This window comes from Cervus elaphus, chromosome X, assembly GCF_910594005.1.
Source record: "Cervus elaphus chromosome X, mCerEla1.1, whole genome shotgun sequence".
NCBI lineage: Eukaryota > Metazoa > Chordata > Mammalia > Artiodactyla > Cervidae > Cervus > Cervus elaphus.
Window position 1 is genome coordinate 138,350,645 of NC_057848.1, and position 72,089 is coordinate 138,422,733.

The 72,089-nt window shown below is 39.9% G+C and overlaps 1 protein-coding gene, 1 long non-coding RNA gene and 1 pseudogene across 2 annotated transcripts; 1 reads left to right on the top strand and 2 right to left on the bottom strand.

Moving 5' to 3' along the window:
• Window positions 1-4,394: 4,394 nt before the first annotated feature.
• On the bottom strand, window positions 4,395-7,378 carry LOC122690508 (mitogen-activated protein kinase kinase kinase 21-like). The gene is given in 4 exon segments (XM_043897448.1): window positions 4,395-4,925; window positions 4,927-5,875; window positions 5,877-6,303; window positions 7,321-7,378. Coding segments are annotated over 4 exon segments (1,965 nt in total).
• Window positions 7,379-21,099: 13,721 nt separating this feature from the next.
• Window positions 21,100-21,673, bottom strand: LOC122690509 (annotated as a pseudogene).
• A 6,662-nt stretch (window positions 21,674-28,335) lies between these two features.
• LOC122689763 lies at window positions 28,336-31,021 on the top strand. Its single transcript, XR_006339917.1, has 3 exons — window positions 28,336-28,473; window positions 30,213-30,306; window positions 30,777-31,021. It is a non-coding gene; the product is annotated as an uncharacterized LOC122689763 (long non-coding RNA).
• The last annotated feature ends 41,068 nt before the right edge of the window (window positions 31,022-72,089 follow it).

Sequence of the window (72,089 nt, forward strand, 5' to 3'; positions counted from 1 at the left end):
GAAATATTGAGAAAAATTTAGAGGGCTCCCCCGGTGGCTCAGTGGTAAAGAACACATCTGCCAATGTAGGAGACATGGGTTCGATCCCTGGTCTGGAAAGATCCCACAAGCCACAGAGCAACTAAGCCTATGTGCCACAATTGCTGAAGCCGGGGCACCCTGGAGCCCATGCTCTGCAACAAGAAAAGCCACTGCAATGAGAAGCCTACACACCAGAGCTAGACAGCAGCCCCTGCTCGCTACAACTAGAGAAAAGCCTGCACAGCAATGAAGACCCAGCACAGCCAAAAATAAAAATAAATTAATTAAATTAAAAGAATTTTTAAAAAAGAAAAAAATGAGAGCATTAAATAAATGGATTTTACCCTAAATGACTAAATAACCTAACTTTTTTTCTATTGCCTTCACATGTAAAATATTAAATTCAGAATGAGATGATAATGTTCCCATCAAAATATTGCCTTTCTCATTATATCTACTATTTTATCAAAAATATATATATTTATCATATATATATATATATATATACACTCACATATATATATATATCCCTACAACATACACTGGACAAAGCTTTCGTGAAACATACAAAATTATAAAACAACAAGAAGTTAAAATGACTTCTTAGAGATTTTTTTGTACATGTAGTTTCAGGAGAACATTTGAATATCTTGGGGTCAGAAATACCAGTGTTATAAATCTTACACAATAACCCTGATATAATGCCTGAAGATCATTTCTAAGCAATTATACTTGAAATCTTGAGTCAAATTTTTGATTCTCTTAAGTTTAGCATCCCAAAGCCCATTGACATAGGCAGTAAAAGTGATTTCTTTCAGAATTAAGATTGGCTTCAACCCTCTGTAGGTAGATCAATATTCCACCAAGTATTTCTGCAAATTCCTGGTACGGAGGGCATTTCTTTTTTTTTTTTCAAAATTGAAAACATAATTTCTATATTTCGTGTTTCATGTATTATTGTAGGCACATATTTCCTTTACTTTTAGCTGGAAGCTACATGCCCCCAAGTGACTGAGTATGAAGTAGTCAACCATAGTTTCAAGTGTGATACAATTTTGAGGAAACCAAATCTCTGTTACATAATTCAACAGCCACCCCAAAGGGAAGTCAAATCACAGAATGGACCATAACACAACAAAATGTAATTAAGTACCTGAGATTTTGCCGCAAGAATCTTAAAATACCAGACTGTCCTCTTTAGGGCAAAATGCGCTTATATTAACATAATCCTTTCATGCCCTGTTCTTTATTTGCTGGGGCATACTTATTAGATGACTAAGATGCTCCAAAATGGATAAATAATACAATTTTACTTTTTAAAAATCTACTATAGGTAGATATTTTATCACACTTGATTTAATTTAAATTGCTGACCTTTCAATTATTCAGTAACTTTTAACCAAGGAAAAATTTTAAATGAAGTATCAAGTAATATTTGCAATTAAAGTTTTTCACTGTATGGAAAATTTAAGATAGTTATTATCTGTCATCTGAATAATCATATTCTAACGATTAGCATAATATATTTAACGGAAGAACCCAGACAATTTACCAAGCTCCTGGATAGCCATTTCATAGCTTAATAACTCAGTAGTCTATTTGTAGCATATCTGTATAATTCATAAAAGTGACTCATAAAATAATTTTAAATCATTTAAAAATCTGATCTGCTATCCAAAGATTCATTTTATAAATCCACATCTAAAAATAACCTATATTTCTCCTTTCTACGACATCAACTTATCTCACCCAGCAGATATCTAACATTTATCCACAATTAAGTGAAATGTGAAATAACTATTATTTGAAAATACTTAAATTCTAACAGTACTGCTGTTTCTTGACTTTGCAGTGTTTCTCACTGACTGTATTTGAGGTTACTGGGATGATTATGCATTTAAATAGAGAAAATAAAAATTAAATGACATCAATGTTTACAATGCATGACACAATTAATTTTTAAAAACCCCATGGCAAAAGGAAAAGCTTTACACTTCTGGATGCCAAATCAATGGCTACTGCTGACGGGGGACCTTTTTCACAGGGAGAACCCACAGGATAATGTGTCTCAGCTGTACACAGTATGGTCTAAGTCAAATGTTAATGACTGATTTGTTTTAAATCTATTTTGGAGTTCCAATGGATAAAATTTTTTAAAGTTACATTCATTAAAACTTTTATAAATTACATTCAGTAAAATTTTCTCAAAGAGAGAAACATTGCATATTTTAGATGAGATTTGGACATATTTGTGCATTATAACCCATTGCTGAACTTAAGTAGCTTTAAATAGGACTCTGCATCTATTCTAGTTATCAAATTTTTAAAAACAGACACCTTTACTCACTAATACCACATTATTCTTGGCTTTTGTTGCACAAGTAACAAAAGAAAAGAAAGAAATGAAAAAAAGGGAAAGGAAAATAGAAAATGAAGGAAGGCAACAGGAAGGAAGGAAACAAAAATGGCGCACTTTCAATTTTTGTGTTGTGGGGTCGCCAAGAGTCAGACACGACTTAGCGACTGAACAACAATACCAGAAAAGAATATAAATGGGAAAAAAAGCATTTAGAGTTGTGCTTAAACATAGATTCACTTTGTTGTGCAGTTCTTGCTTTATAGTATTGTAGTATTTCAAGTTGCTAGGTAAGAATCCAGTGGACAAACAATATAGTCAGCCAACAGCAATGACTTCCATTTCTGGAGAAGTTAGACATCCATTACTATTTCAGTAACAAGGCCACAGCTTTGAAAACACAGCAGCATGAAACAATTAAAAGGTAGACACCTTGTTTTCATTTGTTCACCTTAAAAAAACAAAAAGAGGGTTCCCTTTTCTCCACAGCCTCTCCAGCATTTATTGCTTGTAGACTTTTGGATAGCAGCCATCCTGACTGGTGTGTAATGGTACCTCATTGTGGTTTTGATTTGCATTTCTCTAATAATGAGTGATGTTGAGCACCTTTTCATGTGTTTGTTAGCCATCTGTATGTCTTCTTTGGAGAAATGTCTGTTTAGTTCTCTGGCCCATTTTTTGATTGGGTCATTTATTTTTCTGGAATTGAGCTGCAGGAGTTGCTTGTATATTTTTGAGATTAATCCTTTGTCTGTTTCTTCATTTGCTATTATTTTCTCCCAATCTGACGGCTGTCTTTTCACCTTACTTATAGTTTCTTTTGTAGTGCAAAAGCTTTTAAGTTTCATTAGATCCCATTTGTTTAGTTTTGCTTTTATTTCCAATATTCTGGGAGGTGGGTCATAGAGGATCTTGCTGTGATTTATGTCGGAGAGTGTTTTGCCTATGTTCTCCTCTAGGAGTTTTATAGTTTCTGGTCTTACATTTAGATCTTTAATCCATTTTGAGTTTATTTTTGCGTATGGTGTTAGAAAGTGTTCTAGTTTCATTCTTTTGCAAGTGGTTGACCAGTTTTCCCAGCACCACTTGTTAAAGAGGTTGTCTTTTTTCCATTGTATATCCTTGCCTCCTTTGTCAAAGATAAGGTGTCCATAGGTTCGTGGATTTATCTCTGGGCTTTCTATTCTGTTCCATTGGTCTATATTTCTGTTGGTGGGAATGCAAACTAGTACAGCCGCTATGGAAAACAGTGTGGAGATTCCTTAAAAAACTGGAAATAGAACTGCCATATGACCCAGCAATCCCACTTCTGGGCATACACACTGAGGAAACCAGATCTGAAAGAGACACATGCACCCCAATGTTCATCGCAGCACTGTTTATAATAGCCAGGACATGGAAGCAACCTAGATGCCCATCAGCAGATGAATGGATAAGGAAGCTGTGGTACATATACACCATGGAATATTACTCAGCCGTTAAAAAGAATTCATTTGAACCAGTCCTAATGAGATGGATGAAACTGGAGCCCCTTATACAGAGTGAAGTAAGCCAGAAAGATAAAGAACATTACAGCATACTAACACATATATATGGAATATAGAAAGATGGTAACAATAACCCTATATGCAAAACAGAAAAAGAGACACAGAAATACAGAACAGACTTTTGAACTCTGTGGGAGAAGGTGAGGGTGGGATGTTTCAAAAGAACAGCATGTACACTATCTATGGTGAAACAGATCACCAGCCCAGGTGGGATGCATGAGACAAGTGCTCCGGCCTGGTGCACTGGGAAGACCCAGAGGAATCGGGTGGAGAGGGAGGTGGGAGGGGGGATCGGGATGGGGAATAAGTGTAAATCTATGGCTGATTCATGTCAATGTATGACAAAACCCACTGAAATGTTGTGAAGTAATTAGCCTCCAACTAATAAAAAAATTAAAAAAAAAAAAAAAAGAGTATAATAAGGAAAAAAAAAAAAAAAAACAAAAAGAAATGCTTGAACAAGAAGGCACTTAAGACCGAAATTCTTTCTCGAGTTCGTGCAGAGACAGTCGGCTCACTCTGCCTCTCATCCTGCACAGAGGCGCCGTGCGGTCCCGGCTCTGGCCTTCCACGTCGGTGTCCAGTAAGGAGGGCACGTGGGGCTGAGTCCTCTTCTTGGGGCCGCGAGGACAGCTGTGGGCTGGTCCTGGACCACCCACTGCAGGGCCAGCCTGTGAGGGCTGAGGCTCTGTGCTCGGCGGGAAGGCCTGCAGGGCACCTCCTCGGCTTCTTAGAGGGGGAGGGCGAGGCAGCGGCACCATATGGACAGCTCTTTGCTTCTCAGGTGGGACCTCACTTGGCAGGTCACTGTGAGGTCCAGACAGGGAGGGGGGCATCCCCCAAACCCACTCAGGAGGCAGTTCAGAGGCTCCGGGGGCTGAGATGAGGGCTGCACCAGCTGGGGGCCGGGGAGCGCTTCCGTCAGACGTGGTCCTGCGGTGACGAGCCGCTCTCTCTCTGGAAGCAGCAGCGTGAGACGCTGCAGTCCCCCCCCCCGTGTCAGCTCCGCGAAGGAGGAGGCAGGTTTCCCCACCCGTCACGGCTGGTCTCCAGTCCGGGCACAGGGGTGGACTTCCGACTCCTCCCTCCAGAGGCAGCGCAGGGGTCTGGGGTGGGCGCCCGAGGGGCACAAGAGATGTGCGTGCTGCTCTCGAAGGAGTCTTCGCCGGCGGCCTGCAGCAGGCACTTGGTGGAGAGGGAAGGCGCCGACAGGAGGTTTGCAGTGGTGAACGGTGGGAGTGAGGGGGTGCTGCCGGCTCCCTCGCCCGCGGCCAGCAGCCTTGCGGCAGGGCTGGCACTGCGGCGGGACTTCGGTGCCCGCTGGAAGATGCCTTCACGTTTCTTCCTGTCTTCCTTAGGCAACGGGTCTTCAGGAGCCTGTGCTTTCGTGAGCTCCCTTATGTCCAGGCCCAGGGCCACCGATGCCAGCAGCATGGTGCAGCCGTACAGAGAGGACTCCGTTTTCTTTCTCTGTGGGGATCTGCTCAGACTGTTTGGAGGGCTCCCCTGAGGAGTGTCGGCAGCAGGGCTCACTGGGGTTCCCTCCTCCCAGCTTTCGGGTTCCACTGGGTTCTCTCTCTGGCCATCTTTCCAAAGAGGTAGATCGATGTAGGCCTGAGTTGGCGATTTTATCTGGTTTGGTTTTCTGTGTTCCAACCCGTCAGGGGCAAGTTTTGGCTCTTCACAAGCACCTGGCTGGTCCACAAATAATGAAGCCAATGGCATGATTTTCTGATTTTTTATTAATATGGTTGACCAAGGACTGTTGCCATCTGAGAGAGGTCTTATTCTTTCTTTGCAATCAGTTCTTTCTTTCATTTGAATCAAATTTGGACCCCAGGTGCAACCCTTTTTCTTGAAATTCCTTTTTATATCTTCAAATTCTTCTTGTCGACAGACGGTGTTTCTGCCCCAAGTTTTATTGCTTTCATCGGAGGCGGGGATCACCGTGGCTGCTGGGCGGGCTGGAGCTGCTGCTATGCAGACTTCTTCGTTTGTCCAAGTTGGGGGACGCCTGCACCGTTATTTTGTGCTGGAAGTCTGAAGGTAAACTGATGCGGTGGCCGTCTCTGAGCTTCAGGCGGCTCCTCTTAAACTTGCCCTTCCTCTTCTTGACGTTGGGCTTCTCCTGATTCAGCTGGAAGATGAGGATGTTGAGCTCTCGCTCCAGCACGTCGATCTCCCACGCGGCGAGCTGCTGCTCCCGCCGCCGGAGCAGCTCCTCCTGCGACTTCTGCTGCAGGGCGGCCCGCGTCAGCTCCTCCTCCCGGGAGCGCAGCTCCTTTTCCTTTGTTCTCAACTCATCAAACATTTGTTGAATTTCCAGTTTCCAGTCATCTTGCATGGAATGAAAGGACTCTTGAGGCATTTCAGTCATAACTGCCTTTTCCGGAGGGCATTTCTAATGGCCAGTGATGCTTCTGATTTCCTCTCTCCACTGTATTCTTACCTTCTGGCCCGTGTCTCAGAATTGCTCCTTCATCTCCAACTTACTTGTGTACTTAAAATGGTACACAGTGCTCTTCTCTTTGGCCCAAAGCAAGCGCAAATACAGACATTAGGAATACTTCTGCTGAAAAACCTATCTAACTACGAAAATTAGATATATTTGTCTCTTATCACCTTGTCATGAGAGATTTTTCCCAAAGGGCTTCTTGACATTTTCCTGAGTCATGTCACTGTATTACACTGAATACAATGATGCTTCCCCATACCTATTTCCCCAAAATCTACTTACAGAGATATTCACCTCAACTGCAATAGCAACAACAAAATGCTATCGATACCTTTTCAGTGCCAAGAACTATGAAGACAAGTGCCAAGAACTATGAGGTCCTAGAAATAGGAGAAAGTTGTTCTTTGCAGATAAAGTAAAGGAATTTTTTGAGGCCATCTAAAGGTGAAATGGAAAGTTCTTACCTGAGGTAAGAACTCTGGGTGGTTGAGGGAATGAAAGGCCAGGAGTGAGAAGCAGAGAAAGGACATTAGCAGGATGATGCAGGGCAAGGAGTTTGTAGAGGAAGACAGAGGTCAGCTCCTGAAGGATGAGAGACAGTATTTTCAGTATAATGGGAAATCCATGAAGAGTTCTGGGGAGAAGGTGACATGATCCAGTTGACATTTTAAGGAGATCACTCGGTAGTTTAGGAAGAATAGATTGAAGAACAGCAATGAATGACAGTTATTTTCATAAATCTAGAAAAGGTTATGAAATTGGGGACATATTACACATATTAGATATAAGAAAATGGACCTGTTGCAGAAAGAGGTGTCAGAAAATAGATACAATTGTTCTAATGAGATAAGTGTCTATTAGGAGCATGAGAAATCTAGAATAAAATTCCTAGAAGATAATGCATACATGAACTTTTTCGTGTAAGCACAGGTATCACCTACCTGAAATACCTTTTTCCATGTCATCATCAAATGGAACATCTAATTCTAATAATCCCATGTATCACAGCCATGTAAGGTCACTCAGAGGCAAGTTCATGGGGGCAAAGCCCAAAACTGCAGGTCTAATCTACACCACCACTGCCTTCACACATCTCCACACAGCTGCTTGTGTGACTACCACGGTGAAGAATACGGTTTCTAAATTTGAAAATATTAATATATGACCCAGAACACTTATTACTAACATGTGTACTAGTCACTGTATAAATTACATAAATCTTCTGTGCAAGGACCACTGAGATAGTAGACAGACAATATGTGCTGCACTGGTGGCATATAAAACACTGTCACTACCAACCACTTGGTGAATATGATTAAATATATTATAGATTCAGGAGGTGCTTTTTAATCAAATTAACACATTTTAAGAAATAAGTGAATAGGTTATATAGATTATAATAAGGAGGAAGTAATAGAGAAGTGCTGTTTAGTAAAATTCTTTTTATTCATGATAGCAAGTGAAAGTGAGTCACTCAGTTGTTTCCGACTCTTTGCGACCCCATGGACTGTACAGTCCATGGAATTCTCCAGGCCAGAATACTGGAGTGGGTAGCCATTTCCTTCTCCAGGGGATCTTCGCAACCCAAAGATCGCACCCAGGTCTCCTACATTGCAGGCGGATTCTTTACCAACTGAGTTATCCCCACTAATCTTTGATCACAAACATATATATGAATTTTCTTCTAAAGTTACTCAAGCTTAACCAAAGGAACAAGCAAAATTTTAGCTGAAGATTACAGTCTCCCTGAGTTGTGGGATGGATTAATATGGCTAACAGCAGACTATGATAATTTAAGGCCTCTTTATGTTGGGGACAATTAAACCATACTAAGAATAATCAGCCTAATTACACTAGGAAAGTGGGATGGGTGCTTTATGAATAAGGCCAATGTAAAATTTCCTTTAAAGGTAAGAGTTGGTACAGAAGAGACTACATCAGATGACCTTAGCATACAGTGGGCCAAAGCTAATGGAAATTCTTGACTTAAATTGTTATGTATGATCTTACAACTCACTATATTACTTGTATTCTGTTTTTCAAGATCGTTGTTTCTTGTCTTACCAAATCGGTGACCAAACCAGTGATAAAAATTATAACTAGGTGACTTGAAGAGGTTGATCAGGTATATAGTCCTATTTGAGATCAATGACTGTAATAGTTTAACTCTGGATATGGGAAGAAGAAATAATTTTCTAGACCATGAGACAAGCCTAGAGACTTTTCGCTACTGTTAAGGTGACTCAGACTATAAAGAATCTGCTTGCAATGCAGAAGACCTGCACTGATCCCTGGGTTGGGATGATCCCCTGAAGAAGGGAATGGCTACCCACTCCAGTCTTCTTGCATGGAGAATTCCATGGACAGAGGAGCCTGGTGGGTCACAAAGAGTCAGACACCACTGAGTGACTAACACTTTCACTTTTTTCCCCAGTACAGGAATAGCCCATTGAATGGTCTATCAACAAAATCATCACTTCACCTGGGAATAAGCATTCCTAGCATCATGGGACAAAATGGTCATGAAATGCCTGCCAAACCATGGTCAAATTTATGATCATGAGAGTGACCTTCCAACCAAAAATCGTCACTTGCCATGTGGTTCTGTAAGGATTAGGTCATTCACTACTGTACTTGAGGACCTTCAACACACCCTGAAAGGAGTTCAGGGCAGAGATCAGGAATGAGGCATTCTGTGCTCCGGGAAGAACTGGCAGAACAGGCCTCCAGAAAGTTAAGATATTTTCAGGAGAAAATTTTATAAGCCTAATATTTGGCATCTTCTCAAACCTGTGTGTGCCATTCTCACAGTGTCTCACACCTAGAAAAGCACTAAAATCTTTCATGAAGACATATGCCCCTATGATGAACAGCAATCTTCTGCCAAAATATGTGCCTGACTGCATGTCTTAATATTTCTCTTCACCAAAATAACAGTGATATGCACCCACCACCCCACACTCTCGCCAATCTCTTCAGAGCAGTTCCTCAGATCTCTGTGAGAGGCTGTCTTCTGGGCTATAGTCCTTATTTTGTCCCAAATAAAACTCAACTCACAATGTGTATGTTGTGCATTTTTCCAGTCAACACTCTGTATTGGAAATAGTAAGTGGTAAAGACAGAGAATAGATTAGACTGTATCTCAGGAAAGAAAATATATGGGCAGGAGGAGACAAGGTTAGGGAGTCTTAGAGCATTTGGGTAGAGGGAGGGGAAGGAATTTAATTCTGCCACCAAGCACGTGATACTGTGACTGAGAGAAAAGGACAAAGAGGGTTTTCAGTTGTGCTGACTGTTAAAAAGTATAAACAGCCACAGCTATTTCTTTAGAGACTCAACTTCAGAAAATTAAATTGCTCTGCAATTGGTTTTCAGAGATTACTTTTTTTTTTTTAATCTAATACTGCTCTAAGACTGGGCCACTTAGTGTTTCAGTTTTCCATAGGCTAATCATGTTGGAGCCAAATATTTAAATGAGCATTCCTGACTTTCTTCATCTCTGGGTAAAGGCAGGAAAGTACAGGTTCCAATGTAAGTTTCTACGTTACTATATCTAAGCACCTACTTATGTATCTATGTATGTATTCAGATAAAGGAATAAATAGATAGGAAGGCAGATATGTACATATAGATGTAATTAATAAAACAGCTTTCACTTACTGAGAACTTACTATGAGTTGGGCATTCTATATACAATATCTCTAATCCTGACAAAGGCTAATGTGGGTGTTCTGTGTGTATTTAAGGAAACATACACTAAGCTAGATGCTCATTTTGATAGTCAGGTGTATTATATACATTTTTTTGCTTAGCATATTTTCAACTCATGAAGGGTTTATTGGGATGGAATCCCATGATAAATCGAGGAAGATCTCTGTATAAATGTGTTTCCTAGTTTATCTGAATACGGTGCATGTTTATGAATTTAGCATCTGACCCTAAAAAAATTCAAATGAAAGGCAGGAGGGAGAAGTGGATCTACACTAAAAATACATTCTTCAAAATCCTTAAATCTAATTTGTGACTGGTGACTAAGAAGGAACCAACCTCTAAGGCATCCCCCTCCAATACACCATGCCCATCAACCCACGTGTGCCAGGACTGCATGACTCCTTACCCCTAGGAGTGATCAGGGATCACATCTCTCCTCATCACAGTTTCTGTGGTCGTTATGGTTTAAGGATCTGAAATGGCAGAATTTAGATGAAATTTCCATCTAGAGAGGAGAATAGTGCCACATGTGGTTGGAATTTTCTATGTCTCTGATGACAAGTGACATTCATTTCCAAGCAAGTTTTAGTATCAGCAAATTAATGTGAAAGGTGGACCAGAAAAATATCTGTCAGAAACTTGGTCATGCTACATCTCATACTTAAAATCTGTCTGATATTAACACCAGACCATTCTAGGCTTCAGTGACACGTAATGCTCTAGAACTTATTGTTACCACTGCACCTAACAGTTCTATGCCTGCTGCTCACTCCGGGTTAAGTGTTGCACATTCGTTCTAGTCCTACTGGAGGGCAAATCTCACTGAGAAACGGATATTGGGTTTTTAATTGAGGTAACATGTATGAATGATGAAAGAAACCTGAATAAGGAGAACACAGACTCTAAGTCAGTCATAGAAGACTTAATTTTGTTTACCTTCTCTATGCTTGAAACAGGTTCTAATAATGTGCTGTGGACCTGTTATAAGGCATTAATAAAAAGACACTGCAGAGATCAATCACCTGTCTCTTGAAAACAATCAAAACACTTTTTGTAATAACTTATTATAGAAAAGTCCTTAAATGTCAGCAGCATATTTATCACAGTTTCTTTACCTTAAAGTGGCAATAAAATGGCTATTTAATATTGAAAAAGATCAACCAAAATAAGAATTTTATTTTTTTCATGCCAGACTGAAACAGTAAATTTTCATCTCTTAAAAATTCTACTTACAAGTATTAATACAGATGGGAAGAACATATTTCAATTTTCTAAGACATCCAGCTGTTAGAATACAATAGAGCTCTGTGAGAATATAAGTCAGGTAGAGAAACATTAAAATGGATTTTGCAGGCTAATTTCAAAGAACTCACTACAATCTTTAATTAGGACAGTGACTAAACATTTATTCTCGCTCCTGTGGAGAATATTTATGCTATCATCTGGCAATGGTCCATTCAGTGGGGGAATATTCAATTAAACAGGCCATACTAGCATCGGATAATTTGGTATTTCCAAACAAACTCACTCATTGTCACTTTCCAGGTTGAAAGCAGTGCAGCAAGTGTGGAATGAGGCCAAAATAATGGCTTTGCTTAGTAACCAGAAATAGGATGATGTTATAACATCACTATTCTGACAGTCTTCCAGTCCCAATATGCCAGGATAGATGCTCAACATTTAAAAAGAAAAAAAAAGGCAACAAACCTGTAAACATTCTGCAACATAACAAGTGTTAAGGAAGGGATGGAACAGCACAAATTCTATTTCACACAGCACCGCAGAATTAGACATTGGAGAACACTTTGTTATGTCCTATAAAATGAAAGATAAAGAACATTACAGCATACTAACACATATATATGGAATTTAGAAAGATGGTAACGATAACCCTATATGCAAAACAGAAAAAGAGACACAGAAATACAGAACAGACTTCTGAACTCTGTGGGAGAATGTGAGGGTGGGATATTTCAAAAGAACAGCATGTATACTATCTATGGTGAAACAGATCACCAGCCCAGGTGGGATGCATGAGACAAGTGCTCGGGCCTGGTGCACTGGGAAGACCCAGAGGAATCGGGTGGAGAGGGAGGTGGGAGGGGGGATCGGGATGGGGAATACGTGTAAATCTATGGCTGATTCATATCAATGTATGACAAAACCCACTGAAATGTTGTGAAGTAATTAGCCTCCAACTAATTAAAAAAAAAAAAAAAATGAAGAAGAGCCTAGTCGATGACCCACAGTTCCAGCGTTGAGCACATAACACTCATCCATAAGCATTAAGCAACGCTTACACAATTTCCTGAGCAGCAACCCTCCTAATGGCATAAACTGGAATCAGCCCAAATGACCTTCCATTGGAGAAATGCCTAATTTACTCACTGGAGGAAGATGCACAGGGATATTATACAACAGAAGAATGAAAGTACAGCAGCTGCATTGATGTATATATGCATATTCAGTTCTTTCAGTCATGTCCGACTGTTTGCACCTCATGGACAGTAGCCTGGCAGGCTCCTCTCTCCATGGGATTTCCCAGGCAAGAATACTGGAGTGGTTTGCCATTTAGGAGACTATATAGGAGAGAAACAAACAGACAGCAAGAGAAAAAGAATTTTTAAAATAAGAAAGAGTAATTTTGTCTACTTTATTTTTAAGTGCCTTTTTTTCTGTTCTTTTCCTTTCCCTCTCTCTTGTCCTTCCCTTCTCCTTTCCTCCCTCCTTCTCTATTTCACAGAGGGGCTTAGGACTAAATATTGAATAAATGAAATTAGGAAAAGTAACAAACTTAAAATATATCATAAATGAATATGGGATTAGGAAACATGGAGTAACAAAATATTTTATAAAGTATTTTAAAGGAAATGTTTTACCTATTTATTTGCTATTGCAATATTTTAAATTGAACTCAGAAACTTGAACAGTAAATGAAAACCAAACTTGGTTTTTCTGTATGTGCATTTTGCTTATTTCTCTTAAAATGAAGCCTGTCTGTGGCATTAAAAAATAATAATAATAATTCCAGGACACTCACTAGTATTAATTAATCAATTCAGTTTACGGAAGACAATGTGGACCCCTAGGGGCCACATTCAAAATCTTAAAACATATGGCCAAATCAGTGTTCCAAGACTGAAACAAAAGTTACAGTGAATTGATAAAAACATTCAAACCAATAAAAAATTTATTTCAGTAGGTACTGAGGAGAAGATTATATTGAGGGAAATATACATATCTGAATGTGTTCATGATTTACTTCATTTTCGTTTCTTTTCTAAAATTTGTGACATCATGTCAAAAAAAGATACTGAGTTATAAGAAATTCTAGCCTTTTTTTGTTAAACTCGAAGTAATAGCTTAAAAAAAAGGACTCTGCTCTTCAACACTCTGCTTCTGTGCCAGCCATGAAAAAAGGCTATTGCCTTGTCTTTAACTGTCAAATCTAACAATCAATAAAGTTTATTCCTCTTTTATTTTTCACATGAAGTACCAAGTTGTCATATAAATCAAGTCTTTATAAATTTAATCTATAATAAACTTTGCTTTTCATCTTAATATGAAAGACAGGAGTTGCCATCAGCCACTGAGTCCACTGGAACAGTTCTTTTGCAAGACAGAACTACTAACGCCTAAGGACTATCTCTAGTTAGAATGCAATGGCTGAGTAATATTTCATTGTGTACTCAGCCATTAAAAAGAATACATTTAAATCAGTTCTAATGAGGTGGATAAAATTGGAGTCTATTATACAGAGTGAAGTAAGCCAGAAAGAAAAACACCAATACAGCTACTAACGCATATACATGGAATTTAGAAAGATGGTAATGATAACCCTATATGCGAGACAGCAAAAGAGACACAGATGTATAGTACAGTCTTTTGGACTCTGGGAGAAGGTGAGAGTGGGATGATCTTAGAGAACACCATTTAAACATGTATATTATCATATGTGAAACAGATCGCCAGTCCAGGTTCCATGCATGAGACAGGGTGCTCAGGGCTGGTGCACTGGGATGACCCAGAGGGATGGGATGGGGAGAGAGTTGGGAGGGGGGTTCAGGATGGGGAACACATGTACACCCGTGGCTGTTTCATGTCAATGTATGGCAAAAACCACTACAATATTGTAAAGTAATTAGCCTCCAATTAAAAAAAAATAAAAGAACGCCATGGGTTTTCATCAGTCTTGTCTAGTTTTCATAGATTTTCTTAAATAAATGCTTTTCACTTTGTTGGATGCCCACCAACGGATCTTTATCCATCAAAGACTTTGAATGACAATTTCACCAGTTCAAGAGATGCATCTCCAGAGATAAGATTTCCCCAAACTCCTCACACCACCATTCTGGAAGTGCAGCCTCCCTTAGAATCTTAAAGGTAGGTGGGTGTTTCAGTTGTTCTTGGAAAGACATTATTTTTTATCTTCATCCACCTCTTAGCACATCATAAGAAGCATGAGATGCTGGGAAAATCAAAGATCTTGGAAGTACAAGCATAAAAAAATAAGGTGCTTGAGAACAACTGAGTCTAGAATACACTGATGCCAGCTAAAACAACTAAGCTCTCTCGCCATAGTAATATGGACCTAGATCTGTGTCAAATAGAACTTGCTGATAAGTTGACATGAAATAAACACCTTTGTACTGGTCACTCCAGGTGGTGGTAGTGGTAAAGAACCTGTATGCCAATGCAGGAGACACAAGAGGTGCGGGTTCAATTCCTGGATCAGGACCACATGCACACTGTTCACCAGCTAATGTGCTGAAAAATAGGGTACAAAATGGTGAATTTTTATTCTCTTACCAGCTGCTGTAGTATGGTTACTTTTAGTAGAAGTTGAGCCTGGAGAGACCTGAGAAGATTTTGCAGATCAGTGCTTCTCAAACTTAACTTGTACATGAATCACTAGGGATCCAATTAAAGTATAGCTGCTGATACAGTTGGACTGAGGTCTGGCTCGGAACCCGCATTTCTAACAAACTACCAAATGATAACAATATTTTTGGTGTCTGGGGACCTTACTTTCAGTAGCAAAGATTTAGAGCCCTATGGATGGAATCCACTGAATGAACAGATGGAGAGAGGAGGAAAGGATGGGACTGACCAAGAGTGAAGAGAGGATAAACATGGATTCTGATGAGACAAGCCAGATATAGACTTTTCTCTTTATTATGTATAACCCCTTCCTCATAACTTCACAAAAGTCATTAAGATTAGTAATGAACTATATAATTCAAAATTATATAGTTCTAGGAAACAATAATCTTTTCAACAAATGATGCAGGGAAAACTGAATATTCACATGCAAAACAATGGAGATGGACCAATAACCTACATCACATAAAAAATTAACTGAAAATGATTCTAAGACCTAAATGCAAAAGCCAAATCTGTAAGAATCAGAAGAAAACATAGGGGGAAGTTTCATGACAAACATGGCAATAATTTCTTGAATACAATACCAAAAGCTCTAGGAACAAATGGAAAAGTCGATAAATTGTAGTTCATCAAAATTAAAAGCCTTTGCACATCAAAAGACAGTATCCAAAGAGTGAAAAGGCAAACTACTGAATGTGATAAATATTTCCAAATCATGTATCTAATAAGCTACTAATATCGAGAACATATACAGAACACCTAAACTCAACAACAACAAATATACCCAAGTTAAAAATGGGAAAAGAACCTGAATAGTCATTTCACCAAAGAAACACAAATGGCCCATAAGAACATTAAAAAAAATGCTCAACATCACTAATCATAACAGATATAGATGAAACTACCAGGTACCACACCTCATCCATTAGGATGGTTAGGATACAGAAACAAAATAGGGACTTCCTCAGTGGTCCAGTGGTTAAGACTCAGCCTTCCAATGCAGGGGGTTGGGGTTTGATCCCTAGCCCAGGAACTAAGATCCCATATGCCTTGGGGTGTGGTCAAAAATTAAAATGATAAGTGTAGGTGAGGATATGGAGAAATAGGATCATTGTACATTGCTGGTGTGAAAGAAAAAATGATGTAGTTGCTGCGGCAATGTATCAATCATAAATCTTCAAAATATTAAAAATGGAATTATCACATGATGGAACGATTACACTCTAGCTATATACCCAAAACAGGTAAAATCAAGAATTTTATCAGATATTTCTATACCACTGTTCAAAGCAGCAAGATTCTCAAGAGCTAAAAGGTGGAAACAACTCAAATGTACACTGAACAGGTGAAAAGGTTTAACAAATGTGACATAAATGTATCACACATGCAATGGGATACTTCGGCCACCTGATGCGAAGAACTGACTCATTGGAAAAGACCCTGATGCTGGGAAAGATTGAAGGCGGGAAGAGAAGGGGATGACAGAGGATGAGATGGTTGCATGGCATCACCGATGCGATGGACATGAGTCTGAGTAAACTCTGCGAGTTGGTGATGGACAGGGAGGCCTGGAGTGCTGCAGTCCATGGGGTCGGAAAGAGTCGGACACGACTGTGTGATTTAACTAAACTGAAAAACACCAAATCAGTATCTTGTACACCTGAAACTTACATAGTGTATGTCAAGGATACTTAATAAAACAGAAAATTTCACTTATATCAAACCATCATCTACTAGATAATTCTTTGTAGTCTCACATAAATATCTTTTGACTAATATATGATGTTGAAATAAATGACCATTTTTATTTTTGAAGAAAGTGATAGACAGACAATCCCAGGAGCAAGAAAGCTAACTTGTTCATGATTTCACATACAACAGAAAGAAGAAAAAGAAAGTTGAATTTTAACAAGGTTGAATTTCCCTTTTAGGAAGGCAGTATATAAAGTCCAATTTGTAAAGTTTAAATAGCGAAAGCTATTCACTAAAATGTGAAACTTCAGGATGAGCAAATGTAAAAAGTGTGCTTAGGCTCTGTGAGTATAACACATTAGCTTCTCACGTGGGGTTGTTCTCTAGTATATTTTGGCGGTGGCAAAATTCTGCCCCCACCCCTTCACTTCATCATTACATAATCAGCCCTTTTCCATGTAGCTGCATATGGTTAAACATAATTTTTGGATATTTCTGTATTCAAGGTGTTAAAATCCATTACTGTCATCACACTTTTTTGAGGTCTGAATTGCCCCAAGTTTGGCCATGTGGAGTCCCTTCAAACTAGCTCTTGGTTTTAATTTCTTTAAATTTTGAAATAATTTCTAAATAAAGTTTAGACTTACAGAAAAGCTATAAAAATTAATACAGATAGTTTGTGTATAACTTCCATTGAACATGTCCTAATGGAAACACCTTATATAACTATGACGTAAATGATCAAAATCAGAACATTAACAATGATACAACTAACTAAACTGCAGATCTTAGTGGAATTTTGCTAATCTTTGCACTAATGCCAGTTTTTTTTTAGTCCCCTAGCCAACACAGGTGCCCACATTATGTTCAGGTGTTATGTCTTATTATTTTATGACAGTCCCTCAGTTGTTCTTTTTAATGTATTTATTTGGCTGTATGGGGTCTTAGTTGCAGCATGCAGGGTCTCCTTTGTTGCGTCAAACGGGATCTTTCATTGTGGCACACAGACTGTCTAGTTGTAGCACGTGGGCTTAGCTGCTTCATGGGATGTGGGATCTTAGTTCTCTGACCAGGGATTGAACCCACGTCCCCTGCATCGCAAGGCAGATTCTTAACCATTGGACCACCAGGAAAGTCCCTAATCAGTTGTTCTTTGTACTTCATGATACACACACTTTTAAACAGTACTCATCTGATATCTTGTAGAATGCTCCCCAATTTGGATGTTTTGTGTTTCCCCGCAATTAGAGTGAGCTCATGCATCTTTAATTAGCTCTCAGTACATCATATCATGGATTGATGATGCTAAAGTGTCTTGTTAGAGATGGTGTTAAACTTGATCACTTGTTTGTGTGGTGCAGGGGTTCAGAATAGGCTTCCTGAAAATATGCCACTTTGGCATGCAAATTATTTTGAGCCACAGGCAATCTAGATGCTATGGGCCCAAGATAAATTTTTACCTTTTCCTTAAATAATTTAAATTGAGGGCAGTGCCGAAATAACATATAATACTGGAAATAACTTTTTATGCCTATTTCTATGGCAGGACAAACATCTAATTACTAAAAATATGTCCTTCTTATTGTGCTGTGACTTACCTTCCCATCCTCTCTGAAATTCCATTCCTTAATCCCATTCCTTAAATCAGGATGGCATGTATATCTCATTACACCTTTCTGACTCAGAACCATTCATGTAAGTTGGGTTTCTGGATGTGTGACATTAAATTAGATTTTCTTCTATTAATCTATCTCATGTCAATTTAATTCTTAGACAAGCCAGAAGAATCTAGAAGGGTAGAGGAAAGTTTTCTTCCTCGTTGACAGTGGTCTCTGCTGAATTTCATCAACATAAAGTTAATGCTTTTCCTTTTGTAATTAACAAATGTCTTATGGGACTTCCCTGGTGGCTCAGATGGTAAAGCGTCTGGCTGCAATGCAGGAGACCCGGGTTTGATCCCTGGGTCAGGAAGATCCCCTGGAGAAGGAAATGGCAGCCCATTCCAGTACTCTTGTCTGGAAAATTCCTTGGACGGAGGAACCTAGTAGGCTACAGTCCATGGGGTTGCAAAGAGTCAGACACGACTGAGCAACTTCACTTTCACTTTCACCTATGGGCACAGCTTTTGAGATGATGCAAATATCTCATTGCTTTCCATACTTTCATCCACTTGTTTTACCATCAACCAACAGTTCTTTATGCACCAGTTTTTTCTGGGATGTTTGCTCCAAATTATTTTTCTATTACCTTCATTCCTTCTTCACTTATTAGAATTGCTCTCTAAATTAAAGAAGCGGTAAACTTTCACCCCAATTTATTTGTTAATTCAATTACTTAGTTGAATTATTTCACTATTACAATTCAATTATATTCACATGAACTCTTTTAATCTTGGAGCATCTTGTGAGTCTAGCGTCCTGGAACACAAACTTTGTGAAATAACACTATAAATATGTTAACATCCACCAGGAATGGGCTGACAGTGTAACCGGAGACAAACATTCTAACCACATTTAAGCCTTTACTAACCATCATGACTGTTTTATTCTTAAAGTACATGGGCATAAATACATAATCTTCATTATTCTGCATGATCTACATGGCTTTGCAATGTAAGTCATTAAAAATGCTGCTTAAAGGGAGTAATTGAGGACCTCCCTGGTGGCCCCCTGGCTAAGACTTTGCGCTCCCAATACAGGGCATATGGGTTCAATCCCTGATGAGGGAACAAGATCCTGTATGCTGCAACTAAGAACCAGTACAAGCAAATAAATGAATAAATAAATAAATAAAATTCTTTTAAAAAAGAAAGCAATTAATTCCAGTTCTTCTGTTTGGTATCACATATGCTACAGACAATTATTTATAAATTTTTCATAATTGGTATGTGATAGTATTCCTGATAAACAGAAACAAAAATAGCATACTTTCCTAATATAATGCTTTCATGATGACAAAATTTTTTTCCCAGGTAATTTCTAGGTGCTGATATTTATAATTTCAATTAATTTGGGATTTGAAGTGAAGATTATGTAGTCCAACTCACAATGCAGCCATTGTTTCAAGCCATCCCTGCTGAATTCCCCTATTAGCAGTTAATAATATTTTAAATGCAAAGAGTGTGGGGCAATAAAATGGTTTGATGAATACATATATCTCCATTTTTCTTTCTATCATCTATCTTTAAGAGTTTCTCTAATAATTGTGATTTTTTAAGGAAAGTTTAAGAATCTTTCTATTTAAGAAATAATGCATGAATTTGTCTGATACTCCAATACATGATTTTGCCTGATTGTGTTCCAAATTTCTCATGTTCCCAAACTGTGTTACATTGGTTTATTTATTGTATTTCTTCCATAAACCTAGTATGGTTTAAACTTTCCTTCTTTTCATAGTCTTTAGGTATAAGCCAGTGAGGATGAAATTTAGACATGTAGCCTAAGATTAGATACTATATAAATTAATTGCAGCTTCTAACCTGAAAGAATTTTAAGTATACCAGTAATCACTGAAATAGGGAGTCTGTGATAAATGTCAGCCAAAGGTTACAGTTGAGGTATTATGGTTTAATGGAAAGAGAAATGCTTTGTGGAAATAGAGGGTTTTGATAGGATTAAAGAAGGAAAAAACCTTAGATGTATGGATATGGGGAGAAGTAGGGCATGCCAGTACGTGGATAATGGAAGCAATAGATTGGTGGGGTATGAATGGAGGTAACAGCAGCCCATTGCTGAGGCGGAATCAAGATCATATTTATATAGACACTGAGTGGCAGAGAGATCCACACTAATAACGGGAGCAAAGAGAAACTGGTGACTGGACAATCACTTCCAGAGAAACAAGAGATAATGATAACTTGAACTAAAAGCGATGGAAACTGAAACGAAGAATGATTGGGCCAGACTTGGAACTCCTAGAAGTCTCATATCCTAATCATTGCTTGCAGTTGAGGGATGAGGATAGAGAAAAGGCAGACGTAAAAGATGAATGATACTGGTGACTTGTGCAGGCGAGACAGGGACAGGACACTGGCAGTATCATTCAAAGAAAGAGGAAACCCAGAGAAAAAGCCCTTGGAGGGGCATGTTCTGGTGTGAAATAACCCAGTATCAGCTCCTGACAGAACCCTAGGACTTCATAATGCAACAGTCTACACTCAGATTTTAAGACGATACACTAAGCTGAAGGCTAGAGAGAGGATTAGAACTGAGTAATGCAATGAAACTATTAATTTGATTATGCATAAAAACATCACTGTTATTGCATTATTAATAAAGGAGGTATATCTTGTTGACTCATGCATGGAAATACATACCTAAATACATATTAGCTTTAAAAAGGCAAGTCACTTTTTTTTATGTACACGTCTCTGTTTATTCATACTTAGATGTAGGTTAGTTTTGTTTTTGTGTACAGATTTGCTTAACAATCACTCAACTTCTGGGTAACTGAAGAGCCTTTATAAGTAGTTTATATTGTCTAGACCCAAGGTATGCAGCAAACCCAGTCTGGAACAAAATGGGAAATAACATCTTTCTAAAGACAGGCTTAGAAGTCCTAATCCAGTAATTTAAGATGTTTCCTTTCTCTGGTAGCAGGGCTGAATTATACCTAGCTGCTAGGCCACCATTCACAGGGATGGCCAAGAAAACAAGATACAGGCCACCGAAAACAAGACCAACCAATCCACCTTGTGTAATGGTACAGGTTTCACAATGCAGATCACCTGTATTCAAAGGTAAACTTACAAAACCTTTGTAAGACACGTTTGCTGTCAAAAATGGGAAAACCGCCATTGGTAAGCCAGCAGCTATAGGAGCCTGTGTCACATGTAAGATGCACCGAAAAAGACTGTTTGCTATTAGGCCACAGAGAGCAGCATTAAGTCCAATATATTGATCCATTTTCAAGCAGATTCCTTTCTGCTTCTGGGAGTTGGTTAATTTTTCTGGCTATGATATCAATTAAGTTCTCCTTGATAGGACCATCTGGTTCATGATTTTCCATCTTGAGCCTTACATTCTTCTCCCAGCGGTCGCTGCCTCCTCCGGTCTTCTTCAGCCAAGTGAGGGCTCACCCCAACCTTTGCTCAAGTCGCCCATAAGAAGCCATTTTGGCTGCCACAAGGCAAGTCATTTATATGTTCTTGTTTTATTATATTCACAGTCTTTATCATCTAGAATTGTGAAGAAAAAATGACAGAGACTGAAGGTCTGTCAGAAAACTTTCCAGTGTAGGTCAAAAAACTTGTGAGCTCAAGGGTGGGTCTAGAGAATTGCGCTGAGTGAAATAGAGAAAGACAAATTATGTATGATATCACTTACATGAGGAATCTAAAAAAAATACAACAAAGGAATATATATAGCAAAAGAGAAACTGATTCACAGATACAGAAAACAAATTAGTGGTTACCAGTGGGGAGAAGGAAGGAGGAAAGGGCATGATATGGGTAGAGGATTAAGAGAAACAAAATACTATGTATAAAATAAAAAGCAAGGATATATTGTTCAGCACAAGCAATTATAGCCATTATTTTGCAATAACTTTTAATGTAGTATAATCTACACAAATACTGAATCACTCTGCCATACACCTCAAACTAATACAAGATTATAAATCAACTATATGTCAATAAAAAAGAAATTAGTTATTCATGGAATGTCTATGAACATTAATTCTATCTGGCACCAAAACAGTTATGGTGAAGATATAAGGAAATATAAGTTGATCTTTCTCTCCAGTGACTTATAATCTTGATGAGCTCAAACAGCATTCTCATCTGAATCTTGATTAGAGTATTATATTTTCATTTGTTATATCACCATAGATTATGTCTCATACTGGGCCATAAGCTCATTGAACTAAAATGTCTTCTACTTCATTTTAGCCCAAACAGACATAGTTGACTATTTGTTCAAACTATTAATCATTCACAGTGAGTCAACATATTCCTGTTCTGAAAATCATAATTGTCAGAGAGAATTTATAAATATTAATAATAGGAGCTTGAAATATATTACACAGACCCTTTATAAAAACAGGAAAAAACACTATCATGTAGGAACTAACATAAACAATAACTTAAACTTAATTGCTAATAGTCTATCTCTGCTCTTTAGGGGGGAACTTTGTCAGAAATGGATTGACTTTAGTTCAATAACCGACATCCACACAAGTGGATCCTTTTGTTTCAGGACTTACCATATACTGACAGTTACTTTCTAGAATGAGGTGGAAAATAAGGCATAAACATCAACAATTAGTTACTAATTTCAGGACTTCAACAATCTCATATAATGTGCTAAAATTCATTAACAGGGCCATGTTAAAGGAGAGGTAGGGACAGAGAAAAAAAACAGTGGCCCCAAAATCAAGAAGGCAGGTGCAATAGCTTTCTAACCAATGAAAATATCATGACTATCTTGAGTATCTGCTATGTAAAATACACTATGTGAGGTGCCAGATAACAAGAAATATAAGATGGAATGTTCCCTGCCTTCAAAGAACTTATACCCAAACAGGAAGCAAAACACCCCCTGCATGTAAGAACACCACAAAACTCATTCAGAGAGTGAAAAAGAATCCTCTTATAAGTTTTTTTAAAACAAGTTATACAAAGCGTAAGGCAAAGTCCTCAACAAGCAATTGCCTGAAATAAGAAATCAAAATAACTATAGTTTATATCTATTGAAGGCTAGCAACCTGAAAGGTAGGCAGATGAGGAAACTGAGGCACAGACAGATGAAGTAATTTGTCCAAAGCCACACAGCTGGAATCAATGGGACTCCAAACCAGGTCAAACGGATTCCAACATCCAAGATGTTCCACTTGACATGCTGCTTTCTTGCTACGGACTGAACTGTGTCCCTACCAAATTGGTATGTTGAAGCCCCATCCCCAATATGACTATGTGTAGAGACAGGGCCTTTAAGGAGAGAACTAAGGATAAATGAGGTCGTGAGCATGGGGTCCTAATCCAGTAGGCATGGAACCCTCATGAGAAGGGGAGTGGACACCAGAATTCCCTCCCTCTCTGTACACACATCCAGGGGGAAAACCGTGTGAAGACACAGTGAGAAGGCAGCCATTTATAAGCCAGGTAGATAGGCCTCACCAGAAACAAAACCTGATGGCACCTTGATCTTGGACCGTCATCTGCCAGAATTATGAGAAAATAAACTTATGTTGTTTAAGCCACCCAGTCTGTGATATTTTATCATAGCAGCCCTAGCAGACTAATACACTACCTGTAAAAGAAAAGACAAGAATCTTGCCTTGCATTAACAATGGGATAATACTCACTTTTTTTTTTTCCTCCAACTTTTGGGCTCCTCTTTTTTTTTTCCCCAATTATTTTTATTAGTTGGAGGCTAATTACTTTACAATACTGTAGTGGTTTTTGCCATACATTGACATGAATCAGCCATGGATTTACATGTGCATTGACATGAATCAGCCATGGATTTACATGTGTTCCCCATCCTGAACCCCCCTCCCACCTCCCTCCCCATCCCATCCCTCTGGGTCTTCCCAGTGCACCAGCCCCGAGCACTTGTCTCATGCATCCAACCTGGACTGGCCATCTGTTTCACACTTGATAATATACATGTTTCAATGCTATTCTCTCAGATCATCCCACCCTCGCCTTCTCCCATAGAGTCCAAAAGTCTGTTCTATACATCTGTGTCTCTTTTTTACCCACCGCTTTTAAATAGTTTAGAACCCTTTACTGTATTCCTAAGTTCCCCACCTGCACGCATGTGCTCACACACACCTTTCAATCAGTAGTGATATTTAATTAACTATGTAAGTATCTTCCAATGGCTAATTGTGAATTACCTCACTAAACCCACCGGTGCTTCACACTTGCACAGTACAGGCTCTTTTTTTTGTGTGTGTGGGGGGGGGGTAGATAAAAGAAGAACAAAAAGAGTCTGGAAAGTACTGAAGTATTCATTAAAATACTTAATGAATGTTCATTTGGAAATCCCTTATTTTAAGTCTTACACATACTATCAGTTTTTCAGCTAACTGCTGAGGGCAACATTAATGCTTTAATAAACTAGGTAATAATTGATGTATTGTGTAGTGTCATGTAGGATAATGCTATTATAAACCATAGTTAACAGTTTAGAAAATCAATAACATATTAAACTGAGGTTAGTGCTTCTGGGAGAGTTCTTTGGCAAACAGTTGTTTTCTGACAGATTGTGACTGCTGCTTCTGCATCTTGGAAGGTAGAACATATTCTGATGCCTTAGTGGCTATGGAAAGTGTGTGTCTCTGGAAAAATCACACACACACACACACACACACACCCCCAGTGAACCACGGAACCACATCTCAACTTCCCTCAGCGGAGCTGCTTGCTTACAGGTCTGCAGGTTGGGGAGGAGGCAGGGCAAGGGAAGGCGGCTAAAGTCAGGGCCTGGGGCTTGTTGCCTTTGCTGTCTCCACACACGAACCCATGTGCGGGTGTTGGGTAACTAAAGAAAAGCTGGAGCAGGGTGACCCTTTGGCAGTTTTCCTTAAAAGCGAGTTTGCTGTCCCCAGCGGTCAGGAGTCATGGTAACTTGATGGGAGAACTCTCCACTCTGTGGCTATTCACTTCACATTGCTGCTTCTAAACATCATCGTGAAGTTGCCAGAGAGACAGAAATGCAGATTCTCGGCAGACTTCCAGGCAACGGTTCCTAGGGGAGGACCATCTGTGTTCTGTCAGAGGACAGCCCCTACCTGAGCTTCCAGAGAGTCAGCTTAGAGAATAACCAGGAAGTCTTTGTGAGGACAATAGACAGCAAGCATCACACTGACTCATCATTCTGGAAAGAATGAGTTCATGGCCTATATGTGTGAATCCCCCACGACACACGCCCAGGCCCTTCATTAAACATTCCTCTATAGGTTTTTCTCCTTTATGAGTAAAATCTCATTTTATGTTTACTTTTTGCTGTTTGCTGTTCTACAACAAAATGTTACTAATATGAACACATTAACAGACCACAGGGGCAAAGCTATGGTATATCATTTGTAAAAAGATAAAGGAGGCAGTGTAATGTAGAATGAAAAGCATTGCACTGGGAGCCAGGAAACCTGTGTTCCTCTTCTGAGCTTGTGATTAAACTCCTGGGTGATCACAAGGAAGTGACAACATCCCAGGACCTCAGCTTTCTCCTATGTCCCAGGGAACTGGCTGAGACCTAATCCAGGTCACGTCCACGGCAACAGTATTCTAGGGACGATTACACGGTTTCTATGTAGAAGTCACTAGGTTGAGCATTTTCCCATCCCTTTGATCTTCACAACACCCTGTGAAGTAGGTGTCACCATCCCATTTCATGACTGGAGGGCCAGGGCTTTCAGAGAATAAGGAATGCACCAGAGACACAGCCCAAGTGGCTTGGCCAGAACTGTGTATTCTAATGACAACGCTGTGCTCTATACATGGACCAAACGGCTACGACCGGACTAAGCTACTTCTTGTCATCAAAGCTCTTCCTTGAGGATCTTGGACTTTGAGGGACCAAGAGAGGGGCAAACTATATCACTATACTGAGCTTTTAGAGTGCCAGCTGATTATCAGCCACTTCCCTAAGCCCCCAGACCTCCTCTTTGTCACTGCCCTAGACATCCCCCCTTGCTACCATATGATCCATTCAGGAACTAAGGCAGCATGCCTGGGCCTGCCTTCCAGGATTCTTTCCAGCATCAGGGACTGTCTCCCTAAACAGAGTCACGGAGTCATGTTCCAGTATGGTGACAGACGTGTATATGGAGGGCATTCACCCACATGGCAAGCTGACGAGAGATGCAGCCTGAATGCAAACAGACCTTTCAGAGACTCACTGCCAATGAAAGGAGTGGAGGGGCACACGAGGGGTGTGGACCACAGCGTATCCTGACTTGAAGGCCTGCAGGGCAAGCTCTTTAGGAAGACCTTGAGATCTGGTGATTTCAGCTAAGACCCTGAGGTTAGACACATCCTGATGATGTTGAGTTCCTGGGAACAATCAGTCTGGTGGGGGCGGGGGCGGGGGTGCGGGCACTAAGGTCCCTGACCTAACCCTTCAAAGAGTGACACAAGGTTACCAAATGGTCAGCAGGCAAATGACCAAATGTTCTCAGATAGGCTTCCTCTAACAGCCTGTAAAACTGTTGCTCCAAAAGCAAATGTTTCCTTAACATGTAACCTGTGGCCTTCCTCCCACTGCCTGGTGCCCGCTGCCCACCTTCACAGAGCTCACTCACACATACCAGCAGCACGGGTTAGAGGAAGACTGACTTCCCTAAAAGCCCGCCTCCAAACTAAAGTGCTCCACTCCCTCATTCGCGTTAGGTCAGCATTGCAGTTTGGTGGCCTTTGAATAAAAGTCAGTTGCTTTGGGGGTCTTTTCTGAGGCAGAAGCAGGCTGACAGCTTCCTGGCGAACACGCGGACGCTGCCGCAGCTCTGGGTGGATGGAGACCCACAGGCTCGTCGTCACGGGCAGCCGGGAGTGGCTGGATCCGCGGAGCCCGCGGTGCCCACCTCGGCCTGCAGGCGTGCTCTCTCCAGGAGCGGCCGGCAGAGCTCCGAGAGCTGCGCCCATGTCCTGGGGCAGGGGCTTGACGGAGAGGACTGTGTCTTCCACGTAACCGATCTGTTTCCAGAGAGCACCTTGCAGATGATCTCACCCACTCTCGCTCAGAGAACTGGCAGGACTTCCTGAGGGTAAATCCTGAGAGCGAGTGGGCTGTCTGCAGCCTGCATTTCTTCTCCAGGCTCTAGACGGGAAAGCGGACTTCCCCGAACCTGGGGCTTCCTTCTCCACTGTGCAGACGGCTTCTCTAAGTCGCTTCAGGGTCCTCAGCTCAGACGGAAAGCGCTGCCTGAGTGCTGGGCACTCTGTGGAGTTACCGGTTGGAGGGACCCGGCGTCTCACACAGGCTGTGGAAGCCGCGCTCTGAGAGGCAGGGTTTCAAAGTTTTCGCCGGCTGCTTCTGGGTGAAGCACAGCTCAGGGAAGATCCGTTCTCTCTCTCAGAGCTGACTCTGCCAGTTCTGAGTCAAGTGATTCCCTGAAAAATTAGCATTGAGTAAATCCTCGTTTTTGTGGGAGCTGTTTTATTGGAGGGCTGTTGAAAATCTCCTGGCAATGATGTAATGCGTCCAGCACTGACAACTCAGCAAAGGCTGTAGCTATGCTCTGGAATTCGGCGGTCAGAAAGACTCTGTCCCAGCCCGTTGCACAGACCCTCCCGGAGTCTTGTGAGACCACCTCATCCTCAGTTTGTTTAATAAAAGAAAATTCTGTACCACAGACTGTGGTCAAGATGTATAAATCAAGATGAAAACAGACACCGAAGCCAACGTTGTGATGACAGTCTAAGGCAATTTATCTACTCCTTCTTCATCAAGCCCCTTCATTTGAGCCCTCTGTGGAAGGGTGAGGAGTATTAATTACAGGTTAAGATAGCAGCATCTTTTACACATTTCCTTTCTTGCCAAAACAGACACCACATCTCAGAGGTAAGCATTCTCATCTATAATTGATGGTTCTCATTAATAATACCATAAATCTATCACTTTCTACAAAGCATCCCAACATGCATTATCTCACTTGATCCTAACAACAACATTACAAGCAATAAAGTCTATGGGAATTTAATTTTGTTTGGTGGCTTCAGTTCCAGGAAGCCTTGAAAAAGAAGGTGGACTTTGACCTTGTGGGAGGAGGCATGGAAGCTGCATGAGCGCTTTTCCGAGGAAGACTGCATTTCTCTACATCTAAGGGGTACAGCCTTCAACACTGCTGCTGACCCCATGCAGGTGCTCAGACCATCCCTCTCCTCCTGCCCCTTCATCCTTTCTCATAACAGATGCTCCAGACCTTACCTCTTGCTACTATTACCCTGCTCCCGAGTCTTTTTCCATATGGAAATAGGGCAGAGGGGTGTAGGGTAGTGCCTAGACGGGGGTCCAGAGACAAATTCTAACCCTAATTTAACAACGGTTGATGATGTTTGACTAATTTCTCTGTTAAAAACCAAGGAAAATGGTTGACACAATGATCTCTTGGGACGCTTCTTTTAGTGTAGGGCTATTTACAGAGTGAGACGAGGTCAGGGAAGCCCAGGGGCTGCTGAGGCGCCCAGGGACCTGCAGAAACAGAAGCCTTTACCACACCTGAAGCGGAAGGCATTCTGACAGCTGGTTGAAGGCTGGAGCTTTGCGGGAAGGGGCCCTGGGCAGAGCCGTAGCTGGGGAGGAGCACCATCACTGCCCCAGTCAGGAAGAGGTGAGAGAAATACACTCATGACCTCATTGTCCTCTGCCCTCCAAGCGCCTGCTGACACCTCCCGGCAGAGGCGGCGTGCAGAGGAGCCCGGAGATGCCCACTGCAGGGTGCAGACCCCTGGGGCCCGGGGAAGGGCAGAGAGTGGCTCTCAGGAGATCTAGGGGCGGACAGCACATACCCGCCCCCGTCCCCCAGACCCCAAAACAGGATTTGGCTCTTTTTTTCACAGAGGGACAGGTTCTAGTTGCCATTTATATGTGTGATATTTAAACAGCTGTTATTTCTGTCTCCGCTTGCACCTGTTCTCTGGTAAATCCACCAACAGAGTATCCACTTTGCACATCAGCCAGTATCTTTACAATAACTGAAAAACACTGGTTTTCTTGGATGACTAGCTGAAATTTACAAACACTGGTTTAGAAGCTAGTATCATATTTTCTTGTAGAAAATAAAGTTTTATGAGTGACATAGATTTGGTAGTCCACCTAAAGTAGATGATAATAGAAGAATTACAACCTGGATAACACATGTTTAATGTTGATGAACTTATAATGGGGATACACTGAAGCGTTTGGATCTTTACAACTAGCATTAGTTTAGCAAATGAAAGCATGGGGAGTAGAAATCCTGAATTTTATTCTTTATAAGAGTCAATATATTTTTATACACTGGTGTGTGTGTGTGTGTGTGTGTGTGTGTGTGTGTATCTGTCTCCTGACTAATGGCTCTTTCTTTTTCTTCCAAACAATAGACAAAACATGATCAAATGCTTATGAAGCAAAATACCACATTCTACAGTCTCATAGGGTTTACTTCTTTGTTTTGGGCCTAATGGATCTGCTTGAACAGCATGTTGGAGGATTTTCTGTATCTAAATTATGTCACCACTCACTCTGATTTTCCACTTTGTTACGAACCCAATAATCTGTTGCCATGCCCAGCTTGCTAAAATTCCCAGCAGAGGGCAGAAGGGTACAATGAGTCTGAAGTACCACATCAGATCGAACCCGAGGACTGATGTTAAATAAATCTGAGAATAAATATTAAGTGAGGAAAGATTTACCTTCAAACTCCAGGTTTTAGGATCTGTGCCCTTTAATTTCATCCCATTGACTTCTGAAGTACAAATTTGCTTTGTAACGCTAGAACACTTTTTATCAAGCATCAAGATGCATGTATCCTTAGCTTGTGCTTTAAAAAATCTGACATGATACAAGGTGACTCCTGAGGGATCTGCATGGTATCACAGGACTAGCAGCTCTCTCTGTAGCAGGAGATGAGGACACAGTCGACATTCAGATTTCACGTGATTTCCCCCAAGGAGTGCCATGCTCTGAAGAGCCGCAGAGCGGCCAAACTGAGAGGTGAGGAATCAACACAAGCACACAGCCCACAAATGTGAACTTGGGGAACCGAAGAAAAACAAACGACACTTCGAGGCAGACACAATCTCCGGTGAGCAGGGAGAACAGGAGACCTGAGGCTCCTACGGCTACTCCTTCTCCACTGTGTCTGCCTCAAGATGCTTTCACTGCAGACCTTGCGAGAGGCACATGGGGGAGCCCAGGGGATACCGAGTCAGTGAGAACAGAGGAAGAGGGGCTGCTCTGTTCAAGTCCTGAGTGCTCACCATGCAGTGGGCTGCTGAGATCTGAGTTAATCCCACAGGAGTCAGAATGCTAAGCAGAGGCTTAGGAGGTGTCATCTGGGTGATTCTAGAGTACATGTCCGCGTTCCCAGATCCCCTTAGACACAGAAACTGTCCCTCAATCCCACCCCTCAATACCCTCCCTTCTGCCTCTATAAAGTCCCATATTTTTGTGCCCCCATCCAGGGGAAGAGCACCTGAAGGTCGCTATCACATGGCAAGGTGTCAGCCCACACGGGACCACAGATCAGCAACCCTTCAAATCTGGAGCGTGAATGATTTCATCGATGGTGAGACACAGCTAGTGAGGCTGGGAGGGAAGAGGGCAGAAGGCGGGGAGGCCGCCGGCAGAACGGGGAGGCAGGGTGTTTCACCTCGGCCTCGGAGCAGTGGGACAAGGCAGCTGACTCTCGAGGGAGATGGGGTGTGCAGATGAAGGACCCAGGGGAGCTTTCACAGGATGAGCCCCAAACTCCAAGGGGTACAGCTCTCCTGTGGGGGTATAACGCCCAGAAGGACAGTCCAGCAATGGGGTCTCTCTGGGGCAGAGCCAGGGCGAGGCACACATACCAAGTTCAACCTCACCTCTGAGTCAATCTCCTGTCAGGGGTCTTAGCCCTGTGCTCCTCAATGTCCCTTGATTCCTCTTCACTCCTTCACTCATGTTCTTCTGTGATGTCTTCCCTCTCCTTTCAGGATAAACAAACAGGAACTCTGTGAGGGTCTCCCAAGCTCACATGATTCACTGATATTGTGTGTGGCTTGTGTAAAACGACCATGTGGGGCTTGAGCAGCTCGCCTCTGAAATGGTCTCTGCTTGTTTAGGATTCAACCCTGAGTCGGAGTCAGGAGGCAAAGGAGGAGAGGGCAATGTGCTTATGTGTGTGTGTGTGTGTGTGTGTCTGTGCACTTGTCTAGGATTCGAACCTGAGGCAGGGTCAGGAGGCAAAGGAGGAGACAGAAGTGTCCTTACATGGGATCACGTGTGTATATGTGTGTGAATGGAAAAGGAAGATCTTTGAACTTCATGTATGTTAACTAGACAGTCTCTTTTCAGGTTAGGATTTGCCATATACCTATTTGGGGGACCCTTTTTTGATACAGCAAAAAAGTATTTTACTGTCAATATCATATTTTTAAAAACAATCAACCTATTAAAATTAACAGGTAGTGAAGTGAAAGTCACTCAGTCATGTCCAGCTCTTTGGGACCCGATGGACTATACAGTCCATGGAATTCTCCAGGCCAGAATACTGGAGTGGGTAGCCGTTCCCTACTCCAGGGGATCCTCCCAACCCAGGGATCGAACCCAGGTCTCCCACAGTGCGGGCAGATTCTTTACCAGCTGAGCCATAAGGAAAGCCCAAGAATACTGGAATGGGTAGCCGATCCCTTCTCCAGCGAATCTTCCCGACTAGGGATTGAAACTGGGTCTCCCGCATTGCAGGCAAATTCTTTACCAACTGAGCTATCAGGGAAGCCCAAAATTAACAGGTAAGAACTAGGTAATTATTTCACTGAAGTTGCTCTGTTGTTGGCATTTTGCTTCTACACATTCCTGACACAGTCTTTTGAAATGCAGAGCACAGAACTGGTTGAGCTGGCATTGCCAATCTTTTCATGTTCAGCTTGGATTTCTAAATGTTGACCTTCACCTGATTTTAAATGCATTTTCTTTTTTTTTTTTTTTTTGCTTATTTATATATGTAATTCTTGGAGTAACATAAATCAAAAGCCACAAATTTCTAATTTAGTGTCTGGTTTTACAGATCCCCGACTCTTCATTAACTTCTTGATTTATAAGCAATGGACCAAAAGTCACAGCTGCTGGATGCAAAAACTTGCACAGGATTTAGGAACTCTAAGAGCCCTGCTGTAAATCAGTGTCCCATTTACAAATGTTTCCATTACTGAGTGCTTTGGCTGTCTGATTTGAAAACACCTCTATCTTCACTATTAAATTCTGCTTTGTCTTTTTAATATACAGCTCTTTCAGACCATTTGTTACCTCCAAGTGCTGATTTATGAAGGCAGAGTAATAAATTTTATAACATAAATTTTAAAGGCTTTGAATTAGGTACACCGGAGTTTTGAAAGCTTTATGGCTAAAAAACAATTCTCAGAAGCAAGAAGTAAATTTTACGTCCTATGAAACAAAACAGAGTGCTGGCCATAGGACTGTTTGTCTTTTCTTTCCATATTATCTCCCCACCTCCTGCATTAAGACGTTCCTTCTTTAACAAGTACCTACAGTTGTTGGCTGGATCTAAGAAGACGTCAAAGGGCAGAGAAATGTTAGTATTTGACCTGAGAAGACTGATATGATCAGTGTATACTAAGCTTCTTGCTGAATTTCGGGGGGCCTTCATGGTTTTATCTTGGCTCCCTCTTTCGTCTGTGCTTTTCATCTGCTGGGGACACACTGAGGGCACACTGGGACTTAATTTCCTGATTTTGCTCAGGATTCTTGCTGGAAGGCCTGGTAACTACAGATTTCTTGAAGTCATTTATTGTTTCCCTGGCAAAGGGCTGAGGGACTCATGTTTATCAGTTTTATTCACCTCGCCTACTGGTACCTGAAATACTGCCCACTGTCAGAGAGACTTGCTCCTATAGGGGATAAGGAAAAGCCTGAGGACACTGAGTAAGAATTAGCATTTTAGAATGACTGTATTCTGGAAGGTGTTATTCACAATAAAGGAAATGGATAATTTTCCTCTTGATTCTATAAAATCCAGCAAATCCGTGTCACTGACTTTGTTTCATAGGTTCATGTGCTTTACTCTGTGTACTTTTTTCCCTGCCAGGGTGGTGCATTGTCACATGGTAACTTTCACTACAAAGGTTTCTATATTGCTGAATTTCCAAGAGCTGGAAGCTATTTAAATGGGCAATTAAAGGCACAGATGTTCTTTTGGATGAAGTGACAAAAAAAAAACAGGAGACGGAAACTGTTACCCTATCATCTCTACATAGCCCTGAGATTTGTAGGAACCTGAGAAATGGTAGGTGACCAATTTGGTGTACAGCAGTTAGGACTGACCCATAAAATAATTTCTTTCCCTGAAATAATTTTTAACAACAAAATATTTAGAATAAAGTAGCCCACATATTTCTTATAGACCTCTTTTGGGACTATCCTTAAGCCCTGGGGTTGGGGTTGGTCACAGAAAGAAACTAACACAATCTTCTGGAAGTTCCATACATGGTCTGTGTCTGCAAAGTAGCAAAGTGAAAATAAAAGTGAAAATGTTAGTCGCTCAGGGTGCAAGGAAGGATTCAAATGCAAAGTAGTTAATAAACAACACTAGATTCCTATGGGGAACTGTGAGGTTTAAACTAGGTTTCCCTGCTAAGTATTGTCCAAACCACTGCAAGTCACATCAGTTTTTTGGCATCTTAGTTCCTCTATCTTAAATATAAAAGACTTAACTGACAAGTACTCAATGAACACCTATTATGTGCCAGCACTGTCAAAGCTACTGGGGAATGGGTGATCACTGAAGCCACAGTACTTTACAGAATTAAAAGGACAGAATTGAGAGGGAAACATTTTCATAACTACCAAGATTCAGATACATTGTAGACAAATTTGAACAAATATTGTATAAGAGGAAGAAAATTCTTCAAGGTCCCTTTCACCTGCATAGTACTAGTGAGGCCACAGGTTGGAATTGCCCCTTAAGGACAGGAGAGTTCAGGATAAAAATAACGGCAAAAACAGAGAGGAGCTGCGCCCTGATTGGGTAAAAAGAGAAGGCGGCTACGTATTTCTCACTCTTGAGGTCAAGGAGATCTCCCAAACTACACATGCACAGAAACGTTCCTCGGGGTTCAGAGGAGGCAGAGGGTGCTAGCCCATATGTCCTGGCAGCCACATAGACCCTCAGGAGCTGGACTCCATCTTGGCTAAAAGATGCACACGCACATCTGGAAGGGCCCTGAGTCAGACCAAATATGGACACAGAGCCAAAGAGAGCAAGATGACTGGCCAAAGGGAGCCTGGAAACCTGTCCTCATATAAGTGATTTCAACTACCGCAAAAGTGCTCAACTCCCTCTGAGCGCATCCATGTGTCTCTCCACATGTACTTTGCTCCTACTAAATGTTCTATCCACTTTACAAATTTCCATCACTTTGCTAAAATTCTTTCTTCAAAGAAGATAAGGGCCAGGGCTCTGCTTCTAGCCTCTAGTCCCTGGTGGTTAGGATATAGTACTCTCATCATCACAGCCCAGGTTTGATTCCCAGTCAAAGAGTTGAGATCCCACCTCAACTTGCTGCACACCATGGACAACAGATCACTAGTGGTTCTCAGTGTTGGTTGCAGATGCCAGAGAAAGAAAGTTAAGTCGCTTAGTCATGTCTGACTCATTGCGACCCCATGGACTGTAGCCTGCCAGGCTCCTCTGTCCATGGGATTTTCCAGGCAAGAGTACTGGAGTGGGTTGCCATTTCCTTCTCCAGGGGATCTTCCTAACCCAGGGATCGAACCAGGATCTCCTGCATAGCAAGCAGACACTTTACCATCTGAACCACCAGGGAAGTCAGATGCCAGGGAGGGCAGATGCCAGAGGGGGCCATACAAAATTTATTTGCAAAAAATTCAAATTTTGTCCTGACAATGGCTCTCTGAAGGGTTAGTTCAAGGCCTTGATTTTGTTTTTCCCTCCATGAATTTTTATCACAGCTGGACTGGCCTCCCAGTAGGCAGATATCAAAGCATTTAATACAAATATTCTAGACCAGGCAACCTGAGACAAGGGATATAACAGATTAGAAAACACTCTGAGATAAAAAATGAACACCAACTTACTAAAAGTTATGGGATATACTGAAAGTAGGGTTCAGAGTGCAATGTATAGTTTCTACATTAAAAAAGGATAAAGATCTCAAAACAATAATGTAACTTGCCACCTTAAGAAACTAAAAAAAAAAAGAAAAAGACCAAACTAAGCCCAAAAGAAGTATAAGAAAGGATGACAAAAATTAAGGTGGAGATAAATGAAATAAGGAATATAAAATAATACAGATAACCAACAAAATCAAAAGTTGGTCCTTTGAACAAATGAAAAAAAAAAAAAAAAAAAAAGACAAACCTTAGAAAAATGAGAGGAAAACTGTACTTCTAATACCAGGAGTTAAAAGTCCAATATTACTCCCAACATTACAGAAATAAAAAAAAACTGAAGCAGAATATTATGAGGTATTATATGTTAACAGATTATATAACCTAAATGGAAAGGACAAGTTCTTATAAATACAAACTACCAAACCTGACTTACGGAGCAACAGAAAATTTGAAAAGATCTGTAACAAGTAAAGAGGTTTAAACTCGAGGTTACAAGGTTTACAATGACAAGAAAAACCCAGTACCATATGGCTTTACTGATGAATTCTACCAGACACTGAAGATTTTAAACTAATGGCTCTCAAACTCTTCCAAAAAACAGAAGAGAAGGGAACACTTCTTAACTAATTCTATAAGGCCAGTGTTACTTGACACCAAACCCAGACAAAGATATCACAAGGAAACGATAGAACCCTTATGTCTACAGATGTAAAAACACAACAAAATATAAGTAAGCTGAAGCCAGCAACATATTGAAAGGACTCTACACCCTGTTCAAATGAGATTTATCCCAGGAGAGTAAGAGTAGTTCTATCTATGAAAATCTATTAATATTATACATCGCACTAATAGAAAAAAGAAATAAATGCCCACATGATTACCTCAATGCATACATAAAAGCATTTAACAAAATCCACCACTCTTTAATGATAAAGCACTCCAGAAATATGATGGAGAAGGGAACCTCCTCAACCTGACAAAGGGTATTTGAAAAATATACAACTAACATCACACTTGTGAACAACAAAAAGATGTCTTCTATTGCCAATTCTATTTAACATTATAATAAAAGCTCTATTCAAGTAATTGGGTACTAATAAGAAGTAAAATGCATCCAGATTTGAAAGGAAGAAGCAAAACTTCAGATGACACTATCTTATATATAGAAGCCTTAAATAATCCACAAAACAATATTACAGCTAATAAATGAGTTTGCATAGGATTCAAGGTCAATGTATAAATATCTGCTGTATTTCTATATACTGGCAATGAATAATAAAAATAAAAATAAGAATATAATTCCATTTTTAAAGGCAACAAGTAAAAAAAAAACACTTAGGAATAAATTTAACCAAGAAAATTTAAGATGTGTACACTGAAATTTACAAAGAATTGTTAAAAGAAAATAAGGAAGACCCAGACAAATGGAAAGGCATCCTGTGTTCATGTACTGGAAAATTTAATTTTATTATGATGGCAGTACTGCCTAAATTGATCTACAGATTCAATGCAATCACTATCATAATGCCAACTGTGTTTTGTGCAGAAATGGACAAACTGATCTGAAAATTCATATCAAAATGCAATAGCCAAACCAATCTTGAAGAAGAAAAACAAAACTGGAGGAGTCACACTTCCAATTCCAAAGCGTACTACAAAATGACTGTAATCAGAATAGTGTGGTACTGGCATAAGGATATTCATATACTGATAGATTAATGGAACACAAGTGGGGATCTAGAAAAAAGAATCTTACGTCTATGGTTAACTGGTTTTTGACAGAAGTGTCAAGGCCAGTCATTGAGACAAGAATAGTCCTTTAAACAAATGGTTCTAGTACAACTTTATATCAACATATACAATAATAAATCTGAACTATCTCACATGGTATAACAAGTTATTGCAAAATGGTCAAAGACATAAATGTGTGTCTATATATAAATATATATATATATATATGTACATTTAGCTGCATATTAAAAAGCAGAGACACTACTTTGCCAACAAAGGTCTGTCTAGTGAAAGCTATGGTTTTTGCATTAGTCATGTATGGATGTGATAGTTGAGTTATAAAGAAGGCTACGTGCTGAAAAATTGATGCTTTTGAACTGTTGTGTTGGAGGAGGCTCTTAAGAGTCCCTTGGGCTGCAAGGAGATCCAACCAGTCCATCCTAAAGGAAATCAGTCCTGATTATTCATTGGAAGGACTGATGCTGAAGCTGAATCTCCAATACTTTGGCCACCTGATGCAAAGAACTGACTCATTTGAAAAGACCCTGATGCTGGGAAAGATTGAAGGTAGGAGAAGGGGACGACAGAGGCTAAGATGGTTGCATGCCATCACTGACTCAATGGACATGAGTTTGAGTAAACTCCAGGAGTTGGTGATGGACAGGGAAGCTTGGCGTGTTGCAATCCATGGGGTCGCAAAGAGTCAGACACGACTGAGTGACTGAAATGAACTGAACTGAACTGACATTTAGCTGCAACTGTAAAACTCTTAGAAAGAAATACAGGTATAAATGTGTGCAGTCTTATATTGAAGAGGAAAAGTTAAAATTTTACATAACCTTGCTTCAGAAGCTTGCTTCAGAAGATTATTTCTTACATTACTAACTGTGTGACTGAGCCTGTGATAAAATGCTGATATGCAGTTTCATATGAGATCAGTAATTATAATAGTGTAACTCTAGATATGGGAAGAAGCAATAAGAGAAAATATTTTCCTGGACCAAGAGGCTAGTAAGGCAGGTATGGTCCAGAGACTTTTGCTACTTACAAGGTCTGGTCTAGTGACAACACACTGAATGGCCTGTCAATAGAATCTTTGTTAGACCTGGGAATGAGCCTTCCCAGCACCGTGGGACACAATGACCATGAAATGCCCCCAAAACATGGTCAAATATGACTATGAAGGGGCCCTGCTGACTGTAGGTTGGCCCTTGACAACTGCCTCTACAAAGATTAAATCATGACCACTATAAGATGCTGACCTTCAACACCCCCTTGAAAGGAATTCAGGGTGGAGACAAAAAATAAGGCATTCTATGCTCTGGGAAAACCCAGAAAATCAGGCCTTCAGATAGGCAGATGTTTTCAGATAAAGATTTTTATGAGTCCAAATTCTTGCATCTTCTCATATCTAGAGAAACACCAATGTCACGAAACAATGTGTGGACCTGGTTCTCCTGGCTAGCACCTCAGCAGCTTTCCTACTCCTATTAATTTTGGGGCCATACATCTTTAACTTTCTTGTTAAGTTTGTTTATCCAAAGAGCAGTACGACAGGAATATCCCCCAGGCAACACCCAGACAGTGCTGGAACAAGCTGCCTTATCATTCTGTGGACTCTCATCTCCCTCCATAAATGCACTGCGAGGTCCTCGGGCTATTCTCCCTTTGAGATCTTATACGGGAGAGCACCCCCAGTAATTAAAAAAAGCTCAAGGGAGACCACCAACAGCTAGTTGACCTGGAGATGTCCCAACACCTCCAGGCCCTGGGAAAAGTCTTCTGCCACAGGGCCCGAGAAACCTGAGAATGGACAGCCATTCCACTGGGCAATTGGGTTCATCCCTATCAGCCAGGAGATGAGGTAGGGGTTAAAGATTGGAAAAAGGAACCACTTCAGCCAGTTTGGACAGGCCCTCACACGTTCGTCCTGGCAACCCCTACTGGTGATAAAGTTATAGGTGTCATCCCTTGGATCCACCACACCAGAGTCAAGAAGACTTCCTGTGATGAGGACACCTGGAAAGCAGTTTGGAACCCCAAAAACCTCCTCAAGGTCTGGTTCCAAAAATAACAACCCTCACCCACAAAGGACGCTGAGCCCTGCTCTAGTCATTCTGGAAGCTGACTAGACAATGCACAGCAGAAGCTTGAGGATTCTTCAGCCTTGCTCCCAGACACACTCTGCCGGCTGGCTGGTCAATGCACAGCAGAAGCTTGAGGATCCCGCTATCAAAATTTCAATGGATTTTCATTGTCAACCTTGACCTCTATCCCTGACTGGTATTATTGCTGTGCTTGTTGCTATAGGACTAGCTTCAGTCACACCCCAGGACTGGGATTTGGGTCAGAAGTTGCAGTTAACTATCTGTTATCTCACTGTAGTGGGAAGCCTCATTCTTATTACATGTCTCTTATGATCAATTCTCCCTACTAACTAAACTGCTCACAGTATAGCTGACCCCCCTTCATGATAGGCTCAGTTGCTATAGCCGTGACAACCCAAAGATGGGGAGAAAACCTATTGCTCATGTTCAGTTACCTCTTATGTGCAGGCTGCTTTGCAGCCTTTTGGTGTCCCTTGCTGTAACAGATGGTGCCGCCCCCATCAGGGCCTTTTCTTTGTTTGTGGGACACATGCTTACTTATGTCTACCAGTCAATTAGATGGGTAATTGCACCTTAGCTTTCCTCACTCCCCAGATGAATATTGTCCCTAACCACCAGACTCTCACCATACCTCTGGTCAAAAAGAGCCATCCAGTTTATAACCTTACTAGTTGGTCTGGCAATCATGGGTGAGATAGGTATGGGAATAGGAGGAATTGCCTCATCAACCACTTTTATCATACACTATCTGAAGACTTCACAGATGACATTGAGAGAGTAGCCAATCTTTAGTGGCCTTCCAGGACCAACTAGATTCCCAGGCTGAGGTGGTTTTACAGAATAGGAGAGGGCTAGACCTACTGACAGCTGAAAAGGGAAGTCTCTGGCACTTCCTGAATGAAGAATACTGCTCTTATGTAAACCAATCAGAAATAGTCAGGGACATGGCCCAATGGCTAAGAGAACAAATCATAAAAAGGAGAGAAAAACTAGCTAATTCCTGGGGTAAATGGAGCAATATCTGGAGCTGGGCATCGTGACTTCTCCCTTTAACAGATCCTCTCTTCATGTTCTTTGCAGAGCTCTTGTTTGGCCCTTGTATTCTCAATACAATTACCCAGTTCGTAACCTCTCAGATTGAATCCATAAAGTTACAAATGGTAGTAGTTCAATACAGCCCCCTAAACGATGGGGAGCTCTGAACATCCTACCAAAAAAATGAGCTGATGCTTTCTACAAGGAGTAATAGAAGTATCAAGAGGGGGGAATGAAGAAGTTAAAATTTTACATAACCTCCTTTTCCTTCTGCCTCTGTAACTCAGCTTGCCCCTTGCAAAGTCTAGATCACGAACGTCAAGAAGTCTCAGAAAGTGGGGACTTGCAATACTAGGAACTGGAGTTTATTTCACTCACCCTTGTTCTGCTCTTAGCAATCGCCCAGCCCCTGAAAACCTGCTTAATCATGCCTGTCCAGGCCAGGTATCCCCCTCCCCATCTTGACCACTGTTCCCACGCATGCAAAACCCCTTACTTTAAACCAGCCTATTAACAGCTAGTGTTGCCCACTCCAGTCTGTCTATATACTCTGTAACCCCTTTGTTTGGGGCTCAGAGCTTGGAGTGTTACCTCCTCTGGGCCTGCCAGCGTAATGAACCTGAGTTCTCCAACTCTCCAAGTGTGGTGCTTGGTTTCTCGAGTACTGGTTTCTGCAACAATATTAGATTGTTAGTTGCTCAGTTGTGTCCGACTCTTTGTGACCCCATGGGCTGTAGCCTCGCCAGGACCCTCTTCCATGGAATTCTCTAGGTAAGAATACTGGAGTGGGTTGCCATTGCTTTCTACAGGGATCTTTCCAACTGAGGGATCAAACCCAGGCATACTCTTTACTATCTGAGTCACCAGGGAGATTACAGTTCCTTAAATATAATAAAAGCAAAAATGACTAAAGAAAAAAGTCATATTGCACTTCATCTAAATGAAATATTTTATTCACCAAAAGGCTAAAAAAAGTCAAAAGACGGCCCACATGGTGGGTAAAAATATTTGCAAGTTATATATCTGATAAGCACCTAGAATCTAGGATATATAAAGACCTCCTACCACTCAAGGACAAAAAGATAAAAAACTCAATTGAAAAAAAATGGGCAAAAGGCATGAATACATTAAAGAAGATACACAAATGGCTAATAAACACAAGCAAAGATGCCTGGTATCATTAATCATTGGGGAAATATAAGTCAAAACCACAATGAGGTACCACCTCACACCTATGACTGCAATTTTAAAAAAACAGATAAGAAGTGTTGATGAGGAGGTAGAGAAATTGGACTACTCATACGTCGTAAGGGTAAAGCCCCTATAGGAAATATTTTGTCAGTTCCTTAAAATAATTTAGATACAGTTTTACCATATTACCTAGTAATTTCACTTCTAAGTATATAGACAGGAAACTATAAGCATATGTTCACATAAAAACTTGAACATAAATGTTAACAGCAACATTATTCATAATAGCCCCAATTTGGAAACAGCCTAAATTTCCACCAACTGAAGAATGGGAAAACAAAATGCGTTGTGTACACACACACACACACACACACACACAGGAATATTATTAAGCCATAAAAACAATGAAGTACTAATACATTCTACAACATGGATCAACGTTGTAAGTGTTATACTAAGTAAAAACCCAGATGCAAAAGGCCACATATTACATAACCCTATTCATGTGGAAGGTCCATGAGACATCCATTGAGGTAGAACATAAGTTAGTGGTTGCTGGGAACAGGATAATGGAGTGACTGCTTAATGGGTACACCATTTCCTTCCAACATGAGGAAAACGTTCTTGAATTATTTATTGGTGATGGTTTCATAGCCTTGTGAATACCATCAAAACCACTGAATTGTACATTTTTAAGTGGTTAAAATTTCGTATTATGTGAACATTACCTCAATTAAAAAAAACATAACTGCCAAAATTACAAAAATACAATTCAGCAGGTATATGACCCCTTTGAAAAAGGGAACAATATTAGCCAATAAAGCTGGTCAAGTGAATTTGAAACATTTACTACTTTCTGCAAATCTAAGAACAGAAAAGCCATTTTAAATTATTCATTACACTGATGCTCAAGGGAAAAAAAAAAGACATTTCATTTTATAAGAATTTCATTCAATTTATACATGGTCCTTTTCTACTAATGTTCCCATGAGGCCAGTTTAAATATAGATCTGAGCGAAAAGGGGCTGATTTACCCCTTCTGTTTACATTTTTTCCTGCCACAGTCATGTCATATATGACATACTTTGGGTAGTAACCTCAGACATAGATAGAATGAAGTCCACCTTCAGAAAAGATCATGATGGTACAGGTATGTGCCATCATTTTAATAAGTTAGTTGGATGAATTCACAAAAAGGATGTATGTTTGTTAAAACGAATAGATGATGCAGAAGTGGAAGAAACAGCTAATATGATAGATGACAGAATCAACTGTCAAGATCTTGACAAGTGGATACGTAAGCTAAAATTAGTAAGGTGATGTGTTTATATCCTGTAAGAATACATATGAATTTCCTTACTCAAGATTTTTTAAAAATCCATTGCATATATAAACAGGTTAGAAAACCATAAATAAGTGGTCATTTATGTTAAAATTACAACAGTAGCAGCAAACAAACACAAACTCTGGAGTTTTATTTGACTTCAAGTTCAATATAAGTCCCTGGTTGCAAGTCCACTGCCATGAAACTCATTTGGAAAATGTGATGAAGCTATATAGCAAAGTTGCCTTTAGGGGATGAAATACATTCTAGAAATGCTTCAGTAGGAAGTCCTTGCATTCCTTTTGATGTATGACCTCCTGACTCCACATATCTTATTTGTGTCAGGGGAAGCCAGCACATTACACACAAAAATATACCAAATAACACCAGAAAGTCTGATTATATCTCTCTTTTCTATAGGTTCCTCATTTAATTGAAATGTCTCACTTTATTTATCGAAAAAAATGAAATGAGGTCATTCTTTAACACCATATACAAAAATAAGTTCAAAATTGATCTAAAGACCTAAATGTGAGACTGGACACTATAAAATTCCTAGAAGAAAACATAAGCACAACACTCTCTGACATAAATAAATAGATGACTCAGAGAACAAACTTATGGTCAGCAGGGGAAAGGATGGGGGAACAGGATAGATACAGAGTTTGAGATTGACATGTACACACTGCTATACTTAAAATGGATAACCACAAGGACCTATTGTGTAACACAGGGAACTCTGCTCAATGATACTTGGCAGCCTGGATGGGAGGAAAGCTTGGGGGAGAAAGCATACATGTTTATGTATGGCTGAGTCCTTCCGTGGTCCACCTGAACCTATCACAACATTATTAATCTGCAATACTCCAATATAAAATAAAGTCAAATCACTTATCAGGGAACTATATTCAATATCCTGTAATAAACCATAACAATAAATACATAAAATTAGAACTTTTAATAACAAAAGCCAGCTTCTAGCATTTGTATCGGTTGAAATTTGACATGGGCTGAGCAGGTGGCGCAGTGGAAAAGAATCTACCTCCGATGCAGGAGACAGAAGAGGTGTGAGCTTGATCCCTGGATCAGGAAGATCCCCTGCGGGAGAGCATGGCAACCCACTCTAGTATTCTTGTCTGGAGAATCCCACGGACAGAGGAACCTGACAGGCTACAAGTCCACAGAGTTGCAAAGAGTAGGAAACAATTAAAGCAACTGAGCACACAGGCGTGCACAGGATAATATAGAATGTTCTCTTTCTAGGGGAAAGGTTGGAGATATTTTTCGGCTGTCCTTTTTAAAACACTGTGATGTCCTAAAGTCAGGATACCTCAAGCATTCAACTCTACCTGTTGCTGTTTATGTGTAGGCAGAAGGAACAGCAATCAACTTTTTCTTTTGAGGCAATAAAGGGTAAATCTTGCAATACCAGCCGCTTCATGAACAATTATTACATTGCCTTTACCTGTATACATCTAGAGGACAGAAGTGAAAGCAATCCTAGTGAAAACTTTAGAAGGAAAACAGAGGAAAAATTTTGATCAATAAAAGGACAAATTCTGAAATGTTATAACAAATAAGTAGCCAGATTCTCCATTAATAAATCACTACTGATCTTTATGAAAGAGCCAAATTTCCCTTTCCTCATTATTCCTTCTTCAAAAAACAGTTATACTAAGGGCAAATTTTAAAAAAGTGTGCACCCAATGTATCAGTACAAGGGTCCTCACCTGATGGATCAATTACTGATTGAATTTAGTGTTCTGAGTGCATAAAAGGTCTTCTCATATGATCTGATCTTTCTTTCCTTTACCTGTGTTCTCTGTTACTCCTTACTTATATGTGGCTGGGTCCCATTGAGAACCTCTATCCTTTTTTTCCATTCACATGTCTGTTCTTGTTCACAGAAGTAGGGTCTAAGGGCCAGGATTTACCATGAAAACTGGGTGCTGCCTTTTGCCTAACTGAAATAGTAAACAAAAATTTTGATTTTGGGGCTATGGAATCCAGGACAATAAAGGACAGAAACAACAAGGACCTAACAGAAGCAGAAAACCTTAACCAGGAATGGCAAGAATACACAGAAGAACTCTACAAACAAAGGTCTTAATGACCTGGATAACCACGATGGTGTGGTCACTCACCTAGAGCCAGACATCCTGGAGTGTGAAGCCAAGTGCGAGTTCGGAAGCATTAGTACAAACAAAGCCAGTGGAGGTGATAGAATTGCAGCAGAGCTATTTCAAATCTTGAAAGATGATGCTGTTAAAGTGCCACACTCAATATGTCAACAAATTTGGAAAACTGAGCACTGGCCACAGGACTGGAAAAGGTCAGTCTTCATTCCAATCCCAAAGAACTGCAATGCCAAAGAATGTTCAAACTACCGTACAACTGCATTCATTTCACATGCTAGCAAGGTAATGCACAAAATCCTTCAAGCTAAGCTTTAGCAGTGCATGAACTGAGAACTTCCAGATGTACAAGCTGGATTTAAAAAAGGCAGAGGAATCAGAGATCAAACTGCCAACATCTGCTGCATCACAGAGAAAGAAAGGGAATTAAAAAACTTCTATTTCTGTTTCAATGTTGTTTCATTGTGTCATTTCACAACAAACTGTGGAAAACTCTTAAAGAGGTAGGAATACCAGACCACCTTACCGGTCTCCTGAGAAATCTGTATGCAGGACAAGAAGCAATAGAACCAGGCATGGAACAATGGACTGGTTCAAAATTGGAAAAGGATTATGCCAAGGCTGTATATTGTCACCCTGCTTATTTAACGTATATGCAGAGTACATTATGCAAAATGCCGGGCTGGATAAATCAGCTGGAATCAAGATTTCTAGGAGAAATGTCAACAGCCTCAGATATGCAGATACCTCTCTAATGGCAGAAAGTAAAGAGGAACTAAACAGTCTCTTAATGAGAGTGAAAGAGAAGAATGAAAAAGCTGGCTTAAAAGTCAACATTGACAAAACAAAGATCATGGCATGTGGTCCCAGTGAAGAGGAAAAGTTAACATTTTACATAACCTTCTCCTCCTTCTGCCTCTGTAACTCAGCTTGCCCCTTGTGAAGTCTAGATCACGTAGGTCACGTAGTCTCAGAAAGTGGGGATTTGTAATACTAGGAACTGGAGTTTATTTCACTCACCTTTGTCCTGTTCTTTGCAATCACCCAGCCCCTGAAAGCCTGCTTAATCATGCCTGTCCAGGCCAGTCATACCCCTCCCCATCTTGACACTGTTCCCACTCATTCGAAACCCCTTAGTTTAAACCAGCCTATTAACAGCTAGTGTTGCCCACTACAGTCTGTCTATAAAAGCTCTATAATCCCTTTGTTCGGGGCTCAGAGCTTGGAGTGTTAACTCCTCTGGGCCCGCCGCCGTAATAAACCTGAGTTCTCCAACTCTCCGAGTGTGGTGCTTGGTTTCTCGAGTTCTAGTTTCTGCAACACCATCACTTCACAGCAAATAGATAGGAAAAGAGTGGCAATAGTGACAGATTTTACTTTCTTGGGCTCCAAAATCACTGCAGAAGGTGAATGTAGCCATGAAATTAAAAGGCACTTGCTCCTTGGAAGAAAAGCTGTGATGAACCTAGACAGTGTATTAAAAAGCAGAGACATTACTTTGCCAACAAAGGTCCATATAGTCAAAGCTATGGTTTTTCCAGTGGTCATGTACGAATGTGACAGTTGGACCATAATGAAGTCTGAGCACCAAAGAATTGATGCTTTCGGAATGATTTGTTGGAGAAGACTCTTGAGAGTCCCTTGGACTGCAAAGAGATCCAACCAGCCCATCCTAAAGGAACTCAGTCCTGAATCTTCACTGGAAGGACTGTTGCTGAAGTTGAAGTTCTGATACTCTGACCACCTGATGCAAAGAGCTGACTCATTGGAAAAGACCCCGATGCTCGGAAAGACTGAAGGCAGGAGGAGAAGGGGCGACAGAGGATGAGAAGGGCAGATGGCATCATTGACTCAAGAGGCATGAATTTGATCAAACTCATTTTTTTTTCCAGTTTGACAGGACCTCTTTATTTCTGTATCTCTTATGTACGTTTCTTGGGAAGATGGGCGAAGTGGGACTGAAGTAATTCTGGATCCCTGGCCCAGCTCCAAAGTAACACCACTCCCTAACAGGACCCCAATCATTTGATTCCCAAGACAGTTGATTGAAATCTCCCCTTCTTGGTCAGGCAAAATAATGACCACTTGCCTGAGTTGTCCCACAACAGTGGGTCCTGATAAAGCATGTAGAAAACTAACCAGGAGAATGGGTGAGGAGCCAAAAGGAGGGAGGAGACACCAGTCCACAATTTGTCTTGTAACACTAAGCTGGAAGAATTTTAGAGGGGCCAAAAGGAAGAATGAGGAGATGATATGTCCTGCTGACCTCCCAGAAACCCTCACATTAGAATCCAGCAAGATGACTGGCCAGAGACAACCCGGAAAGCTAACACCATTACCGTAAAACCTGAGACTGTGAGCCAGCTGGCAGAGCAGTTCTGGGCTCCCTCACCCTGCGGCTCTCAGCCTGGGCGCCTTTCCCAGTAGTCTCTTGCTTTGTTAGCACTTGTGTCGTTCATACCCGATGTTAGACAACAGCCCACTCACGGGACCTAGAAGGTGCAATTCATTTTGCCCCAAATAAAAGTTAACTCTCAAGTTGTACATCGTTTCTTAGTCGACACTGTCTCCTGGGTGATAGACCTCAGTTCAGTTCAGTTCAGTTGCTCCGTCATGTCTGACACTTTGCAACCCCATGGACTGCAGCACGCCATGCCTCCCTGACCCTCTGCAACTCCTGGAGTTTACTCAAACTCATGTCCATTGAGTCGGTGATTCCATCCAACCCTCTCATCCTCTGCTGTCTACTCCTCCTGCCTTCAGAGACCTCATTAGGCCCCAATTAAAACTTAACTCACAACTCTCACATTCTGCTTTTCTTTTTTCAGTTGAAGTATTGACAGGAATATTGATGAAGACTATCTTCCATTGCACCAGAGAAGTTAGAGCAGAGGCCGACAAAATTTCTATAAGATACTCTGTGTATATAAAGGTTTTTTGTATTATCTTCACAAATCACAGATATTAGTGATACTAAGATTGTAAAACGAAAGGAAGAAGAAAAGCTTAAATGATTATCAGCAAAAGCAATGCCTCTTAAAATGTATTTTGCTATGTCTCAATACTTTACAAACCAAATACAAATGAATTCTAGAAATCAGGGAAGCCTGAGAAGATAAGTATCAGACAAATCTCAAGTATGTTTCACAATCATTTTGTGGCAAGCATAAGAGCCTAATGTCCAGAGCAGCAAATGCTACATTAATTCATCTCCTTCCTGAAATTTTCCATTCTTCCTTCTTCACATGTCAAAGGCAGCCATAATGTCTGCATATTTCTTATACAAATTTTATTGGCATTTTCTAACCTTTACCATTGCATCTTTATCTTCCTTTTGGGCCTGTTTCCATTTTATAAAGACATCATGCTATCAAAATCTCCAGACAGGAAAGATGGGGGCTAGCCAGTTCTCAGGCAAAGCTAATAGGATTTCAATACCTTTTGTTAACCCTTTGGAAATGCCAAGCAATGATTTACAACTCCTCACCCCTGCAGGGCCTTTGTAAAGGGATCACTGAGATGGTGTGAAACACCTGGAACCATGCAGAATGAAAGGCTCTGGGCAGTAGGAATGCTTTGCAGGCACTGGGCCCGAAGGCCAAGGTGTGGACCATCCATGAAGAAAGGGATAAAGGGAAAAATAGCGGAGCTTTAACCGGAAGCCTGTATCCTAGACTCACTGAGGGTGAAACTATGCAAAGCCTGTATTTATGGAAAGTCATGTTTTATTGGAACTGAATAAATACCACAACATGTACAGAAACTAGAAATAGGCCTATAGATATACACGGACATATAAATACATATATTGCACATATTAAACAGAATACATGAATGTGTTCTTTTTTCTTGGGTTGTTTTCCAAAATCCAAAGTATTTTAGAACATATGCATGCCAAAGAATTTCTAGTCGTTAAGTTGGGCGTCCAAATGTTTGGGACCCTACAGACTGTAGCCCACTAGGCTCCTCTGTCCATAGGATTCTCCAGTTAAGAATACTGGAATATTGTAAAGTAATTAGCCTCCAACTAATAAAAATAAATGAAAAAATAAAAATAAAAACGATAGAAAAAAAAAAAAAAGAATACTGTAGTGGGTTTCCATTTCCTCCTCCAGGGGATATTCCTGACCTAGGGATCGAACCAGTGTCTCTGGCATCCTCCCGCATTGGCAGGTGGATTCTTTACTACTAAGCCACCGGGAAAGCTCATTATTTTAGAGCAAGGGGTCAACAATTTTTTATTTTTTCTGTAAAGGGCCAAATAATAAATATTTTAGGCTTTGTGTGCTGCATATAGCTTTGACTACTCAGCTCTTTTGTCACAGTTCTAAAGCAATCACACACAACATATAAACAAACAGGCATGGTCGTGTTTCCATGAAACTTTATCTATGGACACCAAAATGTTCATGTCACAAAATATTCTTTTTTTTTTTCCCCAACTATGCAAACACGTAAAAACCACTGTTAACTCATATGCTGTACAAAAAATAGGTGGCAAGCGGAATTTGGCCCATAGGCCATGGTTTACTGACCTTTGTTTTAGAGGATCAAGAGCCGTAGGATGAAATAAAATTTGATGCTATTTGAAAACTGGAACTATTTTAGATTTATGGAACATCTAAGCAAAATTGGCCCCTCCTACTGGATATATCTGCTTTGAAGCACTCCAATAATCACTAGGTGGCTCTGTACTGTCTCCTCTGTATTTGCGCTTCTCACCCATGCTCTGCAGGGCACTCAGCACTAGATGGCGCCAAAACCTGAAAATGTGCCTTCTCTTTTTCTTTTTTTAATCTTCCCAAGTTAATACACTAAATATAGAAATCATTTATTTTCTGGGTATAGCAAGATATATCTAATCGATCTCTGTTTTTACTCCCAGAATGTTAGTTTAAAAATTAAAAATTAGAATTAAACTAATTAAAAATTAGTTTAATGTCAGCTTACAAAAGAAAGTCAAAGTGTAGTCACTCAGCGCAGGCTGACTCTCTGCAACCCCAGGGACTGTAGCTGGCCAGGCTCCACTGTCCATGGAATTCTCTCGGCAAGAAAGCTGGAGTGGATGGCCATTCCCTTCTGCAGGGGATCTTTCTAACTCAGGGATTGGACCTGGGTCTCCTGTGTTGAAGGCAGATCCTTTACCATCTGAGCCACAAGGGAAGGCTCAGCTTACAAAGTGGGCCTTATTTAAATATCCTATTAAAAGGAACACTTTCGAATGATGATTGATTAAAATAATGCATTTGGTCATATGAACTTAGGAGCTACAGAGAATTAACCTGACACATTTAAGTAGTTCCCAAGTATCTATTTCTAAATATTACTTTGTAAATTACTTTGTATTTACCTTGCAAATATTACTTTGTAAAATATGTAGAGATGAAATAATTTAGTAATTCAAAACAAAAGTTGACCTCACTACTTTTATGTTTATAGTGAAATAATTAAGCTATTATTTCTGAAATCTCAAGAAATGATATATTAATGTACCCTCACTGATGGATTAATGCTCAAAATTCTCCAAGCCAGGCTTCAACAGTACGTGAACCATGAACTTCCAGATGTTCAAGCTGGATTTAGAAAAAGGCAGAGGAACCGGAGTACAAATTGCCAATGTCCACTAGATCATTAAAAAAGCAAGAGAGTTCCAGAAAAGCATCTACTTCTGTTTTATTGACTAGGCCAAAGCCTTTGACTGTGTGGATCACAACAAAATGTGGACAATTCTTCAAGAGATGGGAATAGCAGACCACCTGGCCTGCCTCCTGAGAAATCTGTATGCAGGTAAAGAAGCAACAGCTAAAATTGGACATGGAACAACCAACTGGTTCCAAATTGGGAAAGGAGTATGTCAAGGCTGTATATTGTCACCCTGCTTATTTAACTTATATGCAGAGTATATCATGCAAAATGCTGGGCTGGATGAATCACAAGATGGAATCAAGATTGCCGGGAGAAACATCAATAACCTCAGATATGCAGATGACTAATATGCATCCCTGATAGCTCAGTTTGTAAAGAATCTGCCCCCAGTGCAGGAGACCTGGGTTTGATTCCTGGGTTGGGAAGATCCCCTGGAGGAGGGAAAGGCTACTCACTCCAGGATTCTGGCAGGGAGAATTCCATGGACTGTATAGTCCCTGGGATCTCAAAGAGTCTGACAGGACTGAGCGACTTTCACTTTCACTATTCATGCAGATGACACCACCCTTATGGCCGAAAGTGAAGAAGAACTTAAGAACCTCTTGATGAAACTGAAAGAGGAGAGTGAACAAGTTGGCTGAAAACTCAACATTCAGAAAACTAAAATCATGGCATCTGGTCCCATCACTTCATGGCAAATAGATAGGGAAACAATGAAAACAGTGACAGACTTTATTCTTTTGGGTTCCAAAATCACTGCAGATGGTGACTACAGCCATGCAATTAAAACACGCTTGCTCCTTGGAAGAAAAGCTATGACCAATCTAGACAGCATATTAAAAAGCAGAGACATTACTTTGCCAACAAAGGTCCGTCTAGTCAAAGCTATGATTTTCTCAGTAGTCATTTATGGATGTGAGAATTGGACTATAAAGAAACTTAAGTGCCAAAGAACTGATGCTTTTGAACTGTGGTGTTGGAGAAGACTCTTGAGAGTCCCTTGGGCTGCAAGGATATTCAACAAGTCAATCCTAAAGGAAATCAGTCCTGAATATTCATTGGAAGGACCACTGCTGAAGCTAAAACTCTAATACTTTGGCTACCTGATGCAAAGAACTGACTCACTGGAAAAGACCCTGATGGCGGGAGGAGAAGGGGACAACAGAGGATGAGATGGTTGGATGGTTTCACTGACATAAGTTTGAGTAACCTCCAGGAATTGGTGATGGACAGGGGAGTCTGGTGTGCTGCGGTCCATGGGGTCGCAAAGCGTCGGACACGACTGAACTACTGAGCTGACTGACTGACACTTAAGTAGGATCACTCCTATAGGTCACTGCTTGACTTTGAGGATTACAATTGCTTTCAAAATCTGATTATTAGCACTGCTGCATTGAAGACTTCTAGTCTATTAAGGCAGTGGTCTCCAAACTTTTTGGCACCAGTGACTGGTTTCATGGAAGGTAATGTTTCCACAGACTGGGGGAGCAGGGGGATGGTTTCACGATGATTCAAGTGCATTACATTTATTGTGCATTTTACTTCTATTATTATTACATTAATACACCTCAGATCATTTGCATTAGATCCCAGAGGCTGGGGACTCTTGTATTGAGGAAGAGACAGGATTACACTTTTGGTTAACAGCTCACTAGCTTTCAAAAGGCAAAGTTAGAAATTTTGAGTAGGCCACTTTGAGTAGACTTGATTACCCAAAATTGAAAGAGATTAGATCACTATTGATAACTGGTCACAAAGGCAAATTTTTAAAAATTACAAGTTAAAGAAAAGTGCGGGAATAATATATAAATTAAAAAAATCATTGGCACATTTAAAAATGAAATGTTTTTCAAATAGATGGCTTTATTTATGATTGGCTCATTTTACCTTCTTTACCACCTTCTTAATTTAGATCTCCCTCAAGCTGGGAAAGAATAGATGAGGGAATCCAATTATGTTATTTCATTTTACTGCTAAATCCATACTCTAATTTCTTTTCCACATGCTGTTTTCCAAATGTCACAAGATTAGCAAGCTGTTTGTTTTTATTCAACTTTAAGTGGCTTTGTGTATGACAAATGAATTGCTTTCTGTGTGTGCATACCCCGTGCATCTCCAAGAGAAAGAATATTAAAAATAGCTCATCAATCAATAGGTTTAAAATCTAATAAAAATGTTTTCAATGAGGTACAATTCATTGCAGCAGGGTTGAGCAAACCATATATAGTTATCTCTGCTTGTTCATTCCTTTTCATTTCCGTATGAAAAATGAGTTTTGCTTTGGTCTCTTTTTATTCATGTGTATATTAAATCAAGAAACTACATGATACATTTTGGAACTGATAGAATGCTATTAACAACTCAAAACAATGTCTATGTGTTATAACTATGTGTGAACAGGGAAATAAAGGTTACACATTATTCTTGATGTAGCATCTCTAATGATGCTAGCTTTTTTGGGGCCATACCACTTGGCTTGAAAGATCTTAGTTCCTTGTGCCCCGTGCAGTGGAAGCCCAGAATCTTAACCACTGGCCTGTAGGTAAGTCCAAATGCTAGCCTTGCTTTGCATTGAACATAGTTTCATCTCTCCTTATCATCCTTTAACTAAACTATATTCCTCTGAATAAAAGATCTGAAACACATTATTTTGATTAGTCAGAATACTTCATTCCACTAAGGAAACTAACCTTGCTTTTTCTAAGAGATTTTCAACTGACTCTTTGAGAGGAGTATATTAAAAGCAAATCAAGGATGGATGTCTATGCATTTAAACTTTACTTTCTTGTGAAAATCACATGTAAGCTACATCTACATAGCATAGAGTTGGAAATGGAGTTGACAGTGATCTAGTAGGTTCAGGTTTAAACATTAAGTCTAAAAATAAAATTCAGATCTCAATGACTTTCTCAACTATCTTCAAATAAGTTCCCATAATATCATTAAACTTCGTTTTTTAATCACATGCAACTGACAAACCAATCGTATAAGCCAATTCAACAAGTTTCCATCTCCATTCTTACACGTGGTGTACTAAGTACAATGGCAGTCAGTTCAGTCGCTCAGCTGTGTCTGACTCTGAGACCCCATGAATCGCAGCACGCCAGGCCTCAGTGGCAGTAAAAGAGCATAATTCTATGGATAGTGGTCAGTGTAAATTCATGTTCCATGGTGAATGTTTCCTTCAGTTCTAATAGTTTAGTCAGTTATCCTGAACTGTTTCATAAATGATATTATCTGTATTTGTTTGCTTTCATGCCACTTCATTTTTACAAAAGCCCTACATTATTAACATGACTTTTTTTTTGCAAACTGAAGGAATTCTGAAAGGATATTTGCTTTTAGGAAAAAAGGTGAATGGTGAAAATAGTGTTCTGCATCTGTTTCACAGTGAGCTGTTAAAGGGGCAGGACTCACCCCAAGCATAGACAGTATTCTCTCCAAGAGCTCCTTCCCTGGGAACGACACTCAGCTTCTCAGAATTAAGCCACGCTGGCTTTGAATGGTGTCTGTGAGCATTTCTGCTTTATCCCAGTTTATTTTGTGCATCTGTCAGCAAGAAATGTCCTGAGGTAATTGCTTCTTGACTTTATGCCATTTTGGTTTACAAAATATTTCATAGAAACGCTCTACTTTCAGATAGAGAGGGAAATCTGTTGTATTGTTTTTATAAATTGTTTCTAACTTTTACATTTATGATGGGTATTTTCTCTCTTGTTTTACTGTAATGGGTAGGATTTTGAGCACAATATTGTTTTTGTAAGAGGTGTTTTTTTTTTTCCTGCCATGAAGTTAAGTATTCTAGAACTTTGCATCTTATCGTGTGCATATATATTTTTGTTATAGGTGTCTGGTAGACAGCTATATGAAAGTTGACTTTGCCAAAAACAGTTATCATTAGTTGCTACTACATTTTATTTCAATAATATGACATTACTGTTAATGAAACATTTTTCTCATTTCTTTTACAGAATTACTTTAATAAATTATCACATATATTACAACTCTACAATGTGGAAATTAGCCCTTCATTATCATGTAATTTTAATAACAAACTGCTGATTGTGGTTTGCTGATAATTTATTCAGCTCTTAGTGCTGTCTTTTCTACTGTTTTGTGTGCGCTCAGTTGCTCAGTCGTGCCCAACTCTTTATGACTCCTTGGATGGCATCCCGCCAGGCTCCTCTGTCCATGGGATTCTCCAGGCAAGAATACTTGTTGAGTGGGTTGCCATGCCCTCCTCCAGGGGATCTTCCCGACCCAGGTTTCTGACATTGCAGGAGGATTCTTTACTATCTGAGCCACCGGGGAAGCCCTTCTATTGCTTTGCTGGTCTCTATTTATTTCTTCTCCAATCTTTGTTATTTGCCTCCTTCTGCTAACTGTGGGATTAGTTTCAAAGTTCTCTTTCAAGTTCCTTGAAGTATAAAGTTAGGTTGTTTGAGATTTTTACTTTATCTTCAAGTAGTCATTTACTGCCATCAAATTCCCTCTTTAAACTGCTTTGTGGACTTCCCTAGTGGTCCAGTGGCTCAGATGCCATATTCCTGGCAGGAGACTATGGGTTCTATCCCTGGTCAGGGAACTAGATCCCATACGTCTCAACTAAAGATCCTGCATGCTGCAATAAGATCTGGGGCAGCAAAATAAATGAATAAATAAATAAAACATTTTTAAAAACTCTTTTTGCTACATCCTATACATTTTGGTAGCCGTGTTTTGATTTTTCATTTGTTTCAAAAGTTTTGTTTTTAATTTTCTTCTGATTTCTCTTTAGATTCGCTCATTTCTCAGAACTGTGTTTATTTTCACATATCCGTGAAATTTCCAGCTTTCCTCCCACTTCCTGGAGCTGTTCACAGGTCTATAGCTAGGAACATGGTCACCCAGTCAGCTGCCTGGGTGTGGGGCTATCTTCTCAAAATGGCTCTCCTTATTCTTGGACTGCATTAGCTTTACATCACCTCCTACCTGGATCCTGAAGCTCCACAAAGGCACCTTTGTCCATGGATGCATGGAAAATTACAGCTGCTGAGGGAGAGAAATTCAACCACCTTGCTAATATCGCTTCCCTTCATCCTAAATCTTATGCCCTGGCAGATTTTTCTTACTTTTCACACTCGCACTATCACCTTTCTCACCAAATCGGGGAATGTTTTTTCTACTTAACTCCTCATTAATACTGAATAAAGTTCTGAATATATATTATACCTTATTCTGATCTTAGACATTTGAAATTTAAAAGCCAAATTCTGATTATTTTTACGTCCTCCTCTCTTCATTTCTGCTTAGCCATGCACAATGGCTATTTGACTGAAAAAGTAATAGAAAGAAATACCCAGAAGAAGGGAAATTTATTTGAATGTGTTAGTTGCTCAGTCGTTTTCTACTCTTCATGACCCCATGGACTAGAGTCCGCCAGGCTCCTCTGTCCATGGAATTCTCCAGGCAAGAATACTGGAGTGGGGGGCCATTTCCTTCTCCAGGGGATCTTCCCAACCCAGGGATCGAACCCAGGTCTCCTGCATTGCAGGCAGATTCTTACCATCTGAGCCACCAGGGAACTCACATAGATTTATTTAATTCTTCTTAAATAGCATCCTGGTGTGTTCCAGGTGCTGACTGAACTCCTGTTGTTTTTTTTTTTTCTTGACCTGATCTCCAATTATTCCTTCCTTCTGCCACACCCTGCAAAATCAGGCACTTTCAAGAATGAAAACACTTTTTGGTTTTTATTAAGATATAAAACAAGTACCACTTCATTACTGGACAAAAGAAACTGCAAAGATAAAACTTTCATTATTTTAAAGCTATACAGCATACAGTTGGCACAAATAACTTTATATGATTTTGTAAAGATCTACAGAAAAATAATGACCCTGGAGAATGTGAACTGACACCCATGAGACAAAAAAATGCAAGAATAACTTGTCACTATATAGTTAATTGGGGCTTCCCAGGTAGCATTAGTGGTAAAGAACCCGCCTGCCATTGCAGGAGACACAGGAGACCTGGGTTCAATCCCTGGGTCGGGGAGATCCCCTGAAGAAGGAAATGGCAACCCACTCCAGGATTCTTATCTGGGAAATCCCATGGACAGAGGAGCCTGGCAGGCTACAGTCCATGGGGTCGCAAAGAGTCAGACACTACTGGACTTTTTTTAATTGCCCTTGACGGAAAATGAGTCTCATATTTGGTACTGAGTAAAATTTAATAAAGATTCAAATATATTATTATCCAAACAAGTTACCTAGGCTAATTTAAAATCATATAACATCTACATTCTGAATTCTTTTCGCTGTCCTAAGACAACCACTATCCTTACTTAGAGCAAAAGGAATGGAAAGTGGTTAGATAAAATAAAGCATATCTCCCATCAGTATTTTTAGTAGCTTATTTTCATACTTCACTTTGAAATTTCATATTTATAGTCAAGTAGAATAAAAAGCATAATTTAAGTTGCTTTACTAATATTACACAATTTATTGTAGCTTTTGTTGGAAAAGATTATACTTTACTCTCTATAAAAATATTACTATTGTAGAAACTATTATGTCTCTAAATATTCATTACTTTTCAAATAATGCCAGACTGAACAAATTCCAAATGTGCTATTGTTTGCAAAGAGCGAAACAGTTATTTAAACAAACACGCACACACACACACAGATTGTCAGTGTTATGATTACTTTGGAAAAACAAATTTTGAATTCTTATACATTAACAAAGTATTGGCTTTTAGATTTTGAAAGTGTTTACAATTAAATATTTTGAGAACAATTATTTATATATATTTTTATTATATTTATACAACATAATTATCTATGCGAGCATGCTGGCATGTTCAGTAGTTAAGCCATGTCCGACTCTTTGTGACCACATGGACTGTAGCCCGCCAGGCTCCTCTGTCCATGGGATTTCCAGGCAGGAATACTGGAGTGAGTTGCCATTTCCTTCTCCAGGACAACTTCCCAACCCAGGGATTTAACCCACACGCATCTCTGGTATCTGCTGCATTGTCTGGCGGATTCTTTACCACTGAGCCACCTAAGAAGCTCCAATAATTTATAAATAAAAATGTGGTTGTAGGTTATGCAAAATTCCTTAAATAATAATGTATACAGATGGGGATAGTAAAAAATTGTAGGCCCATTTTACTCATAAGAATTATGATTTTGGATGCCCCTCTTGGTCCACTGGTTAAGAATTCGCTTGCCAATTAAGGGGACACAGTTTGTTTCCTGGTCCGGGAGGATCCCACAGGTCTCAGAGCTACAACTACTGACGTCCATGTGCTCTAGAGCTCATGCTCGGCAACAGAAGCCACTGCTGTCCATGCACCGCAAATAGAGAGGAGCCCCTGCTCCCTGTAACTACAGAAAAGCCACCTGCAACGACGACCCAGCACAGCCAAAAATAAATAAATAAATAGAACCATCCTTTAAAAACATTTTTTTTAAATCTACAATTCTGTTTAAATGAAAAAACATGGCATTTATATTTGTGTTTTATTCTGCTGGAAGATATAATTATTTATTTTTCATTTTGAACTGTGTACATTATTAATCCTCAGGATGGACTATAATTCTTAAATATTCAAACATGTAAATTTAGCTCATACTTAAGCTGTAATCAGAAAATGTGGGCATCAGAAAAAAACAGATTTTGATGGTTCCTGCACTGTATTTAACGGCACTGAGGTATTCAGACACTGGAATTTCACCAAAGCATACTGGTGAAGTGAAAGTCTTCGTCACTCAGTCAGTCATGTCCAACTCTTTTTGACCCCATGGACTATAGCCCGCCAGGCTCCTCTGTCATGGGATTATCCAGGCAAGAATACTGGAGTGGGTTGCGATTTCCTTCTCCAGGGGATCTTCCCAATCCAGGGATCGAACCCCAGTCTCCTGCATTATAGGTGGATTCTTTACCATCTGAGCCAATAGGGAAGGTAGCAGACAAGAATTAGAAACATGTTAACTTAATAATTTAGTAGTCCTATTGTTCATATAAATATTATTTTCAACCTAGACATGAAATACAAAGACCATAGACGCTTCTGAAGCAAAATATTATGAGCACATAAACAGCTGTTCTTTTTGACACTGGTATCAAAAATAGCAATTTCCAGGTCAACAAAGTAAGAAATAACTAAATGACGGAGTTATGTGTCCTCTGGAGACAGATAAATAAACATTCTGCAGAAATACACACTTTGTTCTGCCATCCCACTTCTCCCATGCCTCCATCACTTCCTCCAGTGAGTTTAGATATAGACTCAACTGGTAACAATATTTCAAGGCCTCTGACACCACTAGTTCAGTGCAGTTTGAATACATTTCCAGGAGAAAATGCCGACCCAACCACAGCTAACTCAGGTTCCTGGTATCTACATTTGTGTTATTTACAACCCTGTGAAATCACTACGTTTTCTATATGTGTTTTCACGTGGCTTAGAGCTAAGAGAATTACTGTTTTAAGGAATGATTAACTATTTTTTTCCAAGGGCATTATGTCCTAAGAGCCTGTTCAGACATCCTTTAGAGAATGAAAACGATAACAGATATAAAAAGAAACACACTGGCTCATATAAAAATAAAATTGAACCAAGATCCTCTGTATAAGGGGAAATGGAAAGAGAAAACTTTTAGGGGTTATAAGCTAAGAGATGATCACTGTTTCATATGAGAGAAAGCAGAAGTATTTTCTCACACCCAAGACATAAACCAGGGAGTCACCTGCCATGATTGGCAACGTTTTGTGGTGAAAATAGAGAACTCTAAAGGCACATAGGAACTGTGAATTATTAGAACTGCTTCTCAGCTATTTATAAATACATTTCCATTTAGAATCGTTGCAGTGATGACTCTCAGAATATAAGCCAAAAAACATCTGGCAATGTTTAATACCACATACCATCTGCCTCCATTGCGGGCTGTATTAAAAGAAGCAGTGTCCAGGTCACAGGAAGGAAGAGTCCCACTTTACTAATCAGAAACCACTTCCCTGAATTCATCCTCGGTACACCCAAATGTCAAGTAATAGATAATATTGATGTAAAGAATTCTTTGACAATATTCTTTAATTTCAGTTTTTAGTCAAGTGTAAAGAAGATTTCAGTAACACCAGTTACATTCTTCTAAAGACTCTTGGAACTCATGGAAAAAATAATTTGAGGTAAATTGTTTTGTTTTACCAGAAATTAAAAATCATTTTAACAACTCAATAACAAAAAAGCAAACAACCCAATCAAAATATATGCAGAAGAGCTAAATAGACATTTCTTCAAAGAAGACATAAAGATGGCCTAAAGGCACATGAAAAGATGCTCAACAGTACTAATTATTAGAGAAATGCAAATGAGAACTACAATGAGGTATCACCTCACACTGTCAGAATGACCATCATCAAAAAATTTTCAAGAAATAAATGCTGGAGAATGTATGCAGAAAAGGGAACCCTCCTACACTGCTGGTGGGAATATAAACTGGTGCAGCCACTATGGAGAACAGTAGGTTCCTCAGAAAACCAAAAATAGAGGTGCCATATGATTCTGCAATCCCACTCCTGGGCATACATCTGGACAAAACTATAATTCAAAATGATACAAGCCCCCTGTGGAACCCTATACCAAGGGCACAGATGCAGCGCGCTGTACCAAGGTCATCTAGCAAGCCCCATAGCAACCATTGCCAATGAGCCAATCCCTCCTCCCCACCGCTCCAATCTAAATCGGCCAGCTCCTTGACCTCACATTAGGTAAAAATATCCCACCCAATTACCCACCCTATACCACGCTAACCAATTACTGGATGCTATCCTTCCGGGAGGAATTTTCTTTGTCTTGAGGCTATAAAACTTGGCTACTAGCCCACAAAGGGATTCCCTGGTAGCTCAGACAGTAAAGCAATGCAGCAGACCCGGGGTTCAATCCCTGGTTTGGGACAATTCCCTGGAGAAAGGAGAGGCAACTCTCTCCAATATTCTTGCCTAGAGAATCCAATGGACAGAGGAGCCTGGTGGGCTACATTCTACAGGATCGCAAAGAGTTGGACATGACCGAGCGACTAACACAGCCTTGGCTCACCTCTGAGCCAGCCCAGTGCTCGAACAATCAGGATTCCCTGGTCTGTCAGGAGGTGGGCCCTCTGAGCTTGCAGCACCCTCATTATTTCTGTTCTTTGTTCTTAATAAATTAACTCCTATCTGAAACACTCTGTGCCTGGACCATGACACACCTCAACGTTCATTGCAGAACTACTTACAATAGCGAAAATATGGAAACACCCTAAATATCCATTGACAGCTGAACTGATAAAGATATGGTGTGTACACACACACACAATGTGTTTCCCTGGTGGTTCGGCACTAAAGAATCCTCCTGCCAATACAGGAGACATGGGTTTGATCTCTGCATCTGATAGATCACCTGGAGAAGGAAATGGCAACCCACTCCACTGTTCTTGCCTGGGAAATCCCATGGACAGAGGAGCCTGGCAGGCTACAGTCCGTGGGGTTGCAAAGAGTTGGGCAAAACTTAGCAACTAAACAACAATAACATATATACAATGTTACTCAGCCATATTACTCATGGCTGAGTAACATGAGTTACTGAATATTAACTCAATATGGCTGGATATTACTCAGCCATAAAACAGAATGAAATAATGCCATTGGCAGAAACACGGATGGACCTAGAGATTATTATAACAAGTGAAACAAGTCAGGCAGAGAAAGACAAATAGCATGTGATATCACTTACATGTGAAATCTAAAATATGACACAAATGAATCTATCAATCAAACAGAAGGAGACTCACAGACAGAGAACAGGCTGGTGGTTGCCACGGAGGAGGGGAGGTGGGGGAAGGATGGAATAGGAGTTTGGCATTAGTGGATGCAACTATTATATACAAGATGGATAAACAACAAGGTCCTACTGTGTAGCACAAGGAACTATATTCAATATCCTGTGATAAACCACAATGGAAAAGAATATGAAAAAGAAAGTGCATATATGTATAAGTGAATCACTTCGCTATACAGTAAAAATGAACAGTGTAAAGCAACTAGACTTGAATAATTAAAAAAAATATATTAGCTTACTAGATGTATGAGCCAGTGACACACATACTTCCTATCTATGTTACTAACTCTGGGATAGCATGGTAGATCATCAAGGCCCAATTTACCCAAGGATTTCTGAGTAAAATTTATGGGTGATTTTTAAAGTCTCCAGATACTAGAAATACAATGTAGAATGAAAGAGGGAAATGACATAAAGCCTTTCTTCTATCAAGAAACAATGCTCCTCTTCCCAACATAAAGCAGGGAAAGGAAAACAGGTGTGTAGGACAGAGAACCACCATTCTGAGGAGCTGGTCAGCCAACTTCCTGAGAATTTCATTCATTCATTATTTTAGCATCAACAAACAGGAAGACAATGAAGATGAAAAACAGGAAGATAATGGGCTAGAAACTCTGAGTACAAAGACTATGAAGTGCTTACTAGAGGTGAAACTTCTGGAATAATGGAGTGTGGGGCATGGAAAATCCCCTGCCTAGCAAACCTATTTATCTAGTAAAAATTACAGAATAAAAAAATATATATTAAAATCTCTGGAAATTTTCCTAAAACCATACAGCATAGGACAGATGTTTATTAAAGAAAATCTATTGCATCATGGTAAGAACTGTGTGAGTCTATGGCATCTGAGCTGCAGCCTGGTCCATTAGCCACCCCGTTCCCAGTTCTGTCTACCAGGCATGTAAAGCAAAGACTGTGGAGGGTCTCTCTCACTCCAGCTCCAAGTCTGGGGTTATATTTTCACCCCAGGAGGGTCAGACTGCTGGTTTTTCTCACTAATCTCATTCCCAAAGTGCAAAACCTCTATTCTGAATGGGCAGAAGAGAGGAATGGTCTCTGTTCTCACATCCAGTCTTCCCTCATAAGATGGAAACTCTATCTCAGGTGCTAGAAACCCGGAAGCCAAGCCCAAGAACAGTGATGGAGTGGAGGTCTGGAGGGACAAGCAGAGAAGACCAGAGCTGATGCTTCCATCTCCCAGTGCCCAATGTTATAAGAAGGTTGTTGCTTTGGAAAAGTGGGGCCGCACCCTCAGTTCTAGTGCAATGGCAACAGGTATTCTTCCAGGAATAAAGGTGAGATTTACTGGATGAAATCCCCTCAGCTCTGCCTGAGAGGACAGATGGACATTATTTGAATCAGTGAGTGGAGAACTCATGCCACAGAGTGTTGTTGACAACAACAGGGATCTTACTGGACTAGAGACATAGTTCAGATATAAATTGTCACAGTCAGAAGTTTAATAGTGAGGACCAGGGAAGCAGAGCATGATGAAAAGCCCTCCAAGGATCACAGCCAGTCCTAGAGTTTGTAAAGGCTGTGCATATGCATTATGTTGCATCCACAAAAGCAATTAGAGCAGAACATGAAACTCAGCGACACAGACCCATTAATATAGTCAGAAGTCTTACCAGCACAGCTTCAACAAACCTGTGACAAAACACGCACTACCTAACGAGCTACTTCAACTAGGTGTGACTCCAAAGAAAGGCTTAAAAATAATATCATAATCATTTGAGTAGTCTGGAAGACTGTATACATGCCTAAGGTTGCACTCTAGACTGTCTAGAGTTATCAGAGGAAAACTTCAAACCCACTAGGACCCAGCTGAATGTGGGACAAAAATGAAAACTCCCTGAACTTTGATAGTAGCCTTCAAACCAAACAAACATCCCATGGTAAAGATAAAAATCTAACTGGCTAAGGTCCCTGCCTGGAGAATTCCACGGAATGAGAAGCCTGGTGGGCTACAGTCCAGAGAGTTGCAAAGAGTCAGACTTTGCAACTTAGCATGCATGCACACAAGGGTTCTTAAACATAGCCTTTGACCAGTAAGTGCTTTATGACAGCATAAGGTAACTCTGAGTAGCCAATAATTTAAAATAAAAAAACAAAGGGAAAAATAACTTGGAGGCTCTAACACTGAGGGGGAAATATACTTTGCAGAAATAGCTGAGTCAAGCCACTAAACAAGCAAGTGAAAAACAACCATAGTCACCTCTGAAGTGAGGTCAAAATCCAGAGTTGATACAATAAACTATTTAAATGTCTAGCTCAAAAAAAAAATTTATGAAACATACAAAGAAACAGCAAAGTATGACATATGCAGGGGAAATAAGCTAGCAATAGAAACTGTCTATAAAGGGTCTGTGATGATGGATTTATTAGATAAAAATTGCAAAGCAGCTTATAAGTATATTTAAAAAATAAAGGAACCCATACGTAAAGATTAAAGAAACGTATGATGATGCTGTTTCATTCAAAAAGAATATAACTAAAGATCCAGACTTTTTCAAAAGAACAAACGGAACATCTGAGGTTGAAACATATAATAATTGAAATTAAGAATTCATTAGAGGGTCCAACAGTAGGTTGAACTGGCAGAAGAAAGAATCAATGAAGTAAAATACAGGTTGATAGAGATAATGCAATCTAAAGAAAGAGGGAAAAAAAGAAGAAGAAAAAAACAGAGCCAGGGAAATATAGGAAACCATTAATCACACTAAGATACACATAATGGGAGACCTTGAAGAAAAGCAAGAGAAAATGACAAAAAAAAAAAAAAAGAAAGAAAGAAAGAAACGTAAGAGATGGGAAAAAAATAGTAATTTACAAATCCAAGAAGTTCAATTAACTTCAGGAGCTATAGAAGAGTACATCATAGTCAAAATGCTGAACATCAAAGAGAGAATTCTGAACGTAGCAAGAAAAAAAAATAACTCATTTGAGGGAACCCCATAAGGTTAACGGATGACATTATAAGTAATAGAGGTCAGTGATGTTCGCAAGATAGCAGACTCAGAGGGCTCAATGCCCATCTCAACCCACCAAAACAATAAAAACAATGACTAAACAACTGATAAAACTAGCTCTGGGAGACTTCCAGAGTAAAAGAAGAAAGCTGCAAAAAACTTGTAGAAGACAAAAAAACAGGATCCATTGCATTAAAAGGCACAGGAAGCTTTTTTTTTTTCTTTCATCAGCTAATCCTCCATTCCATCAAAACTCAGCATCAAGAGGAATCTCCTTAGCTGCAACCACGCATGGGTAGAAGAGAACAAGCGGACTCCAGGGACTCTAGTCACCACGGAAGACACCTGCAGTTTTTGTCACTGAGGACCCCTGCAGGTGAAGGTTGACGGTGCAGTTTAGACTTAATACTACCCTCCTCCATCAAAATGACACCCCAGATTAAAACGAAAGAAAAAAAAAAAAACAACACGTGATCCCTACCCTAGATACAGAAAACGGCATTTGATAAAGTTCAACATGCATGCATGATTAAAACTCTTAACAAAACAGAAATAGAAGGAACTTACCTCAACACAATAAAGTCCCTATATGAAAAGCACACAGCCAATATCATATAAGCAATGAGGGAAAACTCAAAAGTTTTCCCTCTAATATATAGTAGAAGACAAAGATGTCCACTCTGACCACTTTTATTCAACAAAGTAGTGGAAATTCTAGCAAGAGTAATTACACAGGAAGAAATAAAAGGCATCTAAATTAGAAAGGAAAAAGTAAAGTGACCTGTTTGCTGATGACATGATCATACATGCAGAAAACCCTAAGGAATCAATAAAAAATGTTTTAAAATGAATGAATTCAATGAAGTTACAGGAAAGAGAAATCAATCACGCTTGTGTCCAGTAATAATGGACTATCTAAAAAGAAAATTGAGAAAACAATCCCATTCACAAGAGCAACAAAAAGGCTAAATAAAAGACAGAAAAATAACCAAAAATGTAAAAGTTTTGAACACTGAAAATTATAAAACTTTGCTGAAGGAAATTTAAGAAGATACGGATAAACAGGATGACATCCTGTGTTCATAGACTGAAACATGTGATCTTGTTACCATGTACATACCACCCAAAGTGATTTGGGCACATGAACTTGTGTTTGGTAACAAAATGAGTTAATTATATCTACAGTAAATGGTGCTGAACCTGGGCCTGAGCAATCCTTAGCAAATGACACTTTTCTAACTATTTAGAAAAGCCTGAAAATCAAACTGCATAACCAAATAGTTTATAATCAAGAGTTTTATAGTCATGCAATCTATTTTGGGCTACCTCCTTTCTCCTGGAAATCCTGTGCAGATGTGTAGAAAAATGGAGATTATGAACAACAAAAAACTTGGTACTTTCAGTGAAACCAGGAGACAGAAAACTCACAGGCTCAGTTGCATATAGACTACATCAAAGGCGAAGCCGCACAAGAAGGAGGTGACTATGAGAGAACTGAGGGGGTGGACAGAGGGCTTCAGAGAGCTCTGGGATCTCCAACATCTCCAGTCTACAGTTGTTTCTCAACCGAGGGCCTCCTAGCTGAGCGGGAACTACGGGAGTATCACTGAGACTGAGAACCTCCAGAGCACTGGGGAAGGACAGACAAGTTCAGAAAGAGTTTGGGAGCCCAGAGGAGGCGGAGAGCAGAACAGGCCACCAAGAAACAATGTCTGAGAGCGCGTGATGGTGGAATAAAGGGCTGAGGAGGGAACTAAGAAATCCACGGCTCGCAGGAGAAGTTCACTTGACTCAGGCTGGGCTCAGAGAGTCAGAGCGGGGCTGGCCACAGAGTTGGTCATATTGTAAGATGCGTACTGTAGTGACAGAGGAGGAGGGTGTGAGCTGTGAGCTGGAAATGATATCCTGGAACATCCTTGTATTCCTCACACCATGTCCCTACTAGAAGTCCAGGAAAATCCATTGCATTTAAATGAAAGCAACAGGAAAGGAGTAAGCTCTGCCCACACAGAAGGGTACTACAGAATAAAGCAGGAATGACAGTAACATTAATTCCTATAGGTGATAGGAAAGCTCATCTAAAAATGGTTATGATGAAGTAGATAAAATTGGACTCCTCTGTCCACGGAATTCTCTAGCCAAGAATACTAGAGTGGGTAGCCATTCCCTTCTCCAGGGATCTTCCTGACTCAGGGATCGAATCTTGGTCTCCTATATTGCAGCCAGATTCTTTACCATCTGAGACACCAGAGAAGCCCATCATTTGACATTACAACAACAAAAAAGTTTTTAGAGAAAAGAAAATAGAAAACAAAAACAAATGCTTCAGAAAGCAACTACAGTTATGCAGGAATATCACAGAAATACAAATGTAAGAACTTAAAAGGTGGTCAGGAAACAGGAAGTGATGGCCTAAAAATAGGATGATATGAAATGAGAATCAACAGAATTTAGGAAACAAATTTTAAAAAATATTTTAAATGAAGGCAAAAGTACAAGGAATACAGAATAACCACTACAGAAAGCATAGTAAAGGACAGAGAAGAAATAAATGAAGAGCAAAGTTTAAAGTTTATGGAAACATAAGTAAAAAGAAGTGATTTAAAACATTAAAAGCAAGTCTCGTTATAGAAATGGCTGATTATACACCTGAGGATAAAAACATGGAAAGTGAGCCTAGAATAGCTGTTCATACTAGAAAACCAGGAGATTATTAAATAATATTTGAATCATGAGCACCAACAAGACTTATACCTTGCCAGCAATGAGACATTTAGAGTATGGATAATAAGTACAAAGAATGGAAAACATAAATAAGTTTTCTAACATCTTTAAATCCATTTGTACCCCACCTTCTTTGTCTCTTTCTCACACACCCCATTATACTCACTGATCGACTTTAAGGATGCAAAAGTTTTAGAAAATAAATAAAAGGAAAGAATTAAGTACTTATCTTGCCATTCCAGGACTTAACTAGCTGTAACTTCAGGTAATTCTTTATAGAAGCAGTCTAGCTAATAAATAAATTTTTAAAAAAGACTGGATTACCATCAATATGCAACAATTATTGAAATAATGGAGCAAAGCAATGCCTAGCAATGGCTGTTACTCTAACAGGGAACATCAGTAATACAGTGCCTTCTAATTAAAGTACACTACGCCACTTATGCAGCAGCTTCGTTAAAAATGCAAATCAGAATCTAATGAAAACTGTAGATCTAATCAACAATGTCAGATATGCAGATGCACCACATGTATGGCAGAAAGTGAACAACTAAAGAGCCTCTTGATGAAAGTGAAAGAGGAGAGTGAAAAAGTTGGCTTAAAGCTCAACATTCAGAAAACTAAGATCATGGCATCCAGTCCCATCACTTCATGGCAAATAGATGGGGAAGCAATGAAAACTGTGACAGACTTTTTATTATTGGCTCCAAAATCACTGCAGATAGTGACTTCAGCCATGAAATTAAAACACACTTGCTCCTTGGAAGAAAAGCTATGACAAACCTAGACAGCATATTAAAATGCAGAGACATTCCTCTGCCAACAAAGGTCCGTCTAGTCAAAGCTATGATTTTTCCAGTAGTCATGTATGAATGTGAGAGTTGGACTATAAAGAAAACTGAGTGCTGAAGAACTGATGCTTTTGAACTGTGGTGTTGGAGAAGACTCTTGAGAGTCCCACAGACTCCAAGAAGATCCAAGCAGTCAATCCTAAAGGAAATCAGTCCTGAATATTCATTGGAAGGACCACTGCTGAAGCTGAAACTCCAATACTTTGGCCATCTGATGCAAAGAACTGACTCATTGGAAAAGACCCTGATGCTGGGAAAGATTGAAGGCGGGAGGAGAAGGGGACGACAGGATGAGACGGTTGGATGGCATCACCGACTCAATGGACATGAGTTTCAGTAAGCTCCAAGAGTTGGTGATGGAGAGGGAAGCCTGGCGTGCTGTAATCCATGGGGTTGCAAAGAGTTGGACACAACTGAGCAACTGAACTGAATTGAACTGAATCAACACTCCACATAAAATTCAAGAGACAGGGGAGCATGTTAAACTGAACTACAGGGATTCAATTAGCAAAATCCAGATTGTGTGAAACAGTATAGAAGAAACCATTCCACTTGGTTTTTTTATGTTTTTCCAAAAAATAAAGGAAAGAGAATCATTTTACCAATAAAAAGAATCAAGGGACATAATCTATTGCAACATTCAGGCTGTTTTTGGAAGATAATTCAAACAAATGATAACAAAATATGTACAAACTGGGGAAATGTAAACACTAACCAGCTACTGGATGATATTAAGCTGTATTTACTACATAGAGGTGATACTGATATTTATATTTTTTAAAGAGTCATTTTCATTTAGAGACACGTTCAGAAGTATCTACAAATGGAGTAATATGATGATTGGGACCTACTTCAAAATAATCAAAAGAGTATGATGGAGAATGGTTTGGATGTTTGTTGAGAAAGTGGGTACGTTTATCGATGAAACAATATTGATGTCTATTTTTTCTCTATCTTATTTTTATGATTTCTAATAATAAAACATTAAGATATTTCTAGACTTGCTAATAAAAGGAATGCTCCTGAATGACATTTTTGAGAAATTTTCTTTAGATTAAGGAAATTCCCTTACTGTCTATGTTTTTAATCACAAAATTGTGCTGAGCTCTGTAAAAAATCTTCTGGTTCTGTAGAGATGTTACTTTCCCTCTTTTAAGCCACTGATGTGATTTTTGTAGATGTATATGTCTTTTATGGATTTTCCAAAGTAGAGATTCCTGAAACTCTATTTGAATCCAATGCAAAAAACCCCTCTCAAAACTATAAAAAATCATTCAGATAAAAGCACATAATTTGACTCCTCAAAGAAGCTCAAAGGAATCCAAGAAAACAAATATTCAAATCTATTATTTCAGAAAATGCTCCTGAAATAAAGGAAGATTTGAATCTACATTTGAATGCCAACACTGTGTACCTGATGAAAATGATCCGGGATAGTAAATCTCAAGACATATCCTGGTAAAATCATTGAATTTTTAACAGGAAGAAAAAATTCTATGGCCATCCAGGTAAAAGTGCAAAGGTACAAGAAACTGAGTTGATATTAGATCTTTTTCAATAGCACCATTAAATGACAGAAGACACTGAAGTAGGACTGCAGGAAATTTCTTAAGAGGAAAAAAAAGGTTTGAGCCAATGATCTTGTATCCAAGCAAGCTGTCCTTCAAGAGTTTAAAACATTCAGTAAGCACCCTGCTATCATTTCATATGCCTTTCCTGAAGAACAACCTGGAGAATAACCTAAACGTAGCTTTAGTCAACTAGTAACGATCAGGAAAACTTTTGGCAAAAAGACTGCTGATGAACATATGTAACTGTACATTTAAGATAAAATAATGGCTTGAAACAGCATGCCAGAGTAAGATTTAAATACTCTATGTTCTGAAATTATATACAATACAAACAACAAAAAAATGAGATAGAAAGGAGGAGAAAGACAGGAATTAGAATAAGCTTACAGATATCCTCATGCATATGAGCTGTAAATCACACACGATGTTAAGCTGAAAAATTAACTGAGGTATCCGTAACCTCAGGAGAATCATAGGATTCTACAGAAGAACGTCTGCAAGTAACTAATATATTAAAGGAATCAATTGCAGGCATTCACCAATGTCGTTTCTGAAATATATACATTTTAAGCAGTAATTTTTAAGTTAAAAAAAAAATCACAGGGAGAAATCTGGAAAATCATGAGTTAGTATGGCTTTTCCACTAATTATGTGATTTTATTTTATTTTTTTTAATTATGTGATTTTAATAAGGAACCAATTCTTCAGCTTTCAAGAAGTGACTCTTTAGGTGAACAAAGGGGTTTATTTTTGCTCATTTGGTCTGATTTGAAGAAAAAAGCAAGTGTTTTCAACCCATCAGCCCTGCATTAAAATTTCATCTCTTTCACTTATTATCTGACTTGGGAAAGTAGCTTAAAATGGCTCAGGCTTATTCTTGGTATGCACAATGGAAAGACGGGCATTATCTGGTAGATGCCCACCTAGGGTCTATTTTCCTCTCTTCTTTACTAACATAACCATGATGTTGTCCAGGCAACATGTTCAGTGAAAGTATTTCAGATAAAGTACTTTCTTTCAAGCCTCCCTTGCCATGAGAGGTGCCCTTTCACACAGTTCTAGTCAATCACTATTATAAAATAATCTTTCCTTATTACCTAAGTTTCATACCAAAGAAAAGGGGAAATTATTTTAAAGCAACATCTATTACCTTCTTTCTTGTTCTCTGGGCTTGGTCTGGAGCTTTATGGTTTGAGGACACATTCACTAAGGTTTCCAAGTAGTTTTCCAAAACTGCTGCAGCATCTGCGACACGATGGTCTACCTTGGAGTAATACGGATCTCCATAGTTATTGCAGTGTAAATGGGAAGTGGCTTTTCACTCTCTCATGATTAGCCTTATCCAAATAAACCTCAAAAGAAAGGTCACTGAGCTTTCTAACTCATTGCCCAAAGAATCTCTCACCTCCCCTGTCATGAGCATTAAACTTTCCCAATAGGTATGGAGATGGCAAGTTCCTTTAGAACACCACTTATTATCCATGCCATCATCTCTGTGCTCTGGGAGGCTAACCTCAAGTCAACAGATTATCATCAGCTGGGTCTCGTTGAGCTCTCCTGGTTGGATTTAGGAAAAGGAAGACAGCAACTGGAGATACACATCCTTTCACCCTCCTGTCTCTAGGGCCAGAATTTTGTACTGGCTGCTTTTTTTCGCAAGGACTTGAGTTTCCACTGGGTGACTCTCACCTGCATCTATCAGTTCTCTTGGGGTTCCAGTGGCTGATTCCCCATACCCCTTCACACTTAGCTATTTCTGATCCACGATGCTAGCACTGGGATCCTTCAGAAAACCCAATCAGTTTCCCTTAACTCTGCCTTTCACTCAACCTCAATCACCCCTTTCTGAGTGTGGCATTTGCTTCATGCCACAAAACTGATGGATCCATCGCTCCACCTGGCACGGTTCTTAGCCCATAAACAGTGCTTTAAAGGTGCTTCTTGCTATTTTTGTTTTTATTTGGACAAAATGGCTAGTACATCTAAATTCGGTTTTGTCCAATTTCAAGCCGGGGTTTTTTTCATCTCATGGTATTTCCGGCACTAGAGAATTTCTAGTTATTGTCAGCCTTTATAAAACTTCAGCTTAAGGAGTACAATGTGATGATTAGAGGGGTCAATGTATATGGATGTGTTTCTAAAAGTTCAAAGCCTGGAACTGAAAAACAGTCTAAAATGGGGGGGGGGGGGCGGTGGGGAAGTGAAGACAAATAGCAATGAGTAAAAGATGTGGGGCTGCAGGAGAGAGAGTCGAGTAAGTGAAGGCTGTTAGGGCTCGGAGACTTCAAAGAGCCTGGGGAGTGCGGGCTGTGCCTAAGTGACTGGCACCCACTGTGAGCGGGAGGTACGGGGTGGCTGGGGTGCAGCTGTCTTGCCCCGTGATGGGAGGGCTGAAGGGCGGGGAGGCCAGAGAGGGCATAATAAATGTCAGGCAACATAGGCTGCGTGGGCTCTTTCCACGGAGTGTAAATGAATCAGAAAGAAGTTCCGAGT